The sequence below is a fragment of the Abramis brama genome (assembly GCF_963993115.1).
Source record: "Abramis brama genome assembly, chromosome: 3".
Taxonomy (NCBI): domain Eukaryota; kingdom Metazoa; phylum Chordata; class Actinopteri; order Cypriniformes; family Leuciscidae; genus Abramis; species Abramis brama.
Window position 1 is genome coordinate 57,240,699 of NC_139965.1, and position 72,089 is coordinate 57,312,787.

A 72,089-nucleotide genomic window follows, 5' to 3' on the forward strand; every position below is an offset into this window, starting at 1 on the left:
ATCCCGGAATGGCATACAACAATAAATCAATAAATCATATGATCATAAAATGGTGTTGTGTTATAAAAAATAAAAAAAACACGAGAAATGAGTTATAGAATTCACTCTGTGTTTTCCTAATTAAGTTAGGGAATCATTTTCATATGATGTTGTGTTTGTCGTTTCACAACAGTGCCACTAATGCATCAGATTCAGTGTAAGAAAAGTTTGCAGTGGCCAGTTAGAATAAAAAATATTTATTCATATTGAATGTTTTTATTTTTCTCTATGCATATTCCACAGAAAAATAAACTTAATTAAAATATATACAAATAAACATTTAATATCTATATTGGGTCTAATAATTAAGAATAATAATTGCTGATTAATTTTAAGACATTGTGAAACTGTGAGTCTCTGAACATCATATAATGAAACATTTACTTTGTCGAAGGTGGCACCCAGCCTGACCGCCATAGCCGTACATGGCACTAGTTCTACAGCACTGTGATCACAGCGGTCTCGACCAAGGTGTTGAAAACAGAATTAGTGGGGGGGACGTTGGTAGTCATGTGTCGTCATGTGCATGCCAGTCTCCATCAAAGCATGGATGACATCACCATCAATAATGCAGATAGCTCATCAATGACCAACGGGAGGGGGCTTGTGCATATAAAAAGAGGAAGGGTAGTCCCAACACACAAATACGACACCGAACAACACATGGACCCTCTCAGTACAGCAGCTACCAAATACAAAAGCAGTCAAATAAAAGACAACAAGACTTGGTAAGTTTAGAGGCCATTGCCTCACTATCATAGACATTATAGAAGAAATGAAAAGTTTACTTTACTTTACTATAACTCACCTTACAGGTATCACTATGTTACCCATACGTTCTTTGGAGAAACCCGTGCTTATCATTGTGCTGTGGGGTCTTTGCAGTTTGTTGTATCTGGAGGGAGCACCACTCAGGTAAGAGAGAATAGGATGCAACATATTGGTCCGAGATGTTTTGTGATCTCAGTTCAAATCTGACCATGTCTCCATGTCTCCATGTGCAACAGCAAGAGGTCAATCAGTGAAGTTCAGCTCATGCACAACGTTCGGGAGCACAAGGAGATGTTAGAAAGGCAGGACTGGCTTCAGCTGAAGCTCAACAACATCCTCATTCCCTCATTAAATGACTCCCAAAAGGAGCAAAAGGGGAAAAACAACGGCCCATCTATCAGACGTTTAAGAAAGGGGGAAAGTGCGACCTGGATCTGGAACTGATGTTTTAGAAAAGCTAATGAACTCTAAATAATGAAAAGTGTTTTCTCGGTAACATCAGTGCAGGAGGAGGACACAGTAAGTGTCAATTAAAATATTCTGCTGTACTTGGAGAAAGAAAGTGCACTGCTTTACTTATGTCTTTATTTATTTATTTATTTTCAAAGGGTACTTTTATTTATTTGTAAATATCTGTTCTTATTTAGATATTAAAGCATAATGTTCAGACCCTGTGTAGGACATACAAAGGACAATGTCTTAACCTTGTAGGCCTATGCTTTCAGTCACTGGTTTCGTTACTGTGTCACTATTTAAATGTTTGTTTGTTTGTTTGTTTTTTAAAGAAAGATTTGTACTTTTTTTTAGAAATCCAGCAATTGCACTAAAATGTGGACCAACTGGATATGTTTATCTGTACACAATATTATACACAACAAACTAAGACAATTTGTGTTGCTCTTTCTTTCTTTCTTTCTTTCTTTCTTTCTTTCTTTCTTTCTTTCTTTCTTTCTTTCTTTCTTTCTTTCTTTCTTTCTTTCTTTCTTTCTTTCTTTCTTTCTTATTGTTAGCAACTTTTCAAACGATCAATTAAAAAAAAAACCTCATTGACCACGTCCCACAGTTCTCGCGATACTTTAGTGAAGTCGCGTTTTCTGTCAGCAGTTGGTGGAGATCAGATTCGCATTTTCAGGAAAAGCTGATGGTCCTCTTCAAATTTTAATGGTTCTTCTTTTCATTTTACCTTACGGGAGAACACCAGTACTAAATTATTTGACAAACTATGCTCACGATACTGTAAAAAGGTAAGAATGTGTATAATTTTTAATCTAAACGGCTGTTGTTTTGTTGGTTAGCTTCGGTGGCTAACGTTAGCTAATAGTTCTGTAACGTCCGCTGAGGTTTTGTGTGTAAAAATGATCTCGCTGCTTTACAACAAACCAGACATATAATCACACATTTATGTATACATCCCTGCTTAATTAATGAGTGAAGCGTGACAGATAGCGTTTCTTTTTTTTCTTTTGTTCTTTTTGTTTTTTCTTGTCAGGCATCGAGTCTCTGGCAGGATGACACACCATCAGTCATTGATTAGTCGATCAGTCATTGATTAGTTGGAAGGATGTCAGTTCTATCGCTTTTGTTTATCAAATCAGAAGAGTTCTTAAAAACCATTTTATATAACATTATGAAACATGATACTTAAGTGGCCGTAAACCATATATTGACGCTTGGGCTAGGCTATTCTCTGGATCCTGAATTACACACACACACACACACACACTTAACAATAAGGTTTAATTTGTTAACATTAATGTATCATGAACTATCCATTAGCAATACATTTATTACTGTATTTTTAAATCTTTGTTAACATTAGTTAATACAAAAACTGCTGTTTGTTCATGTTAGTTCACAGTGCAATAAATAATGTTAACAAATAGCCTGTAACTTTTGATTTTAATAATTTATGAGTAAATGTTGAAATTAACATTAACAAAGAAGTGCAGTTCATTATTAGTTCATGTTAACTAATGTAGTTAACTAATGAAACCTTATTGAAAAAAGTGTTTCCAATAAAACGTAATGATTTTTATTAACACTCTAGTCATTTTATTATGTGTACAAAAAAGAAAACTAGTTGGTGTTGTTTCTAAAACTTTACTGTAGACAAATAAATATTAAAAATAAAAAAATACCTTTAAAACAACATATATATTCCCTTTTATGTCAGTGTATATATATATATATATATATATATATATATATATATATATATATATATACTTGCTTTACCATATATATATATATATATATATATATGGTAAAGCAAGTTAATTGAATAAGTTTGACCAAAAAACTGGTGATAACTAGCAATTTTATATATTTAATTTTCCCTGTTTAAATTACTAACCTTCCACAGTTAAGAATATAATCATTTCCAATTCCCTTTTCACTAAATTGTATCATAATGACATTAAATTATGAAAAAGTTCAAAAATAAATCACGTCATAGTTTTAACATCACATCCTGAATATAAATTTATAAATATATAAATGCTTAAACATGTTATATCTAAAGCAGTGACATAGAAATGGCCTTAAGTGTCCAAAAACTTTTTGCATAGCCGAACATTTCTGATAGCAAAGGAATGTAACGTAAAAGAGATTGATGTGATAAAGCAGTTAATTTGTTGTTAATTATTAACATTATCTTACATTGTGGGGACTTGAGGACACGACCAGAATCACATGAGTTCAGTGAAGTGTGTGCAGATTACTCACACACTGCACAGGATGACAAATGAAGCAATTCTCTTCCTTGTAAGTGTTTACTAAATCAGCTAGTTTATCTACTTGTGTCAGTCACTTAACCTTGTGGTTTTGGCTTTAACTGCGATTTTGCAGGCTTTTTGACTCATGATTTTGTGCATTAACAATATTTGTATTTACTGCACTGACTCTTTATCTAGAATTGAATGTTTAGCTTACTTTGCACAATATAAGAATGACAAACTGGCCACGGGTTTATCAGAAGATCTCAGCTATGTTAATTGGTCAGTGCACGGCTCAGAAAGAAAGGGGTGGTCTCTCTCCCGCTCTCTCTGAATTTGTTTTATTTTAAGGGACTGGTTTAAATGGACAACTATCTTTGGAATTTCCTGAACATTAAAAACCCCCAGAAGTGCTGTGCACAGAGGGAGTGGTTCTGCAGACAAATGTCTGATTCATATCCCGTCTTAAAGTGTCCCTATTGTGTTATTTTAAAAGCTCATAATTTTGTTTTGGTGTCTCCTACAACAGGTTTACTCGCCTGATTCTCATCGTTTCTCACTGATACGCTACTCAGTTTGAGGCACACTATGAGATGTTGCTGTAATTCCTCACCATCAGCATTAAAGGAACACGCCGACTTTTTGGGACTTTAGCTTATTCACCGTATCCCCCAGAGTTAGATAAGTCCGCCCAAGTAGCAGTGCTTCGCCTTCTGAGAATATAGTTCCCAGTATGTGTACGGTTAGAAGATGGCTGTGTCTCATGTGACCTTGTTATTTATACACGCTGTGACTATACAAATCACAACATGTAAATAGGAAAATGTTGGCGTTATTAGATTAGATTAGAATGCGTGATTTTAAAAAAAAACTTTATTTAAAGGGGCCGCAAAAAACGTAGCTGCAATTGGTCAAAATCATTATTATTTTGAGCAAATGAATTGCATTCCCGCTGAAAAAACAAGCGTTTTTAGTTCAAAGAAGTTCTAGCGCGAAAATGTAGCCTATAAATAGTGTTGCGCGGCTTTTTCTAATCAAACTGACAACACTATGGATGACAAGTCGTACAATAACGGGAAACCCGCAACAGAAATTATGAATTTTTCCTCCATTTTGCTTAGGAACTAATGCGGTCGGAACCAAAGTTTACAGGATTGTGTTCTCTTGTATCCTCTCAGGCGGAGGACTTCTACATTCCGATTGGTTGCCGCTGGTTACCGCCGAACCGCGTCATAGCTTATTACCATAAAGTTGACTTGATTTCAACTCTTCTCGCCGTCCAAGACGCGCCGCGCCGCCCTCGCCGGAGGTCGCCGCCGGCTCTCATTGAAAATGAATGGCTTCCGGCCACTTTGACGCTCTCGCCGCCGGCGGTGTGAACGCACAGTGAGGAGCAAGCTGGTCCAAATAAACTGCAAATGTCTTATCTAGTGACGTAGAACCGTAACGCGGTGGGATTTGAATTAGAGACAGGACTCGTTCAGGCTGTTCAGAATCGATTCTTTCTTACAATAACTTTATTTATCATGCACTTTTGACTTTACATCTTTGCAGAACGTTTACATTCACAAACAGCTATAACTACACACTGCATGAAAGAGAATATTCAGAAAAAAAACATAATGGGGCTCTCTAATGGTTATTTATCTAATGCGTTTTAGGATTACATATTTTGACACATAATTTGACTTTCAAACGTGTCTTTACCATGGTAGAGTGTATCAGATGGTAATAGAATGGTACTTTGATCTACCACGGTACTGTATGATTACTTTAGCATGGGACAAGTCCAAAAACCATGATCGTACAACAGTGCTGCTTTGTTCACTTTCATTCTACAGGTGTGTATGCACACAACCAGTCTGTTCAGTTGTATGACAAACACCAGGGCCCGTTTCTCCTGCGTATTACACTGATGACATCCAGCTGAATTTACCCCAGGCACTTCCTGATCAACTGGAACAGAAGCTGTTCGAACACACACCCTGTGTGAACACACACCCTGTGCGATCGGTCTCATCTGCTGCCCTATTCATTCTGTTGGTTATTTGGATATTAGTACACTGACTGTTAATATGCTACATTCCAGCCTGAGCGTCTGACGTGAACAAGGGTCATGTAAATGTGGTGTTGTGAATTACATTACATTTAAAGGCTGTTTTGGGAATGTGTCAAAAAAATACTAAATTATATATATAATTTTAGTATTTTGTTTACTAAACCTTTGCCTGTTTTTGTCTAAGTTTGTTTTTAAATGTGTCTGTCTATATAGTTTTTTTGAAAATTGATTTCAATGTCAGTTTGTCATTTCAGTGCATCAAGTTAAAAGTAAATGAAAATGTGAAATGTTTTATTTAATGTTATTTAGTTTCAGTAATTTCAATTAAAGAAAATGTTTCTTTATGGTTTTAGTTAACTGTAATAATAACTGGACTCCGCTTTGCTATGCAGAGATGTGAACAATCGTGACATTAGCTCTCTTTGGTGACGTGGGACCCATTCCACCTTAAATTACACTGGGAGTCTGTTCCCCTCTCTCTCTCTCTCTCTCTCTAGAGAGAGAGAGAGAGAGAGAGTTGCTGGATTCTGACACTGGGTCTTGTATTCAGAGGTGTTTCTCTCTTTTTCCGCTTCCTGCAGTGGCCAGATGTGTTAGTCTGGACTCGAGACTGTCCAGGTGAAAATGAACATGCATGGTGCCAGCGGAGGCTGTGACCGATCCAGAGATCGAAGGCGTTCCAGTGACCGCTCTCGGGACTCTTCGCACGAGCGCGCTGAAGGACAGCTCACACCCTGCATTCGCAACGTGACCTCACCCACACGGCAACACAACAGCGGTGAGAAAACTCTCTTTGTCGTTTAGCTGCCGATTTGGCTGTTCATATAAGTCCCGTGGTTTGTCATCATGTTGTGTGTCACGTGGGCAGATCGCGAGGGCGGCTCATCTCGACCCAGCAGCCCCAGGCCTCAGAGGATCTCTCCCAGCAGCAGCAGCAGTGGGGTGGCCAGCAGCCGTAACAGTAGCTTGTCCAGTTCAGAGGGCGCCTACAAGAGCATGGGTGAAATGGTCTTCATCTATGAGAACGTCAAAGATGGAGCCCGCAGCGTCCGCACATCAGAGAAGGTCACGCTCATTGTGGACAACACTCGCTTCGTGGTGGACCCCTCGATTTTCACAGCGCAGCCCAACACCATGCTGGGCAGGTTAGGAGCAGACCGCTCATCTGATAAAGGGTTAAAGATCACCTCATAATTTTGATTGTTTCTACTTAACACCTTTGTCGTTTAAAACGTGTATGAAAATGTTGAAAATATTTGTGACCGCATTGCATTTTGCAGTGGAAATGCTAATCTGACTTAAGGTGTCCCAGAAAAAAATAATAATAATTATATGCATGCATATAGACACATTTTTAATATCAAACTTTTTTTTAAGACCTGCACAAATAAAATGAATACAGCATGTCCCTACAGAACAAACCAATACAATCTTAAAAAATCATGCATCTCAGATTCTTCTACTTAATTAAACCGTCACACATTTAACTGCACAACCTACAAAAAGACATGTTTTATTCAGTTCAGCTCATAAGTTTACATAACCCATGCAGAATATACAAGATGTTCATAATGAACAAAACGAGGGATCATAAAAATGTTACAGTACTGTCCTGAGTTAAGCAGTTTCACATGACAGATGTTTACACTCGACAAATCAACTTCTATACTGTGTGTTGATGATCAACTGGATGGCCAATGACTGTTTTATGTTTGTGATAGTTGTTCAAGAGTCTCTTGTTTGTCCTGAGCATTTAAACTGCCCATCGTTCTTCAGAAAAATCCTTCAGATCCTGCACTTTCTTTGATTTTTCTAGCGTCTTCTTAGTGAATATTAATATTTCTATGATCCCTCCTATTTTGTTAAGCTTATTAACATCTTTCATATTGTGCAAAGGGAATGTAAACTTATGAACTGAACTATACATACATATATTGAAATTGGTTTATGTGCTAATAACAAGGCATACAAATTAGAGGTTGTACGATATTGGATTTTGCTCATATGATCGTGTTTGAAGATTACACATTTATGTAATTCAATTGTTGCCTTTTACAGTTTAATAATTACAGTAGGATATATTGTGATTCCTGTTTTTCCTTCCCCAGAATTTAAGACCTGTGACCCCAATGAAGATTTTTGTGACACCATTTAAGATATTTAAGACTTTGTGGCCCTAAATTTGACTGAAACTAAATTGAAGACATTTTAAGACTCTTTGAGAACCCACAGGGACCACAGTTACTACTAGATGTAAACCAGTGATTAGATCAGTCCAGTCCTATCTTAATCGCAGGTCTCAGCAGGGACTTTTGGTTTTTGGACTATTTTGTCCTCCATAGAAGGAAAGCAAATGGGACTTACTTTTAATATATCTATTTGTGCTACACACACAAAAAGAAAAAAATGAGGGCGATGAGATGACCAAACCCTTTAACTTGTCTAATTTCTTTAATCTGTCTATTTTTGATACATTTTTTCCATTCTCGTTTCTAAAACACATCTGTTTTTTGTTTGTTTTTTCTTGTAGAATGTTTGGATCTGGACGGGAACACAATTTCACCCGGCCCAACGAAAAAGGAGAGTATGAGGTGGCAGAGGGCATCAGCTCCACTGTGTTTAGGGCAATTCTGGTGGGTTTTTTGTCACTATATATCTTGTCTTCCTACTGTCTCTCTGCACACAGTAAAGCGGGTCACACCCCGGGTGCTGCAGGCAGACAGCATGTGGCTTGCATGTACAGAATGATTCATTTTTAGGGCTGTCAAAATTAATGCGCTGATTTTGCAATACTTTTTTGTCATTTTAATGTCTTACAAATATTTAACGCAGCATCCGTTTTTTACTGGCATCCTTTGGCTAGCGTTACATTATAGGATTGCGCTGTCATTCATTCAAGTGCTTTTAAACCATTCAATCGTGATGAGACATAAAAGAGAACTCCAATATATACTGGCGCGATGTCTGTAAAGTGGCTCCAGAGAGCGCGCATTGAGTTCTTTCACGCTTGAGCGGACAGAAATGCAAAATTGTCTAAAATGAGTTAAGTCTTAAAAAACTGTAAAGAGTTGAGAACATCAGATGCGTGTCAGATCCGGCAACCTAATAAATCTGCTCAATAAATCAGACAGAGATTTATTTTTTATTAAATATAAAAAATGATGGCTCAATCATACTGTAATGTTGAATGGTTATAATTACTTATTTCATCTCAAGAAATTGAGAAAGATCCATTTACATCAGTAGCAGTATTAGTACTTAGTAAAGAGATGCCATTTAGCAAATATAAAAAAATACTGTCTTCATGCTGTTTCTACATTTCAGTGTGAAATTATACAATATAAAAATATAATTATGATTAAAATTGTAATGTTTGGTGCATTTAATTGTGATTAATTACAGAAAAATGTGTGAATTAGTTACTTTTTTTTATCGTTTGACAGCACTATTAATTTTATTTACGATACCTGTGCGTTTCCCTACCTGTGGCGTCGTATGGCGTGATACTTTGTGTCTGATGTGTGACCCACTTAACAAGAAGCTACGGTCACTCACAAATTCTAGGCTCTGGTTTCAAATATAAATATTTTATTTATAAGTTCTAATATGACGACTTTCATCACGTGGCTTTATTACACCTCGTCACTTTATGCATTAAAACGGTTGTCTCCACAAAACGGATGTGAATCCGATCTTCCTTTCCCACGTCAATGAAAGCAACAGATATGAGCTTCATTTTATTTATCATCAGCTAATTTCAAGATCAAAGACCACAATAGGAGAGCGAGCAGCATCGGCACTGGTAAGATCATTTAGTCTCACTACTTTTAATGAAGATGATTGTGTGTTGAGCGTTTGCGACAGATTGCACATCGGCTTGCTGAAGATACTCAGCTACTCATCTGCGGCACGTGTTGCAGTAGCGCTGTTATATCCGGCTATAACATGCTCTCATACGTTTATTTTTATTTACATTTTGGGAGGACTGAAATGAAGTGGTTTGATTGATCGGAGGGCATTTACGCCTGGTCTTTTCATAATCGGATAGCTATCCCATCAGAGAAAACACACGCATGAAGACACCAGGTGTAAACAGGCCCAAGGAAATCCCTAATTGTGTTTAGAAGATGGCAGAACAAAACTTGTTAATTGGAAGACGAAGTGATTTGTATTCGTAAGTGAATATTTAAGACGGGTCTGTGGTTTGGTCACAGGCTTGCGCCGTGGGCTGCTTCGTCTCTGGGAACATCTCATAATGAGCTTCCAGCAATGGCTTTTAAATAATGCTGTTAAGTGCAGCATAAGCCTGTCATCAGCTTTGCTGTAATGATCTTTGGCCACAGTGTCTGTTATGTGTCTCAGGGCAGTGTGTCTACAGTGGTACAGCAGCACATTAAACAATCAAACACAGATGAGTGCATTCAAACAATGTCACTGACTAGCAATCCAGACAGAGAGAGGATGTGTTGAGCTTTAACAGAGAAGCGTTCAATTCGCAGGACCAATCTGAACTGCAGTATAAAAATCACTAGAGAGGATAAGGAATGGGATTTGGACAGCGTCTGGTTTTGAACCTGCATCACCTTTGTGAGCTCTTCGGCTCTAACGTGTCATGGGCACGTGGTCTACTGCAGATGTGTCTGATATTAAACTTCTGACTGGTTTTCTGCTGAAAATTAATTTAATGTAATGGACGGTAACCAGTAAAGAGCTGATATTAAAGTTCAATATTTTTCCCGTCTAAATGAATAACAAATAAAAGCTAAAATGAACCATTTAAAATGCTGCAAGAGAATATACAGCATTATAATGTAAACTAATGAAATTGGATATTTTTATACGTGCATCACAGCACTATTGACACTTCAGAGTGATGAAACGCATGAATGAGAATATAAAGAGCGTTAAAAGCGCAATATAACTTGAACGAATTTGGTACATCCTCGATCTTAAAAAGTGTTAAGCACAATGAGCAGTAAAAAAACACGCTGACTGACACACAGCGTAAGCGTGCAATCGTGAATTTAGTTCTTTCACGTCTCATTGCGCTTCAAGAGTTGATTCTGAACTGCCGAAATGACTCGTCAGTAATTCCAGTCTTACTTCCTATTACAAACATACATAGGTTTGTAACATGTTTGCATAATGCCCACCTATGGCCTTCATTGGCTACTGAACAACGTCTACTTTGACTCACTCTCAAACACCGTTCGTGTTGTCGACGTGTCGAGAAGACGCTGTTTTCTGCGATGCGAAAGCAAATCCACTTCAAAAGAAAGAGGACTCAGGGCTCGAGTTGAAATTTAGATATGGTAATGGTCGTTTTGTTTCCAACACGCGCTGTAAGCGGTAGACCAATCACAATAGACTGGGCCATCTGACCAATCAGAGCAGAGCAGGATCTCCGAGAGGAGTTTAGCTAGACTGAATGAATCCTTGATCGTTTCAGACACTGTGAGAAAAGAGGTGATGCTGCAATGTATATCATGAGAAAATGAAAGTGTTTTTTGACTTTGGATGCATGCAAACCTGTTGTAGGAGACTCCAAAAACAAAATGAAGACTACCTTCTGTAATGGCATCTTTTGTGTTTTCTGTTCTTTCTCTAACTGGCAGGATTACTATAAATCTGGGATAATCCGCTGTCCCGATGGAATCTCCATTCCCGAGCTAAGGGAAGCGTGCGACTATCTGTGCATCTCTTTTGACTACAGTACTATCAAGTGTCGAGACCTGAGTGAGTAATTCCTCTGCTTCTTCAAAGCCCATTCTGATAATGTCAATGTCCATGCCAGTACTGGGATCTGACAGCCGTGATATTTTACCCGTGTTCTCTGCCTCACAGCTGGCAGGATTCCCTGCTTTGAACAGGTGGTTGTTTATTGACCCAGTTTGTCTCGTCAGGTGCCCTGATGCACGAGCTGTCCAATGACGGCGCCCGGAGGCAGTTTGAGTTCTATTTGGAGGAGATGGTGCTCCCTCTGATGGTGGCAAGCGCTCAGAACGGAGAGAGGGAGTGTCACATCGTAGTGCTCACAGACGATGATGTGGTGGACTGGGACGAGGAGTACCCGCCTCAGATGGGAGAGGAGTATTCACAAAGTAATCACACACACCTTTCTGGATTATCTTAAAAACATTTCATGAGTGTTTTTAGTGATGCACCCAAATTATTATTATTATTATTATTTTTTTACTGAAACCAAAATTAAAACTTTCATTTAGCTGAAATAAAATTCCAGTTAAGGCAGTTTTATAGCAACTATATATATGTGTGTGTATATATATATATATATATATATATAATTGTGTTTTTACTCCAAGTCATGGTTAAAATGTTAACATTTAAACTAAGGCTGTAAAAAAAAAATTATATTCAAACATAGGATACATTAATGATGAAGACATCATTAACAGGTTAAGTAAAATGATATTTTCGTTTTGGTGCATCACTGGTGTTTTTATCTGTGACAACATCAAATATACTTCTCTTTTCCCTTTTACAGTTATATACAGTACAAAGCTGTATCGTTTCTTCAAGTACATTGAAAACCGTGATGTAGCCAAATCAGTTTTAAAAGATCGAGGACTTAAGAAAATTAGGCTTGGCATTGAAGGTAAGAATCCTATTTTCACATACTATTTTTATTTATTTATTTTTTAACAATATTACACCTATTTAGTCAAATATACAATCTTATTTTAATAATTTAACCGGAAAGTTCACCCTAAAATGAATGTTCTCTGCAGTAGCAGAGGATTAAATATGGCAACAGGTCTCAGGTTTAACAATTAAAGCTGAGAACCAATGATGTTCATTGTCTTCCAATCTGATATTGTCATGATATTGATATCTACAAAGCAGACCGGCTGGTGGCCGATATAATCACATTATTATATTAATACATGCATACTACAATTCAATTATAGCCAATGATATGCACAAAAATGAGCTGAAATGAAAAGTGAACTTATTTATTAACATTTACTCAACCTACTACACATTTTCAAACAAATGATTTACTATCCAGTGATAAAGTGGAGTCAGTAAAATTAGGTCAAGACATAATGGCCAAATATTAGCTGATACATCAGTGTCCACTTCTAGTCGAAAGGGTCATATTTGATTTCTACGTTACAGTGAAGGCCAAGGTTCTGCGTGAGGGAGAGTATTATGACAGAATTTTATGTTTTTGGTGAACTTGTCCATGATGGTTATGTTTACATATCAGAAGACACAACTTTTGAACATCAAATCTGCATTTGTAGGTTATCCAACATACAAAGAGAAGGTGAAGAAGCGTCCCGGTGGTCGACCTGAAGTCATCTACAACTACGTCCAAAGACCCTTCATCCGCATGTCCTGGGAGAAGGAGGAAGGCAAGAGTCGACACGTGGACTTCCAGTGCGTGAAGAGCAAGTCCATCACGAACCTGGCAGCGGCAGCGGCAGACATTCCCCAGGACCAGCTTGTGGTGATGCACCCCGGACCACAGGTGGATGAACTGGACATTCTTCCCAACCACCCTCCCCCCGGTCACCACTACAGCAACGAGCCCGACCCCGACGCCCCGTCGCCTGCCGTCTGAGAGCGGACGCCCCTTCACCGCATGCTCAGCATGAACCAGAGACACTATAACCAGATTGCCTTCTGCACCTCCTCCACAGCCTTAGAGCCTCAACTGTCTAGTTACTTACAGACTATTTAAAAAGAAAAAAAATACTCCATGGACTTGGGATGCTGGCATAGTCAGTGCTCTCCCGTTTCGTCTTCGCTGTTCTGTTTTTTTTTTTTTTTTTTTTTTTTACTTGACCAAAGGAAATTTATTTTTGTTTGTTTGAAATGAAGTTAGCAACCTCACTTATTTTGTAATTGGGCCTATTATATGATTCTAATTATTGTTACTTTCGTTCTTTTACATTTGACTTATATTATTAGCGCAAATGAATTTAATTATTATTAATATAATGAAGTTCCTTTCACTTGATGCATTTGGGTTTGGTGCCACTTTTTCTTTTGGAAAGCTTTCCCCTCGGTCTCCTCAGGAGGTCCGTTTGCCTGGTGAATGAATGCAGTGTTTTTTTTTTTAGCTGGACATTAATTTATCTGCTCAAGATCTGTCTGTTCAAGCGCTTGAAAATCATTGTATTAATAAAGATATATAATGTAATGTGCTATGTTTGAGACCATATGTTTGATGTTTTGCTGATGTCAAAGACAGTATAGATGAAGAGTATTTTGTTTCTCAAATCCTCTGCAATATAATTGGCTAGAGCCATTTTATTACCTGTACTCTTTTGCACAAAACTTCACAATCAGGTTTGGGAATGCTTAGACTTCAGATAAAAACGAGTTTTACGGTAAACACAGAGAGAACACAATTTCTAATTCAACATTTTACAACAAAAAGAAACATTTGATGCTCTTTTTTTTTCTTCATCTGAATGGTGTACTCTCACCTGAAATGAAGACTGCACTCCAAAATAGTTTTCCATAAAAAGAATATAAAGAGAAAGAAATACTTTTTATTTAAAAATATGTCACTGCCCTTTTGTTCATTTAAATCATATACATCCAGATAAAATAAATCATACATGTTAGAATACATACATCTGTTACACTTTTTTTTTTTTTTAATAAGTAAATATGCGGAAACAAAAAATAACTGAAATGCTGCATATAGAAATCATCTCTATGTTGGTTGTTTTTGTTTGTAGAACTGACATGTGCTCCATTCTGTCCATTAAAACAATATCCTTGCACTGATAATGGTGTGTTGTAGGACGATGAGTGATCTAACACCGTCACAACCTGGTGCGAGAAGCCATTTCTTTGTCCTCAATGCAAGTGAAACAGTAACAAGATTTGACACATTGGAATATACAGGTGTGGAATGGGATTGTGGACCAATGAGATTTTGCTATGGGTGGAGCTACCTGAGGCATTGAGACTAAAACACCAAACCGTCCAGACGTGTTGATTGTCAAAGTCATGGCTGGTTAGAACGTGAATGGGATGGAGTGATGTTGCAGTGCGACAGGTGGTACAGATGATGGGCGAACTCTCACAGCGGCCAGGGTAAGTCACTGAAGTCCACCGGACCCCCGAGGCCCGCGTCCGCCTCCAGCAGGCTCATGATGATCGCCATCGCAGCCTCATCATTACTGGGACTGCTGGAACCGGGTTCGTCCGTGATGTCACCCATACCAATGTGTGAATGATCACCTGCGGATCAGAGGAAGTATTGTGTCAAATCTGGTAATACTGGCAAATCAATGATCAAGTAAGTCTGGTGCTCTTTGGTCATTTTACAATTTTTTTCTTTTTTTACTTTTTTTTCTTTATCAGAATGGTACGAAACTTGGTAAAGGTTTTGGCATTTGCTGTGTGAATACAAAAAAAAACATTGACATAATTTGAACAGGTTAAATGGTCACATCCACATAGGAAATGAATGGGAGACGAATTTCACCTTGTGAAAACTTTTGGTACTGCGTCAAAATAAAATCTTTTTTTGAGATATCAGGCTAATATTTTTAACACAACTTGTTTAGATTTTTGATTTTTAGAGTAAAACGTTTTTGAAAATATATATTTTATATGAAAATTGAAAATAGTATTTTTCATAACAATAAACATAAAATTATGTAACATTTTTTACGTTCACCTATTAAAACATTTTTCACTTCAGCAATAATCTGCCAAGTGTCATCTTTGAAAAGAGATCAAACTTAAGTCTGTGCTCTACAGCATTCAAGATTTATGACAGTTTAAGTTGGAAATTGTATTTTCAGGTCTATGCTCAAAATGGATTATAAATACAGCGAAAATATAATTTAGTACCATAAAATCCCCCAAAAAATGCTAAATATTAAATAAAAAACATTATCGAACTAAAATATAGAACATTTATTTCATTGAAATTCTGTCATTTTTGAAGAGGACCAGAGGGTTAAAACTTACTTAAAATAGAGCTGTTAGAGTAAGGATATCCTATGCTGTCCTGGCCTGACATCATCCCGACGGAAGGAATGTCTGGAGTTCCAGCATTTGAAAACTGAGCAGTTAGGAAAAAAATAAATCAGGAGATGCATTAACATTGCATTGACGTTCTTAACCTCTTCGGGCTGTGCGATATGTATAATTTTTAGTGTAGTCATAAGTACCGACTTTGGTACCAAGTCAGTACCGAAATTTTAAAAATGTGACGCTTTGAGCACTATTGAGTGGAATCATTAACACCTCTGATTGGCCATTGTGTTCACGAGCTCATCGGATATGTCTGTGATTGGCTACAATGATCAACGTACAGTGAGGAAAATAAGTATTTGAACACCCTGCTATTTTGCAAGTTCTCCCACTTGGAAATCATGGAGGGGTCTGAAATTGTCATTGTAGGTGCATGTCCACTGTGAGAGACATAATCTAAAAAAAAAATCCAGAAATCACAATGTATGATTTTTTAACTATTTATTTGTATGATACAGCTGCAAATAAGTATTTGAACACCTGTCTATCAGCTAGAATTCTGACCCTCAAAGACCTGTTAGTCTGCCTTTAAAATGTCCACCTCCACTCCATTTATTATCCTAAATTAGATGCACCTGTTTGAGGTCGTTAGCTGCATAAAGACACCTGTCCACCCCATACAATCAGTAAGAATCCAACTACTAACATGGCCAAGACCAAAGAGCTGTCCAAAGACACTAGAGACAAAATTGTACACCTCCACAAGGCTGGAAAGGGCTACGGGGAAATTGCCAAGCAGCTTGGTGAAAAAGGTCCACTGTTGGAGCAATCATTAGAAAATGGAAGAAGCTAAACATGACTGTCAATCTCCCTCGGACTGGGGCTCCATGCAAGATCTCACCTCGTGGGGTCTCAATGATCCTAAGAAAGGTGAGAAATCAGCCCAGAACTACACGGGAGGAGCTGGTCAATGACCTGAAAAGAGCTGGGACCACCGTTTCCAAGGTTACTGTTGGTAATACACTAAGACGTCATGGTTTGAAATCATGCATGGCACGGAAGGTTCCCCTGCTTAAACCAGCACATGTCAAGGCCCGTCTTAAGTTTGCCAATGACCATTTGGATGATCCAGAGGAGTCATGGGAGAAAGTCATGTGGTCAGATGAGACCAAAATAGAACTTATTGGTCATAATTCCACTAAACGTGTTTGGAGGAAGAAGAATGATGAGTACCATCCCAAGAACACCATCCCTACTGTGAAGCATGGGGGTGGTAGCATCATGCTTTGGGGGTGTTTTTCTGCACATGGGACAGGGCGACTGCACTGTATTAAGGAGAGGATGACCGGGGCCATGTATTGCGAGATTTTGGGGAACAACCTCCTTCCCTCAGTTAGAGCATTGAAGATGGGTCGAGGCTGGGTCTTTCAACATGACAATGACCCGAAGCACACAGCCAGGATAACCAAGGAGTGGCTCTGTAAGAAGCATATCAAGGTTCTGGCGTGGCCTAGCCAGTCTCCAGACCTAAACCCAATAGAGAATCTTTGGAGGGAGCTCAAACTCCGTGTTTCTCAGCGACAGCCCAGAAACCTGACTGATCTAGAGAAGATCTGTGTGGAGGAGTGGGCCAAAATCCCTCCTGCAGTGTGTGCAAACCTGGTGAAAAACTACAGGAAATGTTTGACCTCTGTAATTGCAAACAAAGGCTACTGTACCAAATATTAACATTGATTTTCTCAGATACTTCAAATACTTATTTGCAGCTGTATCATACAAATAAATAGTTAAAAAATCATACATTGTGATTTCTGGATTATTTTTTTTTAGATTATGTCTCTCACAGTGGACATGCACCTACGATGACAATTTCAGACCCCTCCATTATTTCTAAGTGGGAGAACTTGCAAAATAGCAGGGTGTTCAAATACTTATTTTCCTCACTGTATATTTCAAGTTTTTTGAAAGCAGGATCCGCTGATAGACAGATATTTCAAACACTACCGTGTGTATCTGCGTAAGCGCTCGCTGAAGAGCGTCATTGATGTATATTTACAACATGTTTTTAAAGTGCTGATCATTGTAGCCAATCACAGATATATTTAATAAATGCGTGAGCATAATGGCCAATCAGAGGCGTTTACGATTCCGCGCTCAAAGCACCACATTTTTAAAATGTCAGTATCGACTTGGTACCGAAGTCGGCACTTTTGACAACACTAACTTGGTCAATATCACACATCCCTATAAATGTTTGTCAGAGACTGAAGCCCAAACGTTACCTTCCTGCCCGCAGGGGACGATGTGTCAGGAGGGGGTGTGCTGTTGGTGATGTTGAGGGGGCTTGAGCCACAACTAGAGGGGGATGAGCCTCTTATCCTGTCAATCATATCAATGAAAGATGAAACCAGATGCAATGTCTTCAAGAGTGTGACTCAAGTGCAGGTTATTAGGCGTAAAACTGATCCGCTCACCTTTGGATCTCCATCACTTCCTCTGCGATCATGCGTCCGATCTTTCCTGCTCCGGGTCTCGTTCCTCCAGGGATTCCGGGAACGGTCTTCCCTGACCCTGCAGTAGAACAGTTCACAAGACACCGACTGCCGACGTATATCCGTAAAAATCAATGTGCTATGCTACATTCCAGCATTGTAGTCTTCCTTAACAAACTGTAGTACTAGCAATCTCTTTTAGTCATATATATATATATATATATATATATATATATATATAAATTCTATAAAGAGTATATATACTCTAATTCATTTTATAACTATCATTTATCTCTTTTAATTCCTTTTATAACCGTTTTAATTTTCCTTGCTTTTATTTTGTGATTATTTTTATTCCTTTCTATGTAAAGCACTTTGAATTGCCATAGTGTATGAAATGTGCTATGTAAATAAACTTGCCTTACCTTGCCTATATACAGTAGTCAACATTTGAAGTGGATCAAAAAAGTTCAAATTTGTCCTAAGACAAGAACGGGTATTGTTCAAAATTCATGTATAACTTTGATGAAAGGTTTTGATCCACTTAAAATGTTGACTAATATCTTGAGTGTAAAGGTGGATCGTATCAATATTCTCTTAAACTCTGTCCTGTTGTGAGACATTTCATATTTAAATTTCATAACATTTCCATCCATTTGGATTACAGTTTTAACATTAACAAACTAATAAGCTTAATGTATGAATGAAACCGGTAAGATAAACTGAATGTGTTTTAAATATACAATAACTAGGTTTATATATTTATCATCAATAAATCCCATTTGTTTCAGTCTATACAATTACATTAACTAATTGAATATTGCTTGCTCCACAGCTTTTATTTGATTTATTTTAACATTTTAACTGATTAAATAAAATTGTTTTAACAATGAATACATTTATGCTGATTCTAGGCAATGCATTTTGAAAATATGATTATTTAAATAAAATAGATGCAAATACTTAATAATATGCAAGATTATATACAAATTTAGAGGAAAAATGCTTAAATTGTCATGAAATAATGTTATTTTATTTTTTTAAAGAGATTTTGGAAGAGAAATGTAACTCTTTTTGTAGCCCCAAAATCATATTGGTCCAAAATCCCATTCATATAATTAAACGTTCTGATTGACTTATAGAGATAATAATTTCCAGTTATGGACCTCTTTGATATTTACTTTACTATGTCTACCGGTGATATTCATGGCTTGCGTGAGAATAGAATCCGGGGCGTGTGAGTTTGATTGCTGACATTTAGAGAATCAAATTTGGTTGCCATTTTAAAACAGCATTTTAAAGCTAGCCATATAAATGAGAGTGGTTTTCCATTTATTGGTGTTGCACACAGCACTACATACACAAAAACTTGAAATATTATTGTAAGTTGACTTTTAGTTTTATCAGCAGGACAGGCAGCCACATGTTCCCGACCACAGGGTCATGACATGGTTTAACAGTCACTCATTTATTTGCTGTGTAAATGAGATCGGCTTACCGTCACCGGCTGTAAGGACACTGTCCATACTCTGAGGGGAAGCAGTGAGCTGAGGATAGTGAGGCTCTGCTCCCTCAAGTGAACTGCCCCTTCAAAACACACACATCAGTTCAGGTCAGTAAACCAAACCGTCAGAACATCGATATCATGTTTTATTAGCAGAGATTTTGATTACTTACGAGACAACTGTATTAGTTGAGACTATGTATTCTACTTCTTTGGTCCAAGGGTTCATGAAACTGAACCATCGACTTCTTAAAGTTATAAAAGAACCATCTTTAATCTTGAAATTGTAACAGTTAGTGTTGATCTTCTCTCTCATCTGCAGAACTGCAAACAAGAGACGTACAGATCAGAAATCATGACACGAGTCCGGTCACGCTGCACTCAGGAAAGCGCTCTATTGTTACCCTGTCTATGGCATTCAGCAAGATGTCCGATGTCATCCTGATGGAAATACTCGTAGAAAGACGTGCCCAGCATCTCTTGAGGTAGATAAGCAAGAATGGCCGTGGCCCTGAAATGAAAAGAGGAATCTTTTACACATAGAGGAGCACAAGTGTTTTTACAGTGCTTGCAAGCCACTAGTGTACTAATAATATCATGCAAACATTTTTCTACTCCACAATTGTCTGCACTTTCTTAAAGGCAGGGTAGGCGATTTGTTCCAGAAACATTTTTTGTTATGCTGATTGAAAGTCTCTTCACATCCTGATAGCAATAACTAAGTTAAGTGGCCTAAATGTATTAATATGTATATATATATATATATATATATATACACTGTATATTATCTGTGGAAGGAGTAGGACCATAAAATGTACGTCCAATCATTGTATTCGGTAAACAAAGCAGCAAATCCTTCTCCATTGTTTTGGTTCTTGTTCTAAACTTTGCATACAATGGCGGATCCGCTACTTTTCTTCTATCCTTCCTTCCGAATGTCCTGTAAATGAGTGCTGCCCTCTGATGTCTCATGTCTGGTAGTATAAAAAAACAATTTAGTATACTTTGAAAGCTGTGTGGATACAACTGTGCATGAGACGGAGCGGAACGCGGAAAATTAAGTATACCTGTGCCTTAAGACTCCACAGGTGCAGTTGGCATTCAGTATAAAAGGCAAACTGTTCTGTTGTCAGAGGCATTGTGCAGTATTTTTAGGTGCAGTGTGTGTCCTACATTTCGGCCTTAGCCAGGTCATGACCTGGGTCATTTATCCATTTCTATATTTGGATATTGACCTGCATTGTGCTCACAAAACCAAATCACGCTAACCAAACTGTCCCGCTAACATCAAGATTAGTCATACAAGAAGTCATAGGGTCACAATGACCACCAAACGTTTGATCCCAAATCAGTTTATCCATCAGTAGACAAAACAAACATCTCCCAACCAATAATCCATTTGACCTAATAGTTTACGTAAACTTAGGCCCTGTTTACACCTGGTGTGGGGCGTTTTGGTCGATCGGATCGCATGTGGACGAAGCTAAATATAGGTGTAAACGGGGTCTAAAGCTTTTTCAACTTGTTCATTTTCAACAACTTCCAGAGGCAGTGGAAAACACATTCTGAGTTTTTGCTTTCATAGTGTAAACGCTCATGTGATCGAATGTGTTCAAACAGCCACAAAAGACCGTCTTCTCTCCGTCTACTGACTTAATACATTATGGGAAGTGTGCTAGCCAGTCGGGATTTAAACTTTGTTGACTGGAGACCCAAGTTATTGTCCCAAAGACAATGTTCTTTCTCCATTCCTGATTTCTAACACACACTCACAGCATTCGGCTGGTCTTGCTGCTGTCAGAGCAGAAACTAAAGCTGCTGCTCTCTGTATGTTTTTCTGTCGTCTTCAGTCTTGTTCATATGTAACTTGCGCAAGCTTATTTTGTCCATTAGATTGAAAGATCTGAAAAGCCCACACAATTACCCGTCCATAGACCCTCCCCTCGAAGAAATCAGGACAGAAGTGGTTGAAAGTGGACAAAAGAGATTAAAACACCAGGTGTAAACGGGAATGTGTCTCCTTCGTCTACTTGTGATCCGATCGACCAAAACACATCTTAATACCAGGTGTAAACAGAGCTTTACATTCATGTAATTTAGAATCTGGAAAAGTATACCATATTATATAAGCCATGTCACATGTTGTAGTGCATTGGCATTGTTTAAGGTCATTTAACCTAGTTAAGGTGCGGTCACATTTACTGCAGCTCTGCAAAAGAAAGCAGGCCATCCAAAGCCATTCCTGCCAGCTAGCAAATGAACCAACCCTAAATAACTGCTTTCCAAACAGCCTCTTATGGACATTTTTTTTAATATTGAAGTGTAGTGCCGTAGTTTCCACCTTCACTGCCATACTGAGAGGCTTGCTATTGGCTGGCGCTGAAAAAGTTCTTTTTACTGATGCGTCATTCGCATATGGCATATGGCATCAGGCAAAATTCTTCATTGCACAGATTTGGATTTTGCTTGCGAAATTCCACCAGGCAACGGTAAATGCGACCACACCTTTAAACTGCAACCATATTTCATATTCAGGTGCCCAGTAGTCACCACTTGCCTTTGGTCCACAAAAACAAACTTCCCATCAATGGCATGGCGCGAGACATACTCTGTCGGCTTCACCCGGATGTCTCCATTCATGGGTTGGGGGACAATATGAGGATGTAATCGGCCAATGGCCACTAAGCAGCTGAGATTACAGCCTTCATTATCAGGCTCATTGTCTTCATCTAAGCCCATCTTAATGGGCGGCCAGCTCTTCAGATAGCCCGTGCTGTGGATGGTGCAGAAGCTCTTGCGATCGGCTAAAGGGAGAACAAAAGCAAAAGTTATGATGAGGAATCGTTGTCTTTGAATATTTAACAATATTCAAAGTAAATGAAAGAACTGATTTACCATTCTTTTTGGAGCAAGTCGAGGGGAAATCCTTTTCCTCCATTTTGACGAGGGACCTGTTGCACTTCATTCTGCAGAAGAAGGAGCGTCTGGAGCCCGAGCACAATCTGGAGGGACTAGGGGCAATGTCTGTCCTGACTCGCAGCCCAGCTGAGAAAATAACGCTCTGTCAGATCATTTTCAAAACTGGTAAAACTGGTGAAATGTATGAAGTTAAAGGCTGGAATACACTACTCAACTTTTGAACAGATTTTTGCTGAAAGTCAGAGCCAGTCTGCAGATTTTGGGTAGTCAGAGTTGACAGAAATACTATAAATCGTCGTGTAGTGCATGATGGGCACAGCCTTTTTAGATTTCATCCAGTCAGAGGATATTTTGCGCCAATTTTAGAGCACATATTGTTTAAATTTTTCATGCATCTCTTAGAAACGAGGCGCGTGTTTCTGTGTGAGTTTATTGTGTTCGGAACAACTTGAGTGTGTGTAACCATTTGCAAAGTCGGCAATATGTATGATGCCAAAAATGTATGCTGCCTAGTGTTTTAAAATCTGTTCTGATTTTAAAAGTCCTCTAGTTTACTGTTTGCTAGTATAATGCTATATTTAAGGCATATAGCAGCAAGTACTAACTTACTTTTAGCATCAATGAGTCTCTCCCGTGGTGCTGTGTCAGATGACGAGAGCTGCTCTTTGACTTTTGCAATGTCTTTTGGATGCAAATAATCAAACAAACTCTGGCCAATCAGGTCATTCTGTAAGATGGGGAGAGAGCAGCAGGCAATATGAGTCACACACTGACTTCTGAGTCATTTCATGGATGTTATGAAGGATTAGTAGGCCTTACCTGACTGTAATTTAGAATTTTGTAGACAGACTCTGACACAAAAAGGATCTTTCCCCGGTCACAGCCCACGACGAATAGAAAACCATCAGCAGCCTGAGGCCCAGAGTGAATCACCAATGAATCACAGCCAAGGATTATCACTCAGTATAACACAAAAAGACACAATTCTTTAGGTCACCTACCCTTAATATTAAGTGCTTCAGCTCATCGTCTGATAAAAAGGCTGGCTTGTAGTTAGCTTCAGTATAAGGGTTTGCAGCACCTTAAAAAGACAGTAAAAAATAGGCATATGTATGAGTAATCGATTAGTACTTGTAAGAGTATGAGACACTTGCGTTCAATTGCAAAACATTCGGGTAACCCCTGGGCCCAGAAAAACATTGCGTTCTTTCTTGAAACTTGTGTATTCTTTCACAAAAGTACTGTATTACTGGAGAAACTTTGCATTCATAATATTGTAATAATCATATAAATAATATCAGATTTAATAAAACACATCATATAATGAAGTAATTTTACATTGCAAAACAACTTTGCATAATAATATCCATTTAGTGCATACTGCTCATTTAATCTTTTCACTCAGTTTGTTTTGAAACCATTATTGGTGATATAATGTTTGTGTATAAAATATAAATTGAATGTCAATGTCATACTCTTTCTTTTTAACTTATATTTTAACTTTTGAAATCACTTTTATGTTACTGTAGAATTAAGATTACATTTAAAGTCCCAGCCAGGCCATAATGGCTCTATGGGAATGACAGTGTGAACCTCACCTCGAAGTGTTTTCATATGCTGGACTGCCATGCGCAGCACAGTGAGTTTATCCAGTTTGCGGGACATGGCGTTGCAGGTAGGCACTAATGAAGCCAGCTCATCAATAAAGCTGTTCATCTTGTCTCTGCGTCTCTTCTCTATCTGACTGTGAGCCTCCCTGTTGACAACCAAGAGTCCAAAACAATGTTACAATTGGAAAAAATGGCATATGATCTACAACAGGCTTTATCCACTAATAATAATAAAAAATACAGAAATGCTCTGATTTACAGCACCTTGCATTCTTAATCTGCTGATCGACCCTGTTGAGAGAAAAATGATTAACTTGACATCTGGGAAATTAATCAATCATGTAAGCTAAATATAAACACCACTTACAGATGAACCATTTTATTTTGAAATCTCTCTCTCTCTCTCTCTCTCTCTCTCTCTATATATATATATATATATATATACAGGTATATATGTAATTCAATCATGACAACTCTTGAAATAGTTTTCACGTGTTATTGAATATGGCAGTGTTAATGTATTTTGTCTTGGCAGACTTTATCTGCTACACTGCTGCTGTTGATTATTGCTGATACACAGATATGCTGCTGTGAGCATGTAAGATATGCTGCTTCTGCATGAATAGAAATAAATAAATCCTGTAGCAGATCTAGGCAGGTGGAGCTGGGGGAGGTGGAGGCTTTCAGAGCAACTCTGGTCTAGCCTACAGCAAACACTGAACCAGACTATTTAAATGTTGAGCAAGCAATCTCATTGGCTGAAGAATCAGCAGAGGCCAATAAGCTTGTGCCATGTACATAGGCGGAGGGTGAACCAACTCCTGGACAAAGATAAGGAGATGCGCTTCCCCTTTAAAACATATTTAAATAGATTTCCATTAAATAGTTTCAAGTTACATGTCACAACCTACACACCCCTTCATAAACAATCATGGTCAATTATTTGTTATTAAAGCATCTATGTTCACAAACAACTGTTCATTTTAACAGAAAAGCACTTAACTTAAACACCTCTGATTGGCCATTGCGTTCAAGAAATCAACAGATATTTTTGTGATTGGGTATATTGCTCAACGCCGCAAAAACATGTAAATAGAAACATTTTACGTTCTCCAAAGTGAAAGACAGACACATATTGGATTGCTTGCCAAATCTGTTTCGCCAATATGCTATTATTATGGAGAAAACTGATCGTAGACCAGCAGTTATGTAGCCTAGAAATCTAGACGCAGCAAATTTTATTTTGCAGCCGGTGTCGTCTAGCAACTCTCCGTTGGCTTGCGAGCTGGAAAAACCAAACTCTAGTCAGGCCAATCACATCGTGTATAGAGTTGGTGGGCGGGCTTAACATAATGAGGGCAGAGTTGTGACGGTTCCGTGTGAATTCCCTGCTACTTGAAAACAAAGAAGAGCTGCTGCTGCTGCTGGCGAACAGCGGCTTTGGCCGCGACTCTCCAAAGACTTGGAGAGTCTTGGAGTTTGGAGAGTCTAAGACTTGGAGTTAAAGGAGCTGTATGTAAGAAATGTATTTCGATTACTCATAAAATGGCCCTGATATGTCACTAGACATTAAGAAATCATGTTCATTTCAAATACTTATATCACTGACAACAGTAGTACGGCCAGGATACTGTCATTTAAAAAGTGAAGTTGCAGCCCTCAACTGATGTTGATGTTGTCATGTTGTGTTTTGGCCTGATGCTCCACCCTCCACCTATCTACCAATCACGAAGTCATGTAGTGTTTCGGCATCCGGGTTGCCAGCTTTGCTCTAGTTACCACAGCTGCAGCTACAAACTTTCGTGCTGGATCTTGCAGCATATCTGGCAACCTCGAGTCAGGGGGAGGGGGAGGGGATACACCGCTCTACAGCAGGGTTCATCAATCTCGGTCCTGGAGAGCCGCTGTCCTGCAGAGTTTAGCTCCAACCCCAATTAAACACACCTGAACCAGCTAATCAAGGTCTCACTAGGCATACTAGAAACTTTCAAACAGGTGTGTTGGAGCTGGTTGGAGCTAAACTCTGCAGGGACAGCGGCCCTCCAGGACCGAGATTGGTGAACCCTGCTCTACAGCAATTTGAAAGTGATTGCAGTACCAGTTTTGGCCACAATCTTACATACGGCTCCTTTAAGTCAAGTCATTCTTAAAAAAGGAAGATGTGTTCGGAGTTTTGCCCACCGGATACAGCAAAAGTTTAATCTATCAACTAGCTCCGCTGGTGGGAAAACGCTCTGGTTGGTTGTAGCGCTATCCTATTGAGTGCAGACGGAATTTAAAAGACATCCGTTTATCCCGCCCTGCCAACGGTGTGTTCCCAGACCCAACATCTTGATGTGGGTCTGGCTTGTCAGGCTAGCATTTATGAGCAGCATTTCCCTCTAAAAGCAGTCAGGGGCAGCAGCAGACGTTGGTTTGAGGGAGGAAATTACACGCTAGTCTTAAGTTTGTGGCCAGAGGAAAGCTAAGCTTTGCCCAGCCTTACACACACTCCACCTATGGCCATGCAGTAAATGATGTGATTGCTTGCAGATTACATGTAAACGACCTATCAGCCTGTGCCATCTAGAGTTTCATGACTGAACTGTATATCACATGTGATCTCAGACATTTAGACCATACTGTGTATATATGAGATATATATCTTGATCAATAATTCAGCTTACCTTTCAAGTTGTTTGTCATTGTCTGCGTCCATACTGTCCCTAAAAAAATGAACAGTAAACAAATACATTAGCTAAAATAGTTCAGGAGTCAACCAATATAAAGTATTTTGGATTAAAACGCATGAAAGTCACATATGTTTATACTTAGTTAAAAGGACAACATATTTTAAAGTAATCTTTAAAACTATGTCATTTTACACTTCCTTGTTAATTGTCAATATAGTTCATAAATGATTAGGTTATGGGCACATTAATTTCCCATCATGAAATGTCATTACAAGGATCCCACAATATGGTACCAGAAACAATATACTATGACTTGATATGATATAACTTCCATTTCGCGCACCATCAACTCCAGCTTGGTTGTTTCATAATGGCTGGTTTCATAACTGACCAGAATGAGAGAAACATTACACGCTGTTCACCTGAGGGCTTGACACTGATAACATCTACTGCCGTTTTCTTCTTTTCTTTTTTTTTCTGTTGGTTAAGTAACTTTTTAGTTACCCGAACCCCTATGACCTCAATTATGTACTTGTGTACATGTATTCTGTGTACATGTAATGCCTACGATTTTAAGCCACATACTGCATCAATAAATATAATGCATCTGTAACAATTAAAATATCAAATTTCATACTTTTAATAAGTACATGCCAGTTGTATTAAAATAAAACCTCTTGTTGTTTACAAACCCTTCAATGGGAAACCATGCATTACATGTTATTTTTTTAAAAACGTACATCAAACTCTCAGCTGCATAAAATAACTGCTATTTTGCATGATATTTAGACACTGAAACAGTTATTAAAAGGGTGAATTCACTAAGAATTAATTGTGACTAAATTGTGCTAATAGTGTTGTTTACGTGCACACGCTGTTGCGTAGTTTGAGCACTTGATTAACAAAAACAATTAATACATATCAGGTAACAGCACAAACACTATATCAGTACTGCAGACTACCATAATCGACATCAGCACACGGAGAACAAACAGCAACAATCCAGGCACATTAATCAGATCTTTAATATGCAGAAAGCGCTCTTGTCCATCAATTGATGAATAACTATGATCCGTATAGAATGTTCTCAAACATCTCTGTTGAATGAAATTCTGTTAAGCGATACCGCTTACCTCTTCACAGGCGTCAATAGCCCAACGTTAACTTAGCCAGGCAAATAGAGCTGCATTTAAGGATCATCTATAGTAAGTCATATTTGAGCTGAAAACATTAACTTAACATTAACCCCCTGTGGTGAAAATCATGTTTTTAATGTGGCAACATAGCGGGTGAATTATGTATGTATATTACGATGTTATGATGAACCATATGCCTTTCTCCACTGACGTTCTAAGTTGTTCAAAGTGTTTTTAAGGATGCTAATTTTTAGAAGGTACTCTGAGATGGCGAACGGGAACATGGTTTGTGTAACATTAGCAACACAATATTAGCTGTTTTATAACGTAATCAAGCCAAAGATAATGAATTACCGTTATATGTCCGATGTTGTAGAGAGCTATACATAGAACGCATTACCATTCTGATACATCGACTTGTAGACGACCATGTATGAGTGAGTGGAGGCGGGGCTCATTTGCATATTCATGGTTTTGCGTATACTAAATGAAGCAAGAGTTACATTCAAGCTATTTTAAGGCATGAATAACATGAGGCATGAGTACCACCCAGTAAAAGTGGATTGTGGGTGCTGGGAGAATAAGACGCAGGTTTTGTGCAGAAATACTTGTTTAGTGAATTTGCCCCTAATTGTGTAACTGAGTCTGATAGTTTATTTGTAAAACATCGAATGCCAGTACAATGGTTGTGGGTGTTTAATTAGTGACTTTATAGGGTGTGTTAACACTTGGCAGGTTTGGTTCGATTAAAACGAACTCTGATGCAATTGCTCTGTTAGTGTGGATAAAATAAGTGTGAACGCTGCCACCCAAACCCTGGTGCACACCAAACGTTGGGCCTCAGTCCGCTTCCAAACGAACTCTGGTGCAGTTCGACTGAAATATGAATGCAGCACAGAGCAAAGACATCTAAATGAACAAAAAAACTGGACATGATGTCTCAAGATGTGACCCTAAAATGGCTCTTAAGCTCTTCATGAGTTCTCAGCTGGTAAAAATACCATAATTTGTACGCACATACGATGTGCTTTTATTCCAGTAGCATTGTTTTGGATGTTCGGTAAGTTCCATCAGAAAAAATATGTCATAAAAGCCGTTTTTTTGTTTTGTTTTTGTTTTGTATCTTAAGGCTCAGTGTTAAAAATGGCAGTGTGAACAGCAAGTGAACCAGGACTAAACGCATAATCTTTTTTTTTTTGGTCAAAAGAACCAAGAGAACCGGACTACACACATAGTTAACATGGTCACAATTTTCACCCTTGAAAAATCTCTCATCTCTCTGCGTGAAGTGAGAATTTGGATATCAAAGGTGCTGGAATACATGTCTTAAAATAAGTACAGACTGGACAGCTTGACTAGTTAGCATCTCTTCATCCATACTCACTGACCGTTCACTCTCAGGGTATTGTGTGAGCTGTGAGTTTGGGATGAGGAATCTCATCCATGAAGCCTCAGATCTATGAGGATAAAATTGGTATTTTTCTCAAAATCAAATGGGTGAGTTGATACAGTTTTTGTTTTCTTTATTTCATTAGATGAATGATGTGCCTGTTCTCAAAGAGAGGCACAAACACTTACAAAAAGGTACTTTGACAGTACCATGGTTTAGTGATGTTTCAGTGATGATAGCAATATGTCATATATCATGGTAGTGTTTTATACTGTTCATGCACCACGGTATGCCATGCTTAAAGCTTTTTGTAATGGAATAAAATAAATAATAAATTGTAAAATGAAAATCATTTGGATGTTTTGATACTCACTCAAAAGAAAAACCTTCGATTCTGTGAAAAGAAAAAAAATGACAAAATCAATTTCATATAATCTCATATTAAAAGAATAGTCCACCCAAAAATTAAAACTGTCATCATTTACTCCCTCATGTTTAAAATCTGTATAACTTTCTTTGTCCACGCCTTACTGTGTCCATGCCTTTTCAGAGCAAACTTTTCACTGAGTGTATTTAGTAAATCCTGAGAGTATAGTTTTTAAAGCCAAAAGAATGTTTGCGCTGGTGCAAGCTGTTAGTAAATCTGGCCCTTAGTTTCTTCATATTCATATTTTAAAGTTGAATGCCCTGAATTAACTAAACATTGGGTCTTATATCTCATCATGAAACAGAGTTAGAGGATCTGTTATGAACCGCTCTTACTGATAGTCGGTGATGCTGCCCTTCCTCTTGCGGCTGTAGTCCATGCCTGGCGTTCCCATGGAGCTGCTGATCAGGTCAGTGGAACTGGGAGACATGAACTCATTCATTGTGGAGGAGATGTCCATTCTTTGGTCTGCCATTAGATTATCTACAAAATACAAACATAAATGTAACCCCTTTGTTTCTTGTATTCTGTTATTGTGAAAACCATATTGAAAGGCATCTGCAATTTCACAAACATTACCCTCGGTTTCACAGACGAGGCTTAAGCTAGTCCTGAACTAAAATGCATGTTTGAGTTGTTTCAACCGAAAGCAACTTGCACTGACATATCTTAAAATATGTCAGTGCCATTGTTTTGTCTCAAGTAATCCAGTAATGTTTTTTTCTTTTTTTCTAAGGCATGTTTATAAAAGCTACTTAAATGCCCTAATTGAAAGCCCTAATCCTGGCTTAGTCCAGCCCTGTCAGTGAAACCAGGACTTAAAGTTCAGAGTTTCAAAGACCAGCTTTGACATATGATAATTAAATGCCTAATACAAATAATCCCTTAAATCTGAATTTCATTATTTAAAGGAGCAGAAATTAGAAATATGAAGGTAATGTTCCTTAAACTCACCACAGAGATAGACGAGGGCTGCTCTTCCTTCACCATTTCCCAAGGCTGTCGGATGCGATCCTCCTCTGCAAGAGAACAGAGATGTAGTAAAGAGGGAAATCTAATCTCCACCCAGACAGAGCTTGAGCATTTCATAACCTGGACACAAGAGAGGAGTGTGGATGATGTAAGTGAGCAGACAGCAGCTCCTGAGTGTCCAAATGTCAGAGGAAAACAGTGAAAATACGTTATTGTATTCTTTTTAAACCTGGAAATAATCCAAGTTAAAGCCTACTGTATCATATTTGATATGCGATTTTTGAAGGCCTCTAAATTATCAACATGAATGTCAACAGAGACTGTGTCAACTAAATAATAACCTGTGAAGCCCTTGTCAACATGACAGCCGTCAGCCATTCGTTTTTTTTGCTATGGCTCGTTGCAAGTTATTTGAGATTAATTAATAAAGATTGTATTGAGCATCTCTCTGCTTTTGGGTCATATCGGAAAGGAGTAGCATGTTGTAGCATGTTGCTAAGAACCGAAAAGCTTAAGCAACAAGCATGTTGCCAACAATAACCGGAAAGCCTCAAGCAACAAGCATGTTGCCCTTCCCCAGATTACGATTCTTTTCCATTATTTTTCTCTGTTAAAATCTATGTATGTGCTTGAAGAACATGTCTGACCGTTGCGCTCACGTCTCGCTCTTTTCTGTTTCTGTTTATGCTCGTAAAGCTGCTTCGCCAAGCGTGCATTTGCAGCGCTGTCATTTTCACTTATATCCATCTTTGGGCTTGTTATTTTTTCCATTTTAATAGGTGAAGTGACAACTTAATTCAGCTGGAGTATGTACATTGTCTTTGCTTTGTGCCAGTGACATAGTTCTTTGAAAAGTCAGCTGTTAAAACCGTCAAAATGTACAACAGGGGTGGCCAGAAGTACGCCCCTAGCCAGATGACTTAAACGAGCATATTGCCAATATTAACCAGAAAAGTGTTTCAGCCGATTGAGCAAGTTGAATCAGAATAGCCATCGGTGAGAGAGATCACTCTGATTGGCAAACCAGTGCACGAGAAGAAAAAAAAAAATTCGCCCAGTCCTAGCAACAAGCATGTTGCTGATTTTGGCAATAGATAAGCCTAAAGCAACAAACATGTTTCCAATGATAAACAGATCAGCCTTAAGCAACAAGCATGTTGCTGATACTCGGATAAGCTTAAGCACAGCATGTTGGCAATAATAATCAGATAAGTTCCAATAACAACCAGATAAGCCTTAAGAACAAGCTTTAAGAACAAGCATGTTGCTGGTACCAGGGTAAGCTTAGGATAGCATGTTGGCAATAACCAGATAAGCCTAAAGCAACAAGCATGTTTCAATAACTATATAGCCTCAAAGAACTAGCATGTTGCTGATATCAAAATAGGCTTAAGCAAGGCATGTTGGCAATGATAACCAGGCAAGTCTAAAGCAGACTTACCCAGATAAGATTAGTACAGTGTGTTCGCAACAATACAAGACAGCCTAAAGTAACAAGCATTTTTTCAATGAGCAAATTGCCTTGAGCAACAAGCATGGTACAGATAACAATGAAAATCATGTTACTGATACCCAATAACCTGATAGCTTTTAAGCAATGAGCATAAAAAGGAAAACTTAGCTTAGCTTTGTGAAGACATTCAGAATTGAATGGAAGGTGAAATATAGTCAGAAGTGATGCCTGATCTCCTTCTTGATCTACTTCTCCTTCATGCAGATCTCATCTAAACTTTGTTCTTGAGACAGTCCCATTAGTTTAACTTCAGAAAGAGTCCATGTTAATAGCGATGCGAGAAACAATGCTTATTCAGGTAAACCTAATAAGCAATACAGCAATTTGTTGAGATACAGTATCTGTCCTAACTGAAAAGTACTACATTTATATATTAACTCATCTGAGATTGCTTAGCTTTTCATTACAATGTAATCTGTTTTCCAGGGAACATCTCTAAACAAGAGACATCTTTTATTACGTATCATTGGCTATGTTTACATGCACAACTTTTGTTTCAGTCAGAATTAATTTATTGCGATTGATGAATCTTAATGTAGTGTTTACATGAACCCTAAATAAAGTGATCGGGTTGATGTGTGCGATTACGCGTCACAAGTATCAAATCTGAATTGATTTTTTGACATGTGCACACTGACGAATATTGAGTTTCTCGCTGTTTACACATAGTATTCTCCTACATTGCTGCTTTCTTTGTTTTAAACAGCAGACTTAAAGTTGCTCTAAGCGATGTCACATGTTTTTTAGGCCAAAATATTTTTTGTCATATCCAGCAAACATCTCCTCACTATCCCCTAGCTGCCTGTCCCCTGAACACACTGTAAAAAAAACGCGGTCTCTGTAGACACCCCAGGCTCCACAAACGTCAAGAAAAACAAACTGGCCCAGACTTGGCCACGAAACATAACAAACAGTGTTCCAGCCAATAACCGAAAATGATTTGGGGATGGGGGTTGGGGGGTTAGTGCGCGCGCACATGAAGGGGGGTGTGTGGGGAGTGGAGGAGAGAGAAGCATGAAGAGGGAATTTAGCTAGAGGAGAGATGTCCTAACAACGACTAACATTAAAATTGTATATTCTTAAGAATTTTGATATGGCAGACACACGACCAAAGAGACGTCGTTTCCGATTAACAAATAACAAAGAATAGGGGAAAGGAGAAGGAAACTTAAATGCGAAGTCCCGAATTTACATCAGAAAAGCGTTCAAAAGGTGACGAGAACTCCGCCGGCAGAAGGGCTTCCAATCCGACACTCGGGTGGCTCTGTTTTTGCTGGACAGGTAAATCCAGTTTGGTTATTCTAAATGGTTCATGATTGTTTCAGGAAGCATGGAAGGGACGGGGAGGGGATGGGATGAGGAGGAGCGAGGGTCGAGCTAGCCTCCGTTTTGTTTGACAATACTTCGAACGTCAACAAGAAGTGACTTCACCCAACATCGCTTAGAGCACCTTTAATATTTATCTATTACCAGCGCCCAAAACCAACCGCCTGTGGATGAGAGTATGAAAGAAGGACTGGTGGGACGATGTCCTGCTCCACTTCACAGATGATGAGAGGTAGGAGAAATTTAGAATGACAAGTCGATTCAACAACAGCTCGTTCCATGCATCATACGTCATTATGCAATTTCTACGTCATTGCACATGCGCAGTACTTTCAGTTTTTACATGTCCAAAACCAATCAGATTAGAAAAGGAATAAACCACCCCTTTCAATCCGATCGAAACTTAATTCGGATTGAGGTGTTTAAATGAAGGCTTTTCAGTCCAATTAAGCCGTCAATCCGATTATTAACGGATTATTTGGTTGCCTGTAAACATAGCCATTGTCATAAGGCCGTGACTCTTCTAAGACTCTTATTCTCTTTGACTTCACCATTATCTTTGACCTATTTTTCACCAACTGACACTTGATCCAAGTGACCTGACAGATCCATGGTGCCATGACACCAATTAAACCTGCTATGTAACACCCTTATCTCCACACGCCACCAGAGGCCCACATTCGATTATGTACTTGGACAATCATTAGCTGTTCTCTTTAGAGTTATAGGTCAGACTGACACCTGCTTCTATTCACGCCAGTAATTTGCTATGTGGAACTTACAGACAAGTACACTGATAATGTGACAAGTCTGTGACAAATATATTATGGGTGTCAACTATAAGACGCACTGGAGACTGACCTTGATGAATTCTCTACATTTACACATCATGAACTTCGATGACATTCCTGTCAGGAACTGTAAGGAGCTGCTTGCAGAGAAGGAAAGCTGTGCTGTAACTTTGTTACGAAATTAACATTACATTTCAATCCTGTTGCATTTGCATCTCTCTCAAAAGTGTTGAAAAGTGAGAAACGTTGCGTTTGCTTGCTAAACATTTGCGTTCTCTCGCAAAACTATTGTGTTCCCCTGAGAAACTTTGAGTTCTCAGGGGAACACAAAAGTTTTGACAATGCAAAAGCATTTAAATATATTTTTTACTCCCATCTCATCTCTTTTACCCACTGTAAACAGGTGGGTAAAAGGTAAGTTTTTTTGTTTCAATAATATATATTAATAGTTTTTTTGAAAAAGCAGTCATAATAGTGCTCTGAAAACCAGACGAGTCAAACTACCTTTGATTGTAAATCAACCACTAGATCATATCAAGACAATGTTACATAAGCAGAGAGGAAACCAAAGGCTGTGCGTGTGAATATCAGGAGGAAAGGCAACAAGCAGACCTACACAAAAGAGGAGGCAAATGTAGGTTCACTTACAGAATGTTATTATCCTTATTAAAAAAATATATGAAAAGGTCTTAAGTGATTTGTGTTGATTATGGTTTTCATGAAGAAAATGACTAATTAAGTAATTACATTTATTTTAATTTTGTCATCATTTTTAATGATTGTCTTTTGTTGAACAGATAAGGAGAATTTTAGTTGAATGATCATACTGCTATTTTCCTTACATTTAAAGTTAATACTTGAGGGTGAATCTCAAAAAACCTGTCATGAAATCTCTTTTCAACCCAAATGAAATATGTAAATATGTGGGGGGGGTGAAATTCTGTAAACTGTACACATTTTTTTTTTTTTTTAAATAGCAAATGCACATTAAACTCAAATAAACGGTTGTTGTAGTTTCTGCTCACAACTATAAAAGTTTACCCAACTATGACAACTTCCCTGGAAATGTAAGAATGGTCCATTCCTGAAAATAATGTCACACTGTAAAACAAATCTTTATTATTTTTTTTTATTTTATTTTTTATCCAAAATGTGACCTGGCCACCTTTCCATTACATTCACCCATAAATTGATGTTGTTGAGCTACAAAATGACCAAAAAAAGAACCATAAAAGTACAACTTGTGTGCTCTATTTCAATTCATCTGATGTCATGCAACAGCTTTGCATGAGAAACACATACATTTAACTCCTTAATCATTCACAAATCATCCAATGACATCAGGGTGAGTAAATAGTGACAGACTTAAATTTTTTGGGTGGAATATCGAGTCATTAATTCCACATTCTGTTTCCAAATATGCACATACCTCAGAAAACAGCTGTTTCCTCACAGCGTTGGCTTCTGCTGAAATACACAAGACAGGCACTGGACCTGAGAGAGCACAGGCCATAGATAGAGGCAGGGAGGGGGTGGAAAACAAAAAGAAAGAGCGTATGAAAGTTAGGAAAGCAGCATTACTCCACCAAACTGCTGTATGAGGAGTCATTGGCAGAATCAGCTGTTGTGATGAGTAATGCCTGTGACTGCAGGGGTAGCAGATGGGTTCTATGCACGTGGTGTACTGTTAGCAGAGGGTCATGGGAGGACAGGGGCTCCCACTGCAAGCTGCTTAACTGTACCACCAGATGCACTGACTTCGCCTGCACAGCGTCAACACCATCAAACAGCTGTCACAGTGTATTCTGGGTCAGCACATCGCCTTGCAAATAATCAGGCATCTCACAGCTTAAGAATCAGGCTGATTACTGAAGCTGAATAAGATTATTCAGTGGAGATGAAGGGAAAGATACTTTTCACTGCATATCCCTCACCTTCACTAAGACTTCATCTTGTACCATCACTGTGCACTACGACTCAAACATTTAGACACAACTGAACTGATGTTTCTCATGATCTTATATCCAAAAATACTCAAAATTCACAAGTTCACATGTTCATATAATCTTTGAAGTTTAGAGGAAATAAAAGCATATTTTGCTTGCTGTCCTTGGTGGAGGGTTCGAGCTTGAGACTTGACCCTAAACCCGAAGCACCCCCTCAGGAATTCTCTGACTGTTTTAGAGAAATCATCTCAGGTTACGCATACAACCATGGTTCCCTGAGACGGGAACGAGATGATGCATCCCAGCTGACGCTTTGGGGAAAGCCTTCAGTGTGACTGTGTCTGAAGCACGTGTGCAACTATTCCAATATTGATTGGTGCTGCGTCACCTCGTGACGTGTGCCGGCGTAGGCGGAAGCTATAAAGGGAATCTGGCACATCAACTTTTGATAGCCTGAAGCAAGCTGCCCCCAGGCATGCGGGAAGTATGGCAAGGGGACGCAGCGTCTCGTTCCACTCTCAGGGAACCATGGTTACATGCATAACCTGGCATTTCTCTCCCTTTCGAGGGAACTTGCGCTGCATCGCACATAGCTAATGCTTTGGGGAATGAAATATCCACTTCGCCATGCTGACACGTGCCTGCCTTGGTGTGAAGCTGTCCCGGCACAACTCAGGGCAAAAGAACATGAGACACCGGAGTGACCGGAATGTCCAGGCTATAAAACCTTATAAATGTGTGCAGGGAGTAGAGCCCTGCACGGGCCAAAAACTCCAGCCCTAACCCGGCCCTGGCCCGTGGTGTTCAAGCCCTACCCGGCCCCAGCCCGACAACGGCTGTAATTTTTCAGCCCGGACCAGACCCGACCCGAGACCACCATCAATATCACTTTAAGTTGATGTGCGCTGTCTCTGCTACACGCAAACACGCACGTCACACGCTACTAAAAGGTAAACTTTTATTATAGGCCTGAAACAAAATGCCCACAAATATTGAACAGACTGTCCATTAGAGAGAAGCATAAGCATGCAGTAGAGAATATAGCGCTACGGGATCCAACCGCAAAAATAAGTAAATAAACGGCCTACCTTTCTTTGCTTTTAAGTAACTGAAGAACAATGTTCAAAACAATGTTCAAAAATGAAGAACTCTTCGCCAACTGGCTAATGTTAAATAATATTATCCTCTGCATGGTCAACTGTCACCTGTTAATGCACGTGAGTGACGCGTGCGTATGCGTACTGCGTTTGTGTTGCTTAGGCGATGTATAATATTTATAATATAATAAATATAACAATATTTCATACACACTATGTGACGTGTGCTCTGCACGTATATTATGGGCACAATGAAAGGAGAGAAGCTAAAAAAAGCCTGAGTCCGACCCGAGCCCGATCTGTAAAAAAAAAAAAATGGCCCGAGCCCGGCCCGAATGGGCTTAGCGTGTCGGGCCCGTCGGGTCCCGACGGGCTTGCAGACCTCTAGCAGGGAGGACCCTGAAGTACTGTTGGCGGCAGGGTTAACAAATCGATTTCCTGAGGGCTCTGCGGAGGAGTGGGTGTAATTCGCTCTCTCACGGGTGCCCTCAGAGGCCTGCTCATCACGTCAGGACCTCTTTCCCGAAGCCTTCTTAGTGAGAAAGACGTTCCTCAGATCCGTCTTCTCCTGCTTAAGCTTCGGGTGAGAGTGCTGCTTCGACTCCCAGGCTCATTGATTGGGGGCTCGAGACACAACACTCTCTTTCTGTTGATGCCTGTTCAAGGAGCCTTTTGGCAGCAGCCCCACTGGACTGATCTCGACGAGTTATGAACCTCTGGAATGCTGCCGCCTGTTTCTTTGCTTCCTGAAACCTCTCGACGACACTGCTCACAGCATCGCCGAAGAGGCCAGGAGGCGACAGCAGGGCATCAAGGGGCAAAGACTTGTCTTTCTCCTTGATACCCGAGAGGTTCAGCCATAGGTGTCTCTCCATAGCCACCATAGATGCCGTGGAGCGGTTAATGGTGCGGGCCGTATCCTTAGTGGCAAGGAATGATAAATCAGTGGCCCGACGCATCTCTTTAATAGCATCAGGCCCCACTTCTTCTACCTCGTCTAAGTCCCTAGGTCAGCCTGGTATGCTTGCATAATTCCGATTGTATGCAAACAAGTGCTGGCCTGACCTGCCGCCATGTACACCTTGGCCACCAGAGAAGAAGTCGTGCGACAAGGCTTGATGAGCAGCGTCGGAGCTTTGAGGGACGACACAGCATCAGGAGAGAGATACGCAGCAAGTGTCTCTTCAACCTTTGGCATCGTCCCATAGCCATTCTCCTTAAGCCCCATGATCAAAGATTAGTGGTGGACCGTGGGACTGGATAGGCGAGAGGAGAATGGCTTCTTCCATGATCTCGATACCTTAGTGTGGAGATCTGGGGAAAAGGGGTAAGACCCAACATGGAGGTTGTGGCTCTGACTGCAGGAAGCGCTCATCCAGCTTGCTTTTTCTCTGTACTTCCCGCTTCTCAGCTGGACAGTCGATATTTAATTTAGACCCAGCACGAGACACAACCTCCATGAGCTTCTCATACTGCGGGGATACGACTGGTGAATCACCGATATCACTCGCTTCAATGCTTAGAACGTCTAACTCCTCAGAGCTAGACAACATAGAGCTCTCACTCAGGGAGGAAGAAGCCACAGAGAGGGCTTCCGTATCCCAAGCTTGAGCAAAGGTTCCAGTGCGTGAGGGCTGAGAAAGGGCTGAAGCCGTCTCAAACCCCTCCACCAGTTCCATCTGCGAACCCCACGAATGAAGCCAAACACTGAAGCGGACCCAACTATTGGCCTGGCCGGCGGCCGCCCCCTTCAAACACGGCCAGGCGAAAGCAGAGCCTCACAGTGTACACAGCCAGCTCCCTAAAGAGCTGACCGTACATGCTCTACTCCCAAGCAGCATACACACAGATCGTGTGTGTCCCTACCCATGATGTAACGAGGGCAGGGATGCACACACACTCTGAACTGCTGGCTATATGCCATTTTTTTTAATTATATGAATGATAACAAGGGACAGACAACACCAAATAAGACTGACAGTCACACAGAGCGCTTGCTGAAAACTGTGTGCTGATGTTGTTGTGATGCCGGCTTCCCTTTATATGCCAGCATCACAAGGTGACGTAGCACTAGGGATGAGCGATATATTATTTGCGATATACCGGTAAAAATTCTTCCCACGATAAGAATTAGTCTTCCCGCAGAATGACGTGCTTCATGTAAACTATATTCTTTGTTGTATTTTCCGGTAAAACTAATGGAGTTCATTCGGAATTATTCAGCCTGTATGAACAAGCAGAAGCTAATGAGCAAACGGCAATTTTTGGACACTCATTGGCTGTCGCTCACATATTACTGTCCCTGTTTTGATTTCAGCAAATCAGTTCGACCGAATGCAGACAACGTGATAAGTATTCATGAACCCAGCAGCTCATCAATCCTTAGTGCGGTTTATATTGTTATTAGTAGTAGTGTTATGATCTTATCAGTATTATTGTTTTTTTTATTGTTTTTTTTTTTTTATTACTTAAGTTCTATCATTAAATAATGCTTGATTTTAATTACATTTATTTGCACTCTCTTGTAATTTTGTAACTTATCTGAAAACATGGTTGGGGTTTTACTTTTGCACCATGAGAATATGAATAAATACAGAATCTGTTTATACATTTCAAACTTGTAATTGATTTGAATTATTATTGTGTGTAATTATTATTGTGTGATGTTTTTCAGTACAGTTGCACTATTTAAACTATCTGCACTTTTACAGAATTAAAGTATATCTGCAATTTTTCCGCAAGGGCTGGTGTTTGGATTTTTACTTTTTTATATTATTATTCTTTTTTTTTATGTAATTGGTATATTATAGAAGCCTATTTGATGATGGGTACATTTTACTTTAGATCAATGTTTGTGTTTCTGAGGCTCTCAAGAATGCATGCAGCGATCACTTGTAGCCAAAAACAGTGGTGAATGGTACTATATTTATATTGTCATTGATTTCAGTATCGCAATAAATACCAGAAAATATTGTAATATAGCTTTAATTCCATATCGCAGCATCCCTACGCAGCACCAATCAAGATTGGAAAAGTTGTGCACGTGCTTCAGACGCAGTCACGGAGAATGCGTCAGCTGGGACGCAGCGTGAGTTCCCTCAAAAGGGAACCAGCTGAGAAGGTGGAGTTGGGGTGGTGGAGGGATGCTAGAAAACTGTCGCAGGACTGTGGTAAGCAGTGGCTTATCTGGGTTTCATCTGATGCTGATGTCACTCCTAAACTTTTGTTTAAAACTCAATTTCGTTTTGTAGACAGATATAAATTGTGCCTGACTGCCTGTGTATGAATTTATTTTATGGATGGGTTAAAGTGGATAATGAAGGAAAAGTAGTCTTAAAAAGCATTTTAGGCTATTTGAGAGTGTACAAAATTAGAAATTCATACTTTTACTCAGCAAGGATACATTAAATGGACCAAAACAGACAGTAAATACATTTATAATGTTACAAAAGAGTTTTAATTGCAAATAAATGTCATTCTTTTTAACTTGCTATTCATCAAAGAATTGTGAAAAAAAAATGCATCACGGTTTCCACAAAAATATTAAGCAGCCAAAACGGTTATTAACACGGATACTAATAGGAAATGTTTCATAAGTACGAAATCCGCATATTAGAATGATTTCTGAAGAATCATATGCAGCCCTAGCCTGGACGCCAGCTGAACTTAGCCCCGCCCACAACATTTTTAGGTCGGGAAGTATATATTAAGTATATAGTATATATTGACTAGAATCTGAGTATGACGACGTCAGGCTGCAGCCCAGCCTCATTCGAAAAACGTAAAACGTGTTTCGTTTTTTTGACAATATTACTGGTTTTACTGTTTGTTTGTTTTTATCAAATAAATGCAGCCTTGGTGAGCAGAAGAGACTTCTTTCAAAAACATTTTGAACGGTATTGTGCATAACCTGTTATTTCATACTGTGTTATTTAACAAAATTGATTTTCCATAATATGAGAAATATTTACAGTAAAGAAAAAAGATTGATCTTAGTAATGTTATAGGGTCTTTTCCAGCATTCTGGCTCTAGCCTGCATTCACACAGAAGGCAATTTGATTGCAAAGCCCAATGGGAATTTGTGGTAATATACCACATGTTTTTAGATATGTACCATAATAATACCATGGTATTTCTTTGTATATCTTTGAGTACTATGTAAATACCATTGGACATATATTTGGCAGGCACAGATCACTGTACATGGCGACTGCCACAGTTTGAAAGCGGAGTTCAAAAAGGCTTTTCCCAGATAATCATTATCCATGCAGCAGCTTCATTTTTACCTTCTACATGTCTGCCCTCAATTGAGTCCATATATTTCCAACAAAAACATCACATTCCTTTTGTGAAACATGTTTTTATTATGTTTTATCAGTTAGTTCCTTGTTGCACAATCTACATCAGCACAATCAATACATATACACTCATATACAATACAAACACACACAGGTGTAAAGGTAAACACCTTTGCCAAATAGGCTTCACTGCACACAAAATAAGGTTTTAAGCAGATGTTCTACAAACTCTCAATGTAAGTATATGAGCCCAACAGCTTTACTCCACTATATTTAGTGAACATGTCTTCGCCATAACAGAGCTGATGAAGCTCCACAAATAACTGCTGAGAAACATCTTACAATAAAATAAAATCAGCTGCTTGTGATTGAACTCAAGCACAGAGATTCTCAACTAGTTTTGCTTTAGGATTTGTCATCAAGTGGCAAACTAATTTCCAAAATTCGGTCCCACTTTATATTAAGTGTATTTAACTACTATGTATAAAGTACAAACATTTAAATTAATCATTTGATACAATGCACTCATTGTGTACATATATTTTTACATTGTACTAATATTTAAAAATGATCGGTAGCACTTTATTTCCCGTTCTGTATGTACATAATATGTACTTATTATAGTAATTGCAATAACTGGGTAATGACTAGATACTGACCCTGAACCTAACCTTAACCTAACCTTAACCCATATAGCCTAGTTACCTTATATCACCTAGTACTTTCTTAGATAAGGAAACTGTAAGTACACGTAAGTGCTGTAAAATAAAGTGCAACCAACTACAGTTGTAGTTATTTCACACTGTTGACTGTTCGTTACACCTTAACCCACCCTTAAACTTTCCCATTCAACCAAACCTGTCCCTAACCTTACCCATAAGTGTTTTGCAATTCAACATGAACACTATATATATATACCTCATAATTATTTTTATGTAAATATAAAGTGACTCCAAATTGTTTATTGTACAGAAATAAACAAAAAAAGTCCTTAAAAAACTAACAAACATTTGACTGCACAAGCACAATAGTGTGCAGATGAAGTTACTACAAAATTCAATTCAAATTCAAATACAAAATGCATCATTTTGGCCTTAAAAATAATACTTGTGCACATGATGTCCAAGAATTGCAGCCTTTCCCTATTATGCCAAAAATGTTGTGCACATCTATGATTTCCACAAACCAGCCATATGCAATATGATGCCTAAATAAATACCATACCAATGATGTTTCGAAAATACTGCATGTGTTGTGTTTATTATGCTCAAAAATGCTTTGTTAGTATCTTTGCTCCCAAAAACTGCACATGCCTTACTGTACAAGCTCAAAAATGTTGAACGCAGCTAGATTATGGTGGCAAAATTTGCTGAATAATCATTGATCCCCAAAACATCTGCCTAAAATCATTCTTGACTGTGATGCCCAATGATCCCCAAACATCAATGAAAAAAAAAAAAACAAGAAAAAAAACAGCTGCATGCACACTAAATGACTGATGTTTAGTGATGCTGTCTTTACCATAAAGCTCCACAAATAATTGTCGAGAAACATCTTGAAACAAAAAAGTCAGTAAAGTGATTGAACTCAAGCACAGAGATTCTCGACTGGATTTGCTTTAGGTTTTTATATTGGAGATCAAGGATGAACACCTAAAATCATACTTTGTAAGTATCTTTGTTACCAAAAACTGCACATGCCTAGGAGCTCAAAATGTTGAATCTAAGTACGATGTGTAAATAAACAAATATGATATGTAAATATACACAAGTATGATGTGTAAATACACATTGATATGGATGCTTGTTTCCGCCACGGAATATTTCTTGCAATTGCAATTTTATATCTCAGAATTCAGGTTTTTTTTTTTTTTTTACTCAGAATTGCGAGTTTATACTATATCAGAATTCTGACTTTTTTCTCAAAATTGCAATTTTAAATCTCGCAATTTGGACTTATAATTCTAAGAAAATTCTCATAATAGACTAGAGCATTTATATTGCAACTATCAGTTCATTTCTTACAATTCCAAGTTTATTACTCTCAAGACTTTTGTTCTCAGAATTGTGAGATTTAAACTTGGAATTGTGGGAAAAAAGTCAGAATTGTGAAATATAAAAACTGATATGGCATATTTCCACCATAATTAAATTATTGCAACTTTATATCTCACAATTGTGACTTTTTCCTTGCAATTACCAGATATACCTCACAGGTTTGACTTGTTTTCTCACACTTTCTAGTTTATATCTCGCAATTCTGAGAAAAAATGTTAGACTTGCGAGCTATAAACTCAGAGTTGTGAGAAATAGTCAGAATTGTGAGATAAATCACAATTATTATGTTTCAATCCTGTGGCGCAAGCTTCCATACACTGCTTCCCAAAAGAGCTCCCTAAAAACACTCATTACTGACCGTGATGTCCAATGATCCCCAAAACTGCGGTGCAAGGTAATAAAGGTAAAAGTAATGATGATGCCCAAAACAGCTGCACGCACCTGATGCTCAAAGTGATGCTGAATGATGAAAAATGATGCTGCAAACGCCAATAACACTATCAAATGTTGCCTAGGTATCCACTAGTAGTCAGCTCATTGGGATTCGAGATAGAGCTTCTGTGTTTACCTTAGGAAAAGGACATGAGAGTTTACAGTGCCCTCGCGCATACCGTCACAGTGGGATATGATCAAGCGCTCGTGCGCATATTTGAGCGACACGCAGAACAACGAAAGCACGTGCACCGTAATGTGTTTATAGATGCAAAGACTGCGCTAAAGGCTTAAACCAAGATGTTTTCATCACAAATATATCACAGTCGTGCGTATTGACACGTTCGCTCACTTCTTACTCTGACCTTATATAATCTGACATGAGTTTTAAGAGAAGCAAAATGTTGGTTTCTGTTGTAGGCTACTACTAACACATGAACACATTATTTTTTCTGAACCGTGACAGAAATAATACATTTTTAAAATAATACTGCTCCATAACAGGTCGAGATCTTAAAAAAAAACTTTAAAGCACCTCGTCGAGATTAGCGAATTGATTAAGATGTACATCAATATTTGCATATAAACAACATACAGCACGTTTAGAGGTCAAACATGTCTTACTTACATGAAGAAGGCAGAAAAGCACATGTATGATCAAGCGAACATGGACGGCGCTGGACAGTATCAGCATACATTCGCTATGACCTACTTTCCTCTCAATCTAATAACTAGCGGACCACAAACCTACTTATTGAGCCAATGGCGTCTCAGTGCGGATGAAGCGCTGAGTCCTTTGTCCAATCAGAAAAAGACTGACGCATCTAATAGCCAATGAGAAAATGCGGGGACATAGCGTAGCCAATAGAAATTCATCAAAACATTGCAGCTTTATAACAACAGTAAACAAAGTGCTTGTGGTGGATTCCGAAAACAACGCTACGCTACGTCATTTAGGCTAATTATTATCATCACTAAGGACTCTTAGAGTCAGGTGTACAGTTATCGTTAACTTACATTTAGGTCATTCCAGTAAAATGCCTTTCTTTTTTTGTCCCTCATGTGTAAAGTGACTGTTTTACTATCAGGCATTTGTTTCTTTAAAAAAAAAATCAAAAAAAAAAAAAAATCAAAAAAAAAATCAAACATTTTTATTTTTAAGTAGGCCTATGTCATATTTTAATATGAATTCAAAATATTTGTTCCTAATGTCGTCTTCTGCTTTGTCCCCAGCGATGTGTTTGTAGCTGTTATTTGCTAATTTTGCTAACTAATATGCACATTTTGGCTGAGAACAAAAACTAGGATTTTCCATTAGATTTATGTTCACGCACTATAAGCCTAGGCTATATTTTATTAAAAAGATGCTCAGTGCTCAGCAATTGCGGGAAATATGTTACCATAATAACTCCTCATTAAAAATAATATGTAAAATGGCATAATAATAATAATAATAATAATACCATCATATGAACTCTTCGAGTATACGAGTGAATGTAAAAAAATGCCATGTCTTATGTTGGCAGGTAAGATGGCATTCAAGTAAAGAAGATTAAGTTCATGTCTACTTATACATTTATTATTTTGAATAACATTTGAAAAGACATCATAGGTTATGTTGCTCTGTCGCACATAAAGCTCACTCTTGATTTACAGTAGCACAAACGATCACTTACACATGTTAACCACTGGAGAGCGCCAAAACACAGCAGTGGCATTATGAAGCCACTTAATGAATGGTTTCAGTTTGTAGTACTAATTCATGGGTATTTTTAGAGTTAAAAAAATATCCATGGATTTAAACTCCTGCCATTTTGTATGTAATAATTATTAGTTTGACTTAAAGAAAATAACCCCCTTTTACTGAGAATATAATTTTTTATTGTAGCCTAGTCTTTTTTTCTTTCTTTTTTCTGAAGAAGCTGGTTGTTGTTATAGGCTACAAGCTATGACTGTGCAAATAAAGAAAGACATATTATAAACAGATACAAAGCTTCTCAATAACCGTTCATTAGACTGACTTTCAGTGGGATTAGCATGGTCTTATTTACACAGTGTAACTGTAAACTGTACTGTATATCACCCACTACATAACACACATAAACATCTGGATTCTGTGGGTAGTGTGAAGACTCAGGGTGGGCAGCCAATATAGAGCAAACGCATCTGATTAGTTTGTGCTTTACAATTTTAAGGCTAAATGTAGCCTACACTAAAAAAAGTTGCTTCCTTAATTTTTTTTTTTTTGGTTTTTTTTTTAAACAATCAACTTGGATGTTAATTAAATTACATTAAACTGACTCAAAAAATTAGTTGAATCTTGTATAACTTACAAAAAACTTGCTTAACTTATTTTGATGAGTTAAAGCAATGTAAAAACATATGTTGTCATAACTTATTGCTTTTTTTTTTTTTTTTTTTACATAGTAGTGAAATGAAAGCATAGAAAATTTACCCAATTCCTACATTTTATTAATCTCTTTTAATTTATTAATGTTGCAGGAAAATAAATGGCAAGATGCTGCACTGCTAATGGGCTCTGTTCACCATTATCATGTTTTAGTCTGACCCTATAGGATGGAAAATAGCCTGTGGGATATTTCAAATGTATTTAAAGGGCAAACTGATCCATTAGGATGGCTGAATCCTCTTGGGATTTCTGTATTCCCAGAGTACATTCAGTATAGGTAAATAACGGTTGACTCCTGCAGTGGCCAGTTGCATAAAATGCTTAAACTAATTTGAATCCCAAAACTGATTCCCTCTTGGCTAACTTCTTGGTCAGACTAGGTGTTCAGACACAGTCTTAAAGCGTTTGACCAGTTGCATAAACACATTCAGTCTGTTAAGACTGTGACTTAAGAACTCAGTTAAAAGGCCTAAACTGAGCAAAACTACATTGTAATTTGGTGCAGCTGCTGTTATTTTTATGACAAAATATTAAGATGAAATTCTGATGGCTGTAATGTAAATTAATGAGATCTTCATAACAGTATAGAAGCTCTGTACTGTAGTTTTTTTTATTATTATTATTGTGAGAGCCAAAACATATCCACTGTACTTTATTAAATCCAGAGTCAACGCAGACGTCTACAAGGACATTTTCAGAGCACTTCATGCTTCTTTCATTTTCCAGCAGGATTTGCACCAGCCCACACTGCCAAAAGAACCAAAACATGGTTCAATGACCATGGTATCACTGTGTAATTACTGTGTGATTTCATGTAATATTCAAATTTTTTTAAATCCTGTTTTCGTGGGTTTTATGAGCTGGAAGCCCAAATTATGTACAAATAAACAACTAAATACTTAAAATTGTTTAAGTTGTGGGCCCTGAATCTATAATCTATGGAAGTTTAACGTTTTGAATGGAATTATGGAAATAAATAAACTTTTCCATGATATTCTAATTTTTTGGAAAGGGTCTGTAATACAATGCAATGATAACTGAGAAATGAAAAACAAAACGTTACTCAAAGGCCTGATGGATCATATTTGATAATTGATACTCACATTTTAACATGATTTTTTCTGAAGAAAAAAAAAATGATGTTAAAAAGTTAATCTTGAAATATTACTAACAATAGAACATTTGTTTTTGTTTACTTTATAAAAATCAAAAGATTTCACATATGAAGCAAAAAATATACATCTGAAGGGGGACGTTTGAAAGGACTTTTACCTGCTAAAATGTATAAACTCAATCAGATGACATAAGGCATGTAGTAGATTGTGTACAGGTTTTTGATCATGTAAACAATTTCAAGGCCTTAACTTGCATATCAAATATTAGGGGGCTTTATAGGGTAAGGATAGTGACTCTGAACTGGCTTCTGGTGTAAGAGTGTCCTGTAATGAATTACGAGACATTCTGCTGCAAAATTGAATAAAGAAATATCTATGCTCGCATCAAATAAGTATTTGAATGAAGTGTAATGGACACATTCTAGAACATTTTACACAAAGCAAACAAAACAATTCTGCAACAATGGTGATCACTGACAGTTTAAAGGTACACTATATGTAAAAAACAAAACTGCATGCATTTTGCAGAAGAACATTGTTTTGGTTGTGCTTCAGCTCTGCGTGACTGCGTGGATGAATATGACCGTTCATAATAGATAATGCTTTACAATGAACTCTGTCTGAGAGCTACATATGGCAATCTATCAGTTCAATAAAATACCTTACTAACCTGTCGAGTAATAAAAACGCCATCATCTCCGTGTCGCTTTTACAACATTTCAAATCTCTCAGTTCTCGACATCCCCGAAAAGCCGATGTTGATTCTTGTTTTATTACGATCTCTGTCGTGTTTTCTTTTTGCAGCAGACTCTCCTCTGTTCAGTGGCGGTTCTAGAGGGGGGCCAGGGGGGGCCAGTGCCCCTGTGACAACAAGCTTGGACCCCCTTGTGGCCCCCCTAAATGTGGAGTGTGAAATAATTTTTACAAAACAATTTTTTGCTATCGTTGTTTTTCACATCCGTTATTAGACAGTGGCAACACGGAACACAAATGTAACCCTTAAATCGGATCTGCAGGTTTTTTTCTATTCAGAAGTTGGTGGACGTTTTGCGCGAATATTATAGTTAAAGCAAAGAAGGAAATATAGAGGTGAGTAAAGTTGTTAATATGTTGTATTTGTATTAAATGCATTACAGAAGTGTAACGTTAGATCAGCTAATCTTAACCTGGCCGTTTGTTAGTTTGTGGCAGTTTGAAAAAGGATAATAATGATCAACAAACTCATGGTGCTGAGTATTTTTACTTAAACAGGGATGCAAACAGCGCGCTTTTCTGCGCCTCTTTTTCACGTCAGTTTGGGTCTGAGAGGGTCTGATTATAATTTTACAAAGTCATCTGAAGCCATTCCATAGCTTAATGTGAGGGACAGAAGTCTATTTACATCATTAAATTAAAGTTTATGGAAACTCGTTTTCCCTCATCTGTCAATCATTCTCCATTCAGTATTCAAACAACGCGCGCGCCTCGTCCGGTTACAGAAGGATGCACGGTAAAACTCTCTCCAATATGATATATTCACATTATAATGCTTGATCTGTAGATAAAAGGCTGTGGATTTGCATAAAATGACTTTATTTTGTGTATTTGTATTTTATGTTTGTTGCTGTTTTAAAACGACTCGCTACCATGTGCCTGTTCACACCACAAGGACTAATCGGCATCAAACGCACAATAACTGGAATTTAAAACTTCACTATGTGAAGAAACAAATTATCAATAAACTGTTGGACAGATATACACTAGGATTTGTGCGCTCGACATTTCTTCGCTTTGTGCCGTGAACTTTTAAATGCGCACTTGTGCAGCGCAGCGCTGAACACTGTGACTCCACGTTGCTTTGAGCACATCAAGCTGCACCCGCGATGCGCATACGCGCTTTGTGCGCTCTGTTTTGAAGCGTTTCATATTATCATGGTTTTTCCTATATTTTTTATACCTAGCCTGCACAATACATTTAAAATAAGCATAATTTAATTGTAGCCTATATTATATTGTATGCACTAAAGCTGGTGAAAACCTATCTCAGGTCCACAATGTCAGATGACAGATTAAGCAATTTAGGCGTTCTAAGTATTGAGTCAAGGAGGGCAAAGGCCTTAAATCTAGATGAATTTGCTGGAATTTTTTGCAAAAAAAACAAACAAAAATCGTAGAATACAGTTAATGTGACTGATTCTGAATATGTAATGCAAATCTAAAAAATATAATGGAAATGCAAATACATTGTTGAATGATTTTAAACATGGTATTTTGCCTGTTAACAGTGCAGTGCAGAAAATGATATGACAACAATAAGGTCTAAATGTAACTGGCCCCTCTAACAGTACAACTGGCCCCAGCTTGGCCCCCCCCAGTTGAAATGGTCTAGAACCGCCACTGCCTCTGTTCCGCATTTGTTTAAAACGGGTGATTCCTCGGAGATTGGAGATTTAGTTGCTCTATGTCAACATTTCTCACTCGTTGTGACAACTAACCTATACTGTATGTAGCTGGAGCAACTCTATTAACAGATACGACGAGACACACACGGGCCAGTGACGTATGTATGCAACTTCTTGTGAAAACCATCCAGATCTAAAATATAAACACTTATATTAGGCTTACCATAGTGAATCAGGCAGCACAAAAATATGTTTTGGAAGAAGGATTGACGATGTATTGACTCATTATTAAAATTGTGTTAATTTTGAATTAAAAAGTCAAATATTGTACCTTTAAATTCAGGTTCAACACTCCCTCAAGCAAAAAACAACACTGAAATACTCTTCCAACTGCAACCTGTACAAAGACACAAAGCCTTTTGCAGTCTTCTGAAAACCTGTCAAGTTTGACCAAACGAAAATGTAGCGCTACTCTAAACGACAATGTCACGGCTGAAGGAAAATGTTTGAAATGGCTCTCTTGTTTCAGTCACTTTCTGGCCGTTCTGTGCGGTGATGTTTGCTTGGCGCGGCGTGTGATGGGTTGGTGACAGCTCCTTTTCAAGAGACAGAAAAGAAAAGTGATTGGTGTGCAAACACTGCCTTTCTCGTGAGGCATGAAGACAGCTTAAAGAGAGGGAGGATATCCACTAGCTTAGCTGTGCTGGAATGAACACTTTTTCCTGGAGAAATGTGTGACATGACAAACATGTGAAGTTCAAATGGTTCACACGTCACATGCGAACAGTAAAACGCAGTTGCTAAACAGCAATAAAACGAAGCAATTGTTGGCTAATAACTCCAGGTTTCTTGTGTAAATGCTTTTGTCGGATGTTCTTCAGGAGAGTCAAAGGCCACTGCTGACAGTACTTTGATGCAGACAAACAAACATGCAGGCAAGTGGATGAGGAATGAGCCAGAGGAATGTACTCTGGATGGCAAACATCCCAGCCTTATTGAATAAGCTTTGCACTGAGAAAGCCCTCCTGATATGACTTCTCTTCTCTGGTAGAAACTGCATTTATGGATGGAAATGTAGGGATTGCTGAGCAAATAAGTCTAAAAAGCTATAAATGTCAGAATCCAGCAGGGCCGGAGTGGGGACACTTTTCAGCACGGGAGTTTCAGGCCCAAGAACGGCCCACTTTTTCCATGGTGGAATTCCAAATTAGCACTTTTTCCAAATTGGATAAATGAAGCAACAGTTCAGCTCTTTCTATTGTGTAGTTTGTATTAATACCATGGTAATAATAATTCACTTAGACTTTATAAGAAGCAATTGCAACTTTATTTCACGCAATTCTGACTTTTTAACACGCAATTGCGATGGACCCAACCAATTCTATGGGTGGGTAGGGGAGAACTCCCTCACATGGTACAACCCATGCAGAGGCTGCGCGCTGCGGTGTCAGAATGCAGAACGTGTGTAGCCTAATGTAACTAACGTGACAAATGTGAAAAAAATAAAAAAATAAAAATTCCTCGACCAGCCCAAAAGTGAAGCGGCCCACCGGGAATTCTCCCGATTCTCCCAATTACCCACCCCGGGCCTAGAATCCAGCATGGAAGTTACTGAACGGTTTTACTGTCATGACAACTCTTGTGTTTGGCATGGTAACAGATATGACAATATTGAAATGTTTGGTCTTGGCGAAATAGATCTGCTACGCTGCTGGTACGGGACATGCTTCTGCTGTACAATATAGTGTATAGTACATGAATTACCCGAAGCAGATCTATACAGGTGGAGCTGGGGAAGGTGGAGGGTTTCTGAAAGTGCGCTGCACTAAATGCTGACCGGTATTTGAAGGTTGAGCAGCGAGCTCATTGGCTACTGATACAGCAGGAACCAATCAGCTGTGGCCTAAAGAGAATTAAGTGATTGCAAGCAGACTGAGTTAATGACATATCAGCTTGTGTCACCTAGGCCTCGTTTACACTGTTAGTGAAATGTGACACAATTCCAATTTTTTTGCTCATATGTGACACAGATCGGATGTGTTCTATGACCGTGTAAACAGGAAAAAAACGCATGCATTCGGATATTTCGAGATCGGTTTCAGGCCTCGTTCATATGTCGAAATAAATCAGCTATAAATCAGATATGTGCCAATGCGACTGTCATGTAAACAGGCAGATCGGATTTTTTGATGCATTAGGCTACGTGTCCGTGGTTTAATGACGAGAGAAACCCCGACGCGCATCTGCAAAGGGACGGATGGCCCAACGAAACGTCGTCGTAGGAGAGGAATGTGGACAAACGTTGCCACAACATATCAAAGGTTGGCTTGCTCATCCTAAAATTTCAGACCCACTGCTCCTCGTTAAAGCCCGCCACAATCTCATGAAAGTGCATATCTATAGCACAAATTGTATTTCTCGTGCCATTTACGCCAAAAATAGTTTGTGCGTGCATATGATATGCAGTTTTGCACGCACTCCACACCCCTAATCTTACCCTAGGGGTTTATAACAATTTAAAAAAAATTTGCCGCATAAATGGCACGAGAAATAAAATTTGTGCTATAGACACGCACTTTCATGAGATCGTGTTGTATGTTCCCATCTAGTCTCGCGTAGCCAGACCTTCAGACTGACGGCTGAAGGTCTGGAATTCATAGCAGCTTTCTTTGGCCAAGGCCCGCCCATAAGGCCGTTTGACCGACATGTCAAACAACCAATTACAATTCGTTTCGTTCAGCGTCACGTTTCGGGGCGTGGAAATGTCCCCACAACAACAGACTTGTGCAACAAGTCAGTCAGCATAGAAAATCAAAGAAGGAGAAGAAAACAAGATAGATAGGAGGGGACACACAACTAGTAAAATTGGATCTGCTGGGAATCCTTCTAAATGCTGACAAAGGGTCGGCCAGGCTTGGAAAATAATACTCTTCCCAAATCCCGTCGGCAAACAGGCTAAAATATCTCTTTTTGTCTCCACTAAGTGCCTCAAACAAAACTCCTGGACATCTCTTAAAGAGTCTATGCCGTGAACCTCGCATACTTTTGAGAATCCTACGTTTAGCTGATCTTGATAAATGCTCATTGTCACTCATGTAAACACAACAGTTTTTCTTCCGCAATCACACGTCTGCGCTTTGTTTCCCGACGGACCGAAAATAAACGTGACACTCGCGCCCCCCCGGAAATCCGATAAAATTCAACCAATCAGATGACGACTTCGACATTCCTGAAGTGTTTCCAGTTAAGTGTACCATATGCATCAGACGTTTAGCCAACGTTCCGTGGGCGTGACGTCTGAGGCTGAGACTAGTTCCCATCAGTCCTGATATCTCTCTCACAGACAATCTATCTATCTATCTATCTATCTATCTATCTATCTATCTATCTATCTATCTATCTATCTATCTATCTATCTACTACGGTGGCCGAGAGAGCTCAACGACCTGCAACTGAAGAAAACACATGCAAATAGAAAAAACACCCGCAAATTAAGAAAACATCTTCATCAGTTTCACAACACATGTGTGCTTCAAATACTCACAACACAACCAAATACAGAAACGCGCTGCAAAAGTTCACAGCACAACCAAATACAGAAACGCGCTGCAAAAGTTAACACAAACAAATACAGAAACACGCTGCAAATAGAACAGAACACAACGGAAATGTTTCCGGGGAACCCAATAAGTGACGGACGGACGGCTGGGACGTGCTTATTGCTTGTGAGCTTTACCTATGCCCTACTCTCTTAAAAGGGCAGACGGCAGAGCCCTTGAATTGGGCACTTTGGAGGGAGCGGGGCACTTGTGTGCCATTATGTTGATGAAGGGAGCAACGAAAGACAACGTAATTTCCTCATTATTTTCACCTGGGATGTTCCCATGACAACGCAGCGCGTGTCCATCAGCTGAATAGCTGTTCTTACCAGAAATATAGTATTATTGCTGTTAACATAACTGTTGCAAATAAATATACATTTTATACAACAAAGTTTTTAAAATATGCGTTATATCTGTGTGTGAGTGTCTCAACTTTAAAACTTGCCGTCTCATATTTGGACCCTAGCTGCATTCTAACATTTCTTATGAAACTTATTTTAACATAACATGACAAAATGTGTACAATGTAACTGATGTATAGATTAATGTCTTTCCCTCATGTTATTTTTCTCTATCTTTATTTATTTATTTATTTATTTATTTATTTTAGTCTTCAGCTCATTGTTCTTTTTAGTATTCTTATGACATTGAACATATTGTAAATACATTTTGTATATTGTATACAAAGTTGTATGTCATAAACGTGTCATCTCTGTATGTTTTGCAAAAAAAATAAATAATAATAAAAGTAGACAGCTGTAAGCAAAGAGTATAGAAGCCCTTCTATACTCTTTGCTGTAAGCACGTCCTAGCCGGGTCCGTCACTTATTGGGTTCCCCGGAAACATTTCCGTTGTGTAATTTGCAGGTGTTTTTCTATTTGCATGTGTTTTCTTCAGTTGCAGCGTGTTGAGCTCTCTCGGCCACCGTAATACACAGTTGAAGAAAGCATGCTCTTTTTCAAAAATATATTATATTTTAACATTTTCCTTGAAGGTTGATTTTGACACTTCTTTGTCATCTCCCCACAGGTATTTGTTTAACAAAAGCAAGTTGTGCATCTTGTATTGCAGGATGAATGTCTGTTATAGCCATATGTAATGCCATTAATGCTGCCGAATGCATTTAATAGAATAGAGCTCATGACATCTTATTTTTCAATCCCACTTCAGAAGAAACACAATCCTTACAAATTGGGACATTAAAGGAATTACTGAGACCAATATCATTTCTGCTTTGGAGGAAGAACAGTATCACATTCTGTGACCTTGTTAGAAGATACATGCATGAAGTGTTTCTACCGGCACATTTTAAACAAAGCAGAAACTAGCTGAGAACGAGCTTTGAGAAACTAGCTCTGAGAAAAAGAAACAATGAAGCAAAACTGGGTGTAACACACACACACACACACACACATACACACACACACACACAGACACACACGTTGGGTTTTCCTGTTTCCATAGACATAAGGATTTTTATATTGTACAAACTGTATATTCTATCCCCTTACACTAACCCTACCCCTAAACCTAAACCTGTCCATCACTGAAAACCTTCAGCATTTTTTACATTTTCAAAAAACATTGCTTAGTATGACTTATGAGCCGTTTTCCTCATGGGAAAAAAATTATAAAAAATGTCCCCAAACTCCTTGTCCTTGTGGGGACATTTTTTTTTGTCCCCATGAGGAAAACAGCTTATAAATCATACAAAGCAATGTTTTTTGAAAATGTAAAAAATGCTGAAGGTTTTCAGTGATGGACAGGTTTAGGGGTAGGGTTAGTGTAAGGGGATAGAATATACAGTTTGTACAATATAAAAATCATTATGTCTATGGAAACAGGAAAACGATACTTGGTTACTCACGTAACCTCGGTTCTCTCTAGAGAGGGAACGAGTATTGCGTAAGCTTGCTTACGCTGCGGGAAAGTCTTCTTTTCTCGAGATACTGAAGCCAAAATTATCCTTAATTCATATTTTGTCAACGCAGTGCAGCTGCGGGCAGCTGAGCTAGAGCGGCATACTGCACGCTCATTGGCTGCCGCGCGGCAACTGCTTAAGCCTACCAGTGAGCCTGGCGTGACGTCGCGCCCTCGCGCGTCACAGCCCGCCAGAATGGGCGGCGTCAGAGCGTATATAAGGAAGGCTCGTAGGCTATATTCTCTGTTTTCTGTCGAATGAAGCGACACGAGCTATAGGCTTTAAGCACGGCAGGGAATGCAATACTCGTTCCCTCTCTAGAGAGAACCGAGGTTACGTGAGTAACCAAGTATCGTTCTCTTACGAGAGGTTCTCTCGTATTGCGTAAGCTTGCTTACGCTGCGGGAACCCCTTGTCCACGCCGTGCGCGCCTAACGATCACATATGACTCTTTATGAAAAGCATAGAGGTGAAATGACAGGTGGCCAGCGGTGCGGGCCAACACATGTTCATAAGCACACCTAGGGAACACAAGAACGGCACGGCCGGTCTATGCATACTGATACCCTGAGAGTGCAGCTCAACAGACAAGCTAATCGATAATACAGCCTGCGCACATGAGCAGGATATGCACACGACTAGACTGACAGAAGTTTAGCCTGCAGGGCGGGAACTTCCAGGTTATAAAACCTAACAAATGTAGAGGGGGATGCCCAGCCCGCCGCCATACAAATGTCATGAATGGAAATCCCGCTGGACCATGCCCACGATGAGGCCATGCCTCTGGTGGAATGAGCCCGTATGCCCAATGGACATTGCAGGTCTTTTGATGCATATGCTGCTGCAATAGCATCCACTATCCATCTGGATAGTGTCTGTTTCGAGGCGGCGCGGCCCTTAGCGCGCCCTCCAAACGAGACGAAAAGCTGCTCTGAGAGCCTGAAGGCTGCAGAACGCATAACATAACACCTTAACGCCCTGACCGGGCAAAGGCGGTTAACAACCTTCTCGCCGCCGGATGACGGCAGGGCCGATAGGGTAATGACTTGAGCCCTAAAGGGAGTACCTAACACTTTGGGGACATAACCGTGCTTCGGTTTGAGAATGACTAACGAGTCGTTAGGACCAAACTCGAGGCACGACGCGCTGACGGACAGCGCATGCAAATCACCCACTCGTTTGACTGAAGCCAGAGCTAGCAGAAAAACGGTTTTAAGCGTCAAGTATTTCAACTCCACAGAGTCCAACGGCTCGAAGGGATGCCCTTTCAGGGACTCTAGGACCAGGGACAGGTCCCAAATAGGAACTGACGGGGGCCGAGGAGGGTTCATCCTCCTGGCCCCGCGCTGAAAGCGGGTAACGAGTTCGTTCCTGCCCAGCGAGCGGCCGCGCGCCGAATCGGCAAACGCTGCTATGGCCGCGACGTACACCTTGAGCGTGGAGGGGGACCTGCCCGCGTCCAACATCTCTTGTAGGAAGTTTAACACCTGTGGGACTCCACAGCACTGAGCATTAGAACCCTTTTCCACACACCATCTGCTAAACACCGACCATTTAGACGCGTAGAGCCGCCTCGTCGAGGGGGCTCTGGACTGCGTGATCGTGTTAATTACCCCTTCTGGCAGATCAACGAATATCCGTTGATTTCCCACGCATGCAGAGACCAGTGCTCTGGATGGGGATGCAGAATCGATCCTCGGGCTTGAGAGAGAAGGTCTCTCCTCACCGGAATCGACCATGGGGCTGTGTCTGCCAGTCTCATTAGCTCGGGGAACCACGACTGGTTTTCCCAGCGCGGAGCTATGAGGAGCACCGCGCAGTTCGCCTCCCTGATCCTCGCTAGCACTTGAGGCAGCATCGAGATCGGTGGGAATGCATACAGCGGAACGCTGGGCCAGGTCTGGGCCAGCGCATCCTCGTGTTTTGAGAAAAACCTCTGGCACTGAGCGTTCTCGCTCGCGGCGAAGAGGTCGATCTCCGCTTCGCCGAAACGACGCCAAAGCGTTTGTACCGTCTGGCGGTGTAGAGACCATTCCCCTGGGGGAACGTTGTCCCTGGACAGTCTGTCCGGGCCGTCGTTCAAACGACCGGGTACATGAGCTGCCCTTAGGGAGCGCAGCGGGCCCTGAGCCCAGAATAGGAGGCGCTCTGTGAGAGCGCGCAGGGTTCTGGATCTGATTCCGCCCTGGCGGTTCACGTAAGACACCACTGACATGTTGTCCGAGCGAACTAGCACATGGTGTCCCCGTAGAAGCGGTAGAAAGTGCTTCAGCGCTTTCTCGACCGCTAGCATCTCTAGACAGTTTATGTGAAGGCTTTTTTCCCCGTTCGACCATGGGCCGCAAATCGGACTGCCCTCGTGAGTCGCTCCCCAACCCATGTTGGACGCGTCTGTCGAGACCACTTTGCGGTGTGCGATGACCCCCATCGTCACTCCCCGCTGATACCATTCGGCCGCCAGCCAGGGCTGCAGGGCTGAAACACAGCGCTGAGTCACCCTGACTGGTGCACGGCCCGAAAACCATGCATTGCGGGGCACTTCCGACTTTAGCCAGCATTGAAGCGGGCGCATTCGAAGTAAGCCCAGCTGCAAGACCGCTGCGGCTGACGCCATATGGCCCAAGAGCCTCTGAAACGTTTTCAGGGGAAAAACTTTCCCCACTTGAATGGAAGCGGCGAGGTGTCGAACACAGCGCGCGCGCTGTGTTGACAATCTGGCCGTCATCGCCGCCGAATCCAGATCTATACCCAGAAAAGTGATAGACTGGCTGGGGTTTAGAGAGCTCTTGTCCCAGTTTATGGAAAGACCCAGGCTTTCCAAATGACCGAGAAGCGCTGTCTTGTGAGAAACTAGTTCCTCTGTTGAGTGCGCTATAATGAGCCAATCGTCCAGATAGTTCAGAATTCGCATTCCCTTCGATCTCAGGGGTGCGAGAGCCGCATCCATGCACTTCGTAAATGTACGGGGTGCCAGGGACAGGCCGAACGGCAGGACGGTGTACTGATATACCTGACCGTCGAAGGCGAATCTCAAGAATGGCCTGTGACGGGGAATAATCTGAATCTGAAAATACGCGTCTTTCAGATCGAGAGAGATGAACCAGTCCCCCGGGCGAATTTGCGCGAGGATTTGACTGGTCGTGAGCATTTTGAACGGTCGTTTCATGAGCGCTTTGTTCAAATGTCTCAGATCTAATATAGGTCTGAGCGCTCCGCCTTTCTTGGGTACGAGGAAATAACGGCTGTATAAACCTGCCTCGGTAACCGGCGGGTGAACTCGCTCTATCGCCCCTTTGTGCAGTAAATTCGCTATTTCTGCGTGAAGCAGATGAGCTGCATCCGCCTTCACTTGAGTCTCGACCCGGGCACGGAAGCGCGGGGGGTGGCGAGCGAATTGAAGCGAATAGCCCTTTATCACTGTGTTTAGTATCCACTTCGACACTCCCGGAATAGCTTTCCATGCATTCGCACTCATAGCTAGGGGTCGAATCGCCTCCGGGTCCCGCCCGCCATACAGCACGGGACAAGGAACCTGTGGCGGTATGTGCGCGAGTCGCGCAGTGGCAGTGAGGGGAGACGGGGGCTCGCTGACAGCGGCAACCGGCTGAGTGACGCTGTGAGAGAGTATTGTGTGTGACGGCTCGCGGCGCGGAAGCGGGGCGGGCTCGTGAGTGTTCACATGAGAGTGTGCGTGCTGTGTAGCGGGCACAGGGCTCTTTATTAACACACAGTCGGTGACGGGTTGCTCTGGAACCCGAATGTGTGAAACAGAGCGAGCACTGTGTAGGTGTGAGCACTGGGGCGTGGGCATGTGACCTACAACTAACACTCGAGCGGCCGTAGCGCGCTTTATGTGAGTGCACTCTGTGGGGTACACAGGGGGGATTGTGCTTGTGTGTAGCAATGAACACTGGGGCGTGGGCATGTTTACTACACTCATAACACTGACGGCGTGAGCCGAATGACCAGATTTTACACTCTTTATTTGATTTATCTGGGTCGCCGTGAAAACGGCGTTTGTGTGCAGGCGAGAGAGTTGAGAAACTGGCTCGTTGGCTGCGGTGGACACTACTGCAGTAGCCTTTATCAAGGGGACTGGCAGAGGGATACAAGTTAGTTTTGACGGCGGTCCGGCCGCGGCGGGACTCAACCGTCTTTTCCTCTCGACGAGTGCTAGGAGGACTTCGCAGGCTCGGGTTTCAGTGAAACTCTAGGCCGGGGACCCCGCGGGGGTAGCGGCCTGTGCTGGCTGGTGGAGCGGGACCTAGGTCGGCCGCGCTGGCGCTGCTGCGAAACTGGAGGTCGAGACGGGCGCTGCGTGGAGCTGCGTGCAGGAGGCTGAGTGTTAGAGCGGCCTGCAGCGGAGCTCGAACGGCGAGGCAGAAAGAGGTTCATGGCCTGTGACGCCTTCTGTACTTCAGAGAAGCGGTCCACGAGGCCACTCACCGCAGGGCCGAAGAGACCGGTGGGTGAGAGCGGGGCGTTGAGAAACACGGACCGCTCTTGATCCCCCATGTCGGCTAGCGTTAACCAGAGGTGGCGCTCTATGACGGTCAGCGAAGCCATGGAACGTCCGATAGCTTGGGCCGCTGTCTTTGTCGTGCGAAGGGAGAGATCCGTCGCACTGCGCAGGTCGGTCAAGGCAGACTTATCCAGTTCTCCCTCGTCGAGCTGGCGGAGGAGGTCGGCTTGGAGAACTTGAAGGACCGCCATTGTGTGCAGGGCCGAGGCGGCTTGCCCAGCGGCGGAGAAAGCGCGGCTGACAAACGCCGAAGTAGCCCTGCAGGCCTTAGACGGGAGGGCAGTCTTTGAACGCCATCTAGCAGATGGGAGGCAAAGATGCGCTGCAACCGCCTGTTCGACCGGTGGGATCCGGTCATACCCCTTCTCCGTGGCTCCATCCACGCGGGAAAGAGCTGCTGAGGCCGGAGAGCGGAGTCTGGCCGAAACTGGAGCATTCCACGATTTAGCAAGCTCCTCGTGAAGCTCCGGTAAAAAAGGCGCTGGTTTGGACGCTGGCGCTTGTCGACTGGCGGGCAGGAAGCATCCGTCGAGCCTGTTGGGCGGGGACACCGCTGGCGGAGACCATTCGAGGCCCAGGTGCTCGACTGCCAAAGTGAGGAGACGGAGAAGCTCGGCGTCCACACTGGCGTGAGTCCTGCTGGACGCTCTGGTGGAGGAGGCGGAGCGGACAGAACCGGACCATCCCTCGCTGTCCGACGCCATTAACGAGCACGTGTCCAGTAGCGCGTTGTCATCCGCTTCATCCCCTGAGGCGACGGCATCGAGGGCGAGAGCCGTCGGCTGCGCGTCGGGAAGCGGGGGCGGAGAAGGAGAGAGCGAGGCTCGCGGGAGAGGCTCCGGCGAGGCCCTGGCTCGAGTCTCGGGCTCCGGTGGTCGTTGAGAGCGGCGTTTCTTCTTCCGCGGCCCGACGACGGTTGGAGCAGGCTCTGTGAAGAGGGCGAGTCGAGCCCGCAGGGTCGACATCGGCAGCTCTTCACAGAAGGTGCAGCCGCCCGTGGAAAGCGCGACGGCTGCGTGGTCCCGTCCCAGGCAGAGAGCGCAGATAAGATGGCGGTCTCTGTCGCTGAGCGTAGAGCGGCATGAGCCGCACGTGGTGCGAGGCATTTGCAACAACGCCTCCACTCTTTTAGAAAGTGCTGCGGAAGCAAAACACACAAAAAGAGCTTTATAAAGGATATCGCCGGATAGCTGAGCTGGCACGGCAGGCTGAAGGCGGCGAGATTCGACCGGCTTCCTCAGGCTGTCCTAAGCTGGCTCGTTAGCTGTTCCTTGCAGGACAACGGCGACGGCTTCCTCTCAGAGTTCAGCGATGCGAGTGCTTCGCTGAAAAGACAGAAATCAGAGAATATAGCCTACGAGCCTTCCTTATATACGCTCTGACGCCGCCCATTCTGGCGGGCTGTGACGCGCGAGGGCGCGCGCGCCCTCATTGGGCGTGACGTCACGCCAGGCTCACTGGTAGGCTTAAGCAGTTGCCGCGCGGCAGCCAATGAGCGTGCAGTATGCCGCTCTAGCTCAGCTGCCCGCAGCTGCACTGCGTTGACAAAATATGAATTAAGGATAATTTTGGCTTCAGTATCTCGAGAAAAGAAGACTTTCCCGCAGCGTAAGCAAGCTTACGCAATACGAGAGAACCTCTCGTAAGAGAACCCAACGTGTGTGTCTGTGTGTGTGTGTGTGTGTGTGTGTGTTACACCCAGTTTTGCTTCATTGTTTTCAGTGATGGGTTCCCCATAATGTAGGGTTTATTGGGACACACACACACACATTGAGTTTTCATGTTTTATGGGGACATTCCATAGACATGATTTTTATATTATGTATTCTATCCCCTACCCCTAAAACTACCTATCACAGAAAACTTTCTGCATTTTTACATTTTACATCACAGTACGATTTATAAGCCAAAAAATGTCCCCAGAAGGGCAAGGAATTCAGATATTGCCATCTTTGTGAAGACATTTTGTCATCATAGCGTAGGGTTTACCTGAAACACACACACACACACACACACACACACATACACGCAGTGGGTATAGTTCCTTAGCTTTCCCAACTTTCCCAAGCGCATAAGGTAGTTTGTACTCCAGATGAAGCGGCTGTGTTCTCCATGAAAGTTCTCCGTTCTCATCCGTGAATCAGTGAGGTCAGCTGGAATCTCGAGGGTCCTCTCAGAGAAATTCCCCATTGGTTTTTTTAATGAGCGAGTCTCTAGGCAGTAATGAGAGAGTCTGAAATGGTAACCAAGTAATTATTTCCCTACCACCAACCCTGTAGGAAAAAACAGTATAGATAATCAGTGTTCAGTGTTGAAGAGTTTAGATGCATGGCAGTGTTAAATTGACTCTGATACTAATACTACATCTCTATTAGACCTGAATTAACACAGTTTGCTGGACATGGTGGCACGGTATTCGACTATATTCAGACTGCAGGCAAAAGAAGCCAACATTTATTTTTTTTGCTCATATGCCAGATCTGGGCACATCGAAAATACCTGAATATCAGCAACTCAAAGTGTTTGATGTAATCCGTAACCTGCAAATAGAAAGGTTGTTTAGAAGGATATACAATATATGAAATATTCACACACACCAAATAATCAACATACTGTACAAGCTATAGGGCCTATAGCTTTAGTCCACTGGCACAGTTAGGGGCTATTCACACAGGACACAATTTTGCATTAAAAAAAACAGAGGTGAATAGAATATGCATGTCTTAAGACACATTTTTAAAGTTGAATTTCCTTTAACTTCACACAACATCTTAAAACCAATGCTCTTAGCTGAATTTCAGTTACTACACTTAACTATGGAGCCCCTAAAGGGACATGGTGAAGGTAAAAAAAAATAAAAAAAAAAATAAGATGATATGGAAAGGAAAATACGTCAATGCTTTTGAATTCTCTCACAAAAAAACATTTGCATTTCTCCAAAAAAACCTTGCATTCTTAAAACTTTTGTAATGGAAATAATTTGAGCTATATAAAATGCAACGCTTCTCTGGGAACACAATAGTTTTGCGAGCAAATGCAAATGTTTTGCGAGCGTTGACACTAAACTGCAAACGCACTGCAGTACAACACTTAAGCACTACAGTTTTAGAGCATCAGTTACAGTTTCACTGCAATACTTTATTTTCTACAGTACATAATACTGCAATCATTTTACAGCAGTTAGGCCTCCGAGTATATTCATTAAAAAAATAAATAATTATCTTGTAGTTAGTCATTCATATTTAATGCAATTTTGTTCCCCTTCCTTGTCAAGTAACATCAGTCCACTCCTGACATTATAATAGCCTTTGCCAATTTGTGGAATGTGTCACTTTTCTGTGTCGTGTTGCTAACCCGCTGCTGTGTCACTAATACAGCCGGGCACTGAAGAGGGCTGCTTTTCATGAACACCCTTCCCAAACCACTGAGTCCTACAGGGGGCCAATCAGCAATGGCAATGGGCTGACCTGCTCAAGCACACTTCACCCGAATCAGTGACTGTTACGGGGCCCTTAGAGCCGGACGCAGGAGGCTTTCCGAATGCTTTGTTTCTGAGAGCAGAAAGATCAGAGGCCCACTGTGGAGACACGGAGAAGTGTCCTCAGGAATTACACTGGGCTCCACCTCATTAGACGTCGCTGTATGAAAGTAATGACAGGTGTACGGGGCCTGTGGGGCCCTGCTGTGGACTTTGACCCCATTCACAGTGTGGGACAGCAAAGTGTTCACCACGGTAGATTTCCACCTTTGTAAAATGGCAGCTTGTGGACGGGGCAGGGCAATGGAGGAAAACAAGGCACTAAAATTGACCTGAAGAAAAGAAGTGACTGACAAATTTGGTATTGAACTCCTTCCATGCTCACACTTGAATAAAGGGCAACAGACAAGGGTTGTTAAAGTTTTTGTTTAACAAAACCCCAATCGTAATTAATATGTCAGGGATTGTCCCTCTTGAACCGTGTGATCTGAAGCTGAACAGTGAATGAATTGGTTTGTACACCTTATACATATGAGATGTTTTTGCAAAAAGGTTTCTTATGCTTTCTGTTACGCACTGCTCTGAGACTTGGGTTGAAGATCCAAACACACACTTTATTTAGTGTAATCCATAAAACAGGCAGAAGTGGTGATGAGTTGTTCATGAACGATCTGTTCATTGCATCCGTCACGTGACAAATGAACGAAAGACTCAGAAGGTAAAGTAATTATTTATGTTCCCTGTAAATTATTTTTGACTGCATTATAATGATTTCTTAATTCAGAATATGATCAAGATTGCGTAGGTGGATGTGTTTGGGGAATTTGCCTGTTAAAAGTATAATATTTAAAGACCCTTAAATGAACGAAATGACACAAACAAGACTTTGCAACAAGTGAATGAACACACAGGGTTTAAATAGGCAAGCATAAATGAGATAATGACAAACAGGTGGCAGTAATCAGAACATGAAGAGTCCAGGCAATGGATTATGGGAACTGTAGTCCATAAAGCAGTAAAGGAGACGAAAGGAGTACCCTCTGGTGGTTATCATGGGCACTTCAGCTGGCAGGTGAGGGAACACTGTGAAAATACAGGAAAAAGAGTAATATTGTAAAAAAAAAAAAAAATTATATATACGTATTTTTATGCTTTTTATATTTTATGCCGATATGCTTTTATATTTTTTTCTGGATTATTTGATTAATTGAAAATTCGAATAAACAGCATTTAATTGAAAAAGTAATGATTTGCAACGTTATATAATGTCTTTACTGTAACTTGTAATCAATTAAATGCATTCATGCTGAATAAAAGTATTTAGAAAATAGGACCCCAAAGTACTTTTGAACAGCAATGTATATACAACATAGAAATAGCCCAATATTACAACTTGCATCTGCTAAAAATGATGCAAATGCATAAGTGAGCTTGAGTAACATGCTAGTCAGAATGTAAATCAAATTGTAAATATGCTCTTTCTGGAATAACGTGCTAAAACACAGACAATGAATAACTAAAACATTAAAAATCCACTACATTGTATTACAATGCATTGCATACATTTCTACTAGGTTGTTGCTTACTGACCCATTAAAGTGCCAATCCTCATTTTTGTTCAATCTTTTAGAAAATTAGGCCTAATTTATCACGCCTCACGTCTATTCCCATAAATGTTAACAAAGTTTAATACTTAGGGTTAAGGATTTGTTCAAATAATAATCCTTGCCTGAACAAGCCGTATTAATGACTGCAATGCAGTCAAAAGTTCCTGTGCAATTGTTACTAACATTTTCCTATCTCAGGGATTATGTATTCAGTATTTATTGGCTTAACAGGCTCTTTTACCTGAGGCTAATGAGATAACTCATACTTAAAATGCATTATCCATGAACTTTGCAGGTTGTCAAAGAGAAAAATTCTGCCTGAACATAACGTCTTGAGAAGAACTCCCCTCATGTGAGTCAGGGCCTAATTGTCAGTTTACCTTGTATTAATCCAGTCCCCACATTTCATCATGTCATCCTCAGTTTGCCTCCATCCCAAGAAAGCCAATAGTAGAGTCAAGAGCCAGCATGCAAGTCACAACAGGGACGGGCCCCAGTCAAAACAAACAATGCTCATTGTGAGAAATGACTGGTTTCAGGAGCAGTATTAAGTCGCTACGGTTTATGTGTTACACATTAACTAGGTAATTCATCATCACAGCCCACAGATGTAAAAACCTTCTGAAGACAATATGAGTGGTACCTACAAAAGTCACATGAAAAGTTTTGCCAGGGCATTTCTATTCAGTTGCTAAGGTTTTGGCTGGTTTTTAGCATGATACTATGCTGTATTGTGATATTGCTGGAGTAAGTGGTTGCTAGAGTGCTTTGGTTTGATAGCTAGGTGGTAGAAAAATTATATCAGGCCTAATAGTAGTAATCAAAAATAACACTTCTCCTTACAAAGCTGCATATTTTGGTATTAAACTGTTATACTTAACCCTCTGGGGTCGACAAATGCGCCGGCACGTTTTGCTGGATTTTTTTCACATAGCAGAAAATAGACTTAAAATACGGCGTAATTTATGGTCATACAGATTTAAGAAATAATCTGTAGAATCCACATGATGTATAGGGCAAAGAAAGACAGGCATTTGTGCTGGGCAATCCTTATACATTATCCATATTTCAGGTAGTCAGGATTATATGTTTATAAGTAAGATAACAAAGTATTTGACTTTCTTTTTAAATGCCACTTGACACATGGCAAAACCTCTGCTTGATCTGCCCCTGTGTTCCTCGTTGTGTCAAATAGGATACTGAGAAGAAAGGGCTGTTTTCTGATTGAAATGAATACGTTATAAACCTTATGTAGCTCCGCCCCTTTTCAGCGCTGCGCTCGTTGTCTTTTGTCTTCCGGTCTGTATTTTCACAGCGATCTTGCGTATTTATGAATGAACAGCTCGTTTTAAAATTTGTTAAGACATCTGCTTTAAATATTACAATCCTCATGATAACTTTCGTTAAAGCAGCACTAAGGAACTTTTCCTCTTCGGTCGCCCTACAGGTTGGAAGCGGAATTGTCCATTACCACTGTCGTAAATAATTTAGCCTACCGCAGTCTACCGTCGCACGCACGCTCGCTGTTTATCCAGCACCGGCTTTGGAATGAATGTCCACAGACAAGGTAGAGTATGTTGCATGATTTTATGAAAGTATGATGTATTGCGACGTCAGAAACGAAGAAAAACAAAATAATGACTATTGTAACGCTTGACGTAAAGCAAGTCAAATTTGTAGTTTACAGAAACGCGACCCGATCTGGCAAACTTGCATAGGGCGGTTATAGCAGATATAGGGCTGCAAAGCGAATCCAGAAGTGCCTTTCACCCCGTTATAACTTGATGAACCACTGAAACGATTTTGGAAACATTCTTTTAAGGTAAAAAATAATCTTTAGTGTTGCTTTAACTTTACATTAAGTAAATCCACTTCAAAAGCGAATTACTCCTTGACAGCAATGCCATAGAGAGATACAGAGCGACTGCAAAAAACGGAAGTTCAAAGACAATATTTTAAAGATGGCTGCACACTTGTTTCTCTGGCGCATAAGGTCTATACTACGGGGCTGTTGAATGCTTGAATCTGATTCAGTTCTGCTTGACGAACGTTCTAAGGTGTGCAATTATTTTCAGGGAAACGCACAGCTAAAGTAGTTCCAGGCAGGTCTTGACCACATGTCCATATCACTTCACCAAATGATTTCAGTTTTTCAAAGGTAAAGAACCAAAACCCACAGCGACACTGACCAAGCAAATAAATATAGTAAACAACAGATTAAAAACGACAAATTATTTTATACGTTTTTTGCCACAAAATTTTGTTTATTATGTACGGAAAGCACATACTTTCCTTCTCCCGCTCTCTCTCCCACTCAAACGTACACACATACAGTGCGGACACACACTCTGACGATTTTAGCTGTAAAATAGTTTAGCAACTTAAAGCTGCAGTCCGCAGTTTTTCCTCTTTGTCGCCATCTCTGTTCGAAATCTGCAATTGCAGTTATTCGCGGAATTATCAACTTTACGTGGGTTGTGCCTTGTGCCTTGACCAACATAAGAATTTTCACCTGAAAATGTCGTCTGAACAAGTAAGTAACATCCACTTTTGTTCTGACCAACTAAGGGGAAAAAAGCATTGCAGTAAATTGCGCTGATTAAATAACGATCGCTTATCATATCACGTCAAACCGTGTAAATTATACTTTGTTCTCAAATTGTTAATGTTAACAACATCAGCATTGCGTGACTACATTTAATGCCCTTCCGATATTTGTCCTTGTTTTCGTATGGGCCCGGTTTTTCTGTTTCTTTTTTTCTCCGAAGTCCGAAGTCTTTTGCGTTTTACAACGGGTAAATCTCCAGTTGTCACTGGTGATTGTCGTTTGAACCATTCTGGATCCGTCATCAAATTGATAAGTTTAATTATATCAAGTGCTGTGAGAAAAGGCTATAAATCTCCACCTCCAACATCCTCACACTCATAGCCTACTAGCCAAGACTCTTCTTTATGTGGACAGATGTGACGGAATGACGCAAAGATATGCTCGAATTTCCCGTGGAAATCCACCAGTACCACTGGAGTTAAAAACATTATTACAAGCTTAACGTTTTGAATCGAGCTAAGGCAAGCAGATAGTTTTGAACACTGGCTGGTTATGTACTTGCTCAAAAATTATTTTGGATAATTTTTAACCCAAAAAAGCTACGGAATGAAGCTTTAACATGCTTCAGACGCAATAACGCAGGGGCGCTCCCAAAGCGCCATCGATGCAGCGAGAGTTCCCTTCTCAGGAAACTAGGGTTACAGTCGTGACCTGAGACGTTTTGCTATTAATAGAGACGCTGCAGCCGAACACTGTTGAGAGACACAGACTCAGGTAATTCGTATGCTTAATCTCTCTCTCTCTAATAACTGCATTAAAACTGCTATAAATTGCTCAAGCCTCGTGACTAGCTCTAAAACGACGTTTTGGAATGAGCAAAAGAAGGCGTGTGATTAGATGCGAAAGAAATTAGACAATGTCTTAAAATACAACATCTGAACAATGTTTTGAGGTATGGTAAATGAAGTATAAGCGACTCTGGGCCATTGAATTATTGAAAAATAATGCATAACTGCCATTTCTAATAATTCAACGGCCCGTCATCAATTATTCCTTACTTATACACTCACTACAATCTAAAACATAAAGGTTCCAAAAAGCGTTTATTTTTGTTTTTATTATTATTATTATTTTTTAGCGATGCCGTGGAATGAATATTTTGGGGTCTCCAAAGAAACTGTTCTAAAGTTAACAGTTCTAAAGAAATATTTTCTTCTTAGTACAAAGAGCATTATCCAAATAACTTTTTCTATTGTTGAGAGCCTTTTGTGCGATTGAAAGTTTCTTCATGTAACCATCAGTGCCAATAAAGAACCTGCATATGGGCATAGTGCTTACTGTTCAAATCTGTCAAACTGATGGTAGCTGGTTGATTTCCTCTGGTCTGAAAGCTAAATGTAAGTTTGAAGCCTGCCATTGAATAGAGTTCAACCTTTATTTTGCCAAGCTTGTGTTGAATTGGAACAATCCTCTCAGTGACCCCCGGTGACCTGGTTCTCATTCTGGAAATGTCGGCAAATCCTGTGCTGACATGGGAACAGAGAGGAATGCCAGGTATGAACACGTTTCGGAAGTTGCTCGGTGTGGGTGTTTTGTCTGTGTCCACAGATGTGTGTCTGAAGGAGTGCTGGAGACCGTCCCCTCAAAGGAAACATATTAAGCTTAACCTTACAAAATAATATAGTTGTGAAACAAAGGAATGCAGGTAGGGAGGACGCAAGAGCCTGCAAACACATTTACAAGCATATCACATGCTGCTGTAAAATAATACAGATTCAAATATGATAATAAAAAAAAATACAAAGAAATTAATTAGATAGTTAATATTATTAATTTAATTTACATATTCTGTGGGTCTTTACACTGTAAAATGTAATTAATTAGACTTAAAAAAAAGCATGCATGTGAAAAAGGAACAGTATGTTGTACTGACAAATGCTTAGTTAGTATAGTTCAATTATACAAGAGTTCTAGTAACTAAAAAATAACTGTAGAGAGTACTTGATAATTTACTCTAGATTTACTCTTGACTTAGCTACTCAGAATTACTGACTCCCAGAGTGCATTGTGGCATGAATGAATTATGCTATTGCTTTGTTTGACTATATATTATTATTATTTTTTGCCCATTTTATTTGCTATCTTGTGTCACTGTAGTAGCACAACAAAAACAGCAAATACAATTTAATTGCATTGTTGTGTTTTACATGCTGAATGTTGAAGTATGTGTGTGACTCTGTAACATTGCTGGCTGAATGAAAGGAGAAAGCAGGATCCACATGCAGCAAACTTTATTTAATAAATCTAAAACTAGACAAACTCAGACTCTGGAACCAAACAGCCAACATACAAAAACAAGAACTCACAAAGACTGAGACTAGACACAAAGCTTAAATACATGGGCAAACAAGCTAAACAAGATAACAAGGGGGCGTGGTTAATCTGAAACACCTGGGGAGACTAATAAACAAGAAAGACTACAAAGGACTACAAAACATGGCACAGAACAGGAAATAACAAAAATGCACACCAGACAAGGGAAACACAGGACAGGAATCATGACAGACTCAAACATGGCCAATTGCACAAATATAGAGGGATTATAACCCAATTATAATGTCACAAGGTGTTTAAGCAATGAAACAACATAAGTTTAAGCAATAACATTTTAAAAGATCATTATTTGACATGAAAAGTAGACTAGTTAATGATTTAGTTAGAAGTTAGGTCACCTTTTAAAAGCAATTATTACTTCCCTTCCTTTGAAACCAAATAACTGTGATTTCTTACATCGCTGCATCACTAAAAAAGAGAATTACAATAATATTAATGAAGTTCCAAGCGCACAACCAAAGGGAAGACTGATCACCATAATGGTGAGTTAAAACATAAACATTTGAGGAAAATCATCATCAATTTATGAAGTCAGCTTATGTGAAGTTCTCTCACATTTTTCAGTTGTTGACAATTCAACATTCAAGATGACTTTGGGAAATTAGTGAATGCGACTAGAGAAAGATAACTGCAGAAGTGAAGGAAAAGAGTGAAAAGTCTATTAAGAATTGCCCCGCCTCAAAAACCTTTGCTTGACAAAAGGTCCTCAAACCATTCAATTAATCTTAACTTGGTTTTTCTGAGCAAACAAGGCATAGTATGTGAATAGTACAGATTACTATATTTTTACAATTAAGTTAAGACATTAAATAAAGTTAACTAAAAAGTGTTAGTTAGAACAACTGTTGGATTTTAAAGTGTATATATAATATTATACTTCTATACCATATAGTGAATGTGGTGATTTCCGATACTTGAAGTGATCCTTAAAGGGATAGTTCACCCAAAAAATGTAAATTATTTCCTCTGCTAAACACAAGATGATATTTTGAAGAATGTCAGTAACCAAACAGTTGATGATTGACCATTGACTTCCATAATACTGCATATATATTTTTCCTTACTATGTTTGGTTACTGACATTCTTCAAAATATCTTCTTTTGTGTTCAGCAGAGGAAAGAAATTCACAAAGTTTTGGAACAACTTAAGGGTCAGTAAGTGATGACAGAATTTTCATTTTTGGGTGAACTATCCCTTTAATGCTAAAAATCTCTCCACAGTGCAAACGAGATTATGTTTTTTATGCAACCACAACACAAAGCAGTGGCATTTACAAATCAACACAAGGTCATCTCCAGATTTCACAAAGAAATGTTGTATTTTTTTGGGGTGAAATGTTTACTGATGTAAACATTATTATATCTATCTCATCTTTGATGAGATAATGTCAGGTACAAGATAATGAGACAATTTGAAGATGAGATAACGCTAGACATGCTTACAAGGACAGATTAGATTCACCACCACACCCACTGTCTGAAAGAAGATGAGCTTTTACAGATGAGCCTATAAGAGCAATTATCTCTGCCTATAGCCTATTTCTTATCATGCACTCAGAGGAGTCCACGCATGATTTTGGTGTCAGTTGTAAAAGAACAACATAAGAATGTCTGGGTGTTGCTGGAACTTCTTGAATTAACTGTGCCTCCATAAAAGTAAATGGATAGTCCCTGGGGCCCGTCCCATAGTATCCCACATCCAAACAATTGCTGCAGTCCCGCGCTTTATCAGCTCATGGCGGTAATTTTGTTTCCTATCACAATAGATTTGTATTAAATGTCACCATTTTTGTAGGACAAATTCTTTTACTAAATAATGTGACTGCACACAAAGCAGGAAAATATTAATCAGAACTTTTCCATGTGGATTTGTTAAATTACCAAAAAATTACCCTTGAGGTACTGGAATTATGCAATTGTTAATAAACCATTGGAAATGTATCCTTGTTTCTTTTTTCAGTCTTTTTCAGTTGTG

General features: G+C 40.0%; 3 protein-coding genes across 11 annotated transcripts; 2 read left to right on the forward strand and 1 right to left on the reverse strand.

The window, feature by feature from the left end:
* Positions 1 to 689: 689 nt before the first annotated feature.
* pth1b (parathyroid hormone 1b) lies at positions 690 to 1,394 on the forward strand. The gene is made up of 3 exons (XM_084110200.1): positions 690 to 767; positions 855 to 954; positions 1,047 to 1,394. Exons 2-3 carry the CDS (start codon positions 863 to 865, stop codon positions 1,252 to 1,254), a joined length of 300 nt encoding a protein of 99 aa, XP_083966326.1. The 5' UTR covers positions 690 to 767; positions 855 to 862; the 3' UTR covers positions 1,255 to 1,394.
* Positions 1,395 to 1,883: 489 nt separating this feature from the next.
* Positions 1,884 to 13,753, forward strand: btbd10b (BTB (POZ) domain containing 10b). Of its 2 annotated transcripts, none has more exons than XM_084108245.1 (8): positions 1,884 to 2,054; positions 6,165 to 6,361; positions 6,452 to 6,728; positions 8,114 to 8,216; positions 11,199 to 11,319; positions 11,487 to 11,684; positions 12,089 to 12,199; positions 12,852 to 13,753. In XM_084108245.1, the coding sequence occupies exons 2-8, from the start codon at positions 6,208 to 6,210 to the stop codon at positions 13,169 to 13,171; spliced, it is 1,284 nt and encodes a 427-aa protein (XP_083964371.1). In that variant the 5' UTR covers positions 1,884 to 2,054; positions 6,165 to 6,207; the 3' UTR covers positions 13,172 to 13,753. The 2 variants fall into 2 exon arrangements, with proteins under 2 accessions (XP_083964371.1, XP_083964370.1); XM_084108244.1 differs by having other exon boundaries at positions 1,892 to 2,054; positions 6,452 to 6,758.
* Positions 13,754 to 14,067: 314 nt separating this feature from the next.
* bmal1b (basic helix-loop-helix ARNT like 1b) lies at positions 14,068 to 44,876 on the reverse strand. 8 transcript variants are annotated; one of them, XM_084108237.1, is made up of 21 exons: positions 44,764 to 44,863; positions 35,734 to 35,798; positions 30,657 to 30,721; positions 30,038 to 30,185; positions 29,649 to 29,669; positions 29,274 to 29,342; positions 26,744 to 26,782; positions 24,342 to 24,368; positions 24,066 to 24,223; positions 23,469 to 23,548; positions 23,287 to 23,379; positions 23,077 to 23,194; positions 22,444 to 22,593; positions 22,106 to 22,352; positions 19,953 to 20,059; positions 19,722 to 19,872; positions 19,543 to 19,631; positions 18,027 to 18,123; positions 17,835 to 17,931; positions 15,547 to 15,640; positions 14,068 to 14,808 (listed from the first exon to the last, which is right to left on the reverse strand). In XM_084108237.1, the coding sequence occupies exons 4-21, from the start codon at positions 30,175 to 30,177 to the stop codon at positions 14,648 to 14,650; spliced, it is 1,938 nt and encodes a 645-aa protein (XP_083964363.1). In that variant the 5' UTR covers positions 30,178 to 30,185; positions 30,657 to 30,721; positions 35,734 to 35,798; positions 44,764 to 44,863; the 3' UTR covers positions 14,068 to 14,647. The 8 variants fall into 8 exon arrangements, with proteins under 8 accessions (XP_083964363.1, XP_083964365.1, XP_083964361.1 ...); XM_084108239.1 differs by having other exon boundaries at positions 30,657 to 30,794; XM_084108235.1 differs by lacking the exon at positions 35,734 to 35,798 and having other exon boundaries at positions 44,764 to 44,876.
* Positions 44,877 to 72,089: the final 27,213 nt, after the last annotated feature.

What these genes read in the sequence shown, in the direction of transcription:
- bmal1b (XM_084108235.1), bottom strand. Translation starts at nt 44,786, where the DNA reads ATGTGCTTTTCTGCCTTCTTCAT. An exon ending in TGTCCTTACAGCCGGTGACG is followed by an intron (nt 18,124 to 19,542) that starts GTAAGCCGATCT and finishes GTTCTACTGCAG; the next exon opens with GGTCAGGGAAGACCGTTCCC. An exon ending in GAAGTGATGGAGATCCAAAG is followed by an intron (nt 17,932 to 18,026) that starts GTGAGCGGATCA and finishes TATGATTGACAG; the next exon opens with GATAAGAGGCTCATCCCCCT.
- pth1b (XM_084110200.1), top strand. Translation starts at nt 863, where the DNA reads ATGTTACCCATACGTTCTTTGGAGAAACCCGTGCTTATCATTGTGCTG. An exon ending in CTGGAGGGAGCACCACTCAG is followed by an intron (nt 955 to 1,046) that starts GTAAGAGAGAAT and finishes CATGTGCAACAG; the next exon opens with CAAGAGGTCAATCAGTGAAG.
- btbd10b (XM_084108244.1), top strand. Translation starts at nt 6,208, where the DNA reads ATGAACATGCATGGTGCCAGCGGAGGCTGTGACCGATCCAGAGATCGA. An exon ending in GACCGCTCATCTGATAAAGG is followed by an intron (nt 6,759 to 8,113) that starts GTTAAAGATCAC and finishes TTTTTCTTGTAG; the next exon opens with AATGTTTGGATCTGGACGGG. An exon ending in AATTAGGCTTGGCATTGAAG is followed by an intron (nt 12,200 to 12,851) that starts GTAAGAATCCTA and finishes CTGCATTTGTAG; the next exon opens with GTTATCCAACATACAAAGAG.